The sequence below is a fragment of the Sceloporus occidentalis genome, unplaced genomic scaffold (assembly GCF_023333645.1).
Source record: "Sceloporus occidentalis isolate IW3139 unplaced genomic scaffold, rSceOcc1.0.p SCAF_1, whole genome shotgun sequence".
NCBI classification, from domain to species: Eukaryota; Metazoa; Chordata; class Lepidosauria; order Squamata; family Phrynosomatidae; genus Sceloporus; species Sceloporus occidentalis.
Genome location: NW_028316981.1, coordinates 168993721 through 169065809, shown reverse-complemented (window position 1 = coordinate 169065809; position 72089 = coordinate 168993721). Strand labels below are relative to the sequence as shown.

The 72089-nt window shown below is 40.5% G+C and overlaps 2 protein-coding genes across 2 annotated transcripts; both read left to right on the top strand.

Moving 5' to 3' along the window:
* Positions 1-8885: 8885 nt before the first annotated feature.
* On the top strand, positions 8886-25709 carry METTL1 (methyltransferase 1, tRNA methylguanosine). Its single transcript, XM_089481724.1, has 6 exons — positions 8886-9013; positions 10150-10316; positions 14861-15045; positions 16926-17039; positions 18313-18414; positions 20299-25709. The coding sequence occupies exons 1-6, from the start codon at positions 8913-8915 to the stop codon at positions 20431-20433; spliced, it is 804 nt and encodes a 267-aa protein (XP_089337850.1). The 5' UTR covers positions 8886-8912; the 3' UTR covers positions 20434-25709.
* A 10522-nt stretch (positions 25710-36231) lies between these two features.
* On the top strand, positions 36232-48893 carry LOC149322697 (25-hydroxyvitamin D-1 alpha hydroxylase, mitochondrial-like). Its single transcript, XM_089509064.1, has 9 exons — positions 36232-36438; positions 41412-41602; positions 43523-43719; positions 44360-44560; positions 44916-45079; positions 45457-45623; positions 46636-46717; positions 47443-47640; positions 48180-48893. Exons 1-9 carry the CDS (start codon positions 36232-36234, stop codon positions 48291-48293), a joined length of 1521 nt encoding a protein of 506 aa, XP_089365190.1. The 3' UTR covers positions 48294-48893.
* Positions 48894-72089: the final 23196 nt, after the last annotated feature.

The window sequence follows — 72089 nt, the reverse complement described above, 5'->3', positions numbered from 1 at the left end:
CCTCAACAGATGGCCATCCAGCCTCTGTTTAAAGACCTCCAAGGAAGGAGACTCCACCACTCTCCGAGGAAGGAGTGTGTTCCACTGTCAAACAGCTCTTACAGTCAAGAAGTTCTTCTTAATGTTGAGGTGGAATCTCTTTTCCTGTGGCTTGCATCCATTGTTCCATGTTCCAGTCTCTGGAACAGCAGGAAAAAAGATTGCTCCATCATCAATGTGACACCCCTTCAAATACTTATAAAGGGCTAACATATCACCCCTTAACCATCTCTTCTCCATGCTAAACATACCCATCTCTCTAAGTCTTTCCTCATAAGGCATGGTTTCCAGACCCTTCACCATTTTGGTTGCCCTCTTCTGGACACGCACCAATTTGTCAACATCCTTTTTGAATTGTGGTGCCCAGAATTGGACACAGTATTCCAGGTGAGGCTTGACCAAAGCAGAATAGAGTGGTACTATTACTTCCCTTGATCTAACACTATATCTCTATAGATGCAGCCTAAAATCACATTGGCTTTTTAGCTGCCACATCACACTATTGACTCAGGTTCAACTTGTGGTATACTAGGACTCCAAGATTCCTTTCACACGTAGTTTCATTCAGCCAGGTGTCCCCCATCCTATATCTATATATTTCAATTTTTTTGTCATACCTTACATTTCTCCATGTTTAAATTCATTTTGTTAGCTTTGGCCCAGCTTTATAATCTATTCAGGTCTTCTTGAATTTTGATCCTGTTCTCTGGGGCATTAGCTACTCCTCCTAATTTGGTATTATCTGCAAATTTGATAAGCATGTCCTCTATTTCTTCATCCAAGTCATGGATAAAGATGTAGAATAGCACTGGGCCCAGGACAGAGCCCTGTGGGACCCCACTGGTCACGTCTCTCCAGGATGAAAAGGTGCCATTGTTGAGCACCCTTTGGGTTCGTCCAGTCAACCAATTACAAATCCATGTAACAGTTGCCTTGTCTAGCCCACATTTTACAAGTTTGGTTGAAAGAGTGTCATGGGGGACCTTGTCAAAGACCTTACTGAGACTGAGATATGCTATATTTACAGCATTCCCTACCAAGCTAGTAATTTTGTCAAAAAATGAGATCAGATTAGTTTGGCATGACTTGTTTCTCAGAAACCCATGTTGACTTTTTGTGATTATGGCATTGCTTTCTAGATGTTCACAGACTCTCTGTTTAATGATCTGCTCTAGAATCCTTCCTGGTATAGATTTCAGACTAACTGGATGATAATGTTTGGGATCCTCTTTTCCCCCTTTTTGAAGATGGGGACAACATTTGTCCTCCTCCAGTTTGCTAGGACTTCTCCTGTTCTCTGGGAATTCTCAAAAAGTATTGCCAATGGCTCTGAGATTACATTTGCCAATTCTTTTAATACCCTGATTATTATATTTGCTCATGTCTTGTGCACAAGTTGTCAAACAGTTGCATTCACGTTTCTGACTATATTTCTGTCCTCTTTTACTTTTGCTTCTCATCTGTCATCCAGTGAGACATCTCTTTGTTTTTGTCTGCAGATAATGTTTTTGTTTTGTTTTGTTTTGTTTTGCATTCATCCGTGTAATGTCCCTGGCTTCAGTCAGAGTTCTCCTGGGCCCTGATCAATTAGGTTGAATAGTGCAAATCTTTCTTTCTTTCTTTCTTTTTTACATTTTATTTAAATTATGTGGGGATGTTCTTCAGGTTGTATTTTGACACAATGGTTGGTTTTGTGTTCTTCTTTTGCTTTATTCTAATCAGTTATATTAGCAGTTCATGATCTGTGACACAATCTGTCCCTGGTCTTTGATTCTGCTCTGTTTCCTACTTTTGCAGTCTAATCGCTTATGACTAACCAGATATCCTGCTTTGGTGTGTGATCAGTTTCTACCTGGACTACAGCATAGAATCTTTCAATTTCTTCTGCTGCTGCTTCTTTAGTTGGAGCACAAACTTGGATTAAGGTTGTACTGATGAGTTTTCCCTGAAGTCTAATTGATATTGATATTGATTTTCTGCTCTTCCCCTGTAGCTTGTTGAGTGCCTTCTGACCTGGGAGTTTCATCTTCTGGTGCTATCTCTTGCTTCCTTTTGTGGTAAAAGACCTTCAAAAGACCTGTGAGTAAAACACTGTGTAATTCTCTGACTCAAAATGTCCCATTCCTGTCAACTTTAGCTCATTTACTGCAATTCATATGCATTCCGTTTCTTGTTTTACTATATCTAGCTTTTCCTGATTCATGTTCCTCACATTCCACGATCCTAGAAAATGTGCTCTGCAGCTTCAGACTTTCCTTTCACCTCTCAGCAAATCAACAGGTGAACATCCTTTCAGCTTGAGTCCAGTTATATCATTAGCCACAGCACTACTTGTAGTTGCCCTCTGCTCTATCCCATTAGCTCATTGAGTGCCCTCTGACCTGAGAGTGTAATCTTCTGGCACTACTTCTTGTTTCATTTTGGATTCATGGTAAAAGATCTTCCAAAGGGGTTTAGTATACCTTCTGCACAGTACTAACAATTGTTATCTATGATTCCACTGTCACTGTCTCTGAGAGATCCTTCACCAGTGTCACCCACCCAACAACACACACATACTACAGCCCAGTAGCTGTTTGGCACATTTAGACTGGCTCTTCAGCAAAAGCCTGTCTAACATGGGAAGCCCTACCAGCAGCACTATGCCAGCAACATAGCCCCTTGCCTCACAGGAACACACAGTCATAACACTGTGAAAAGGTTGTTCCATTGGTGGGAATTTTATGACAGCAACAAGAAAGGGAGCAGGGAGATACATGTCAAATGTATGGAGATACATGTCAAATTACTCAATTTTAATTTATCAAACATTTGGTATGAGCCTAGGAGCACAATTCAAAGAAAATGAATTTCTGGCTTTGACAATGATGACTGTACACAATTATGTCTGAGGTCTTGGGGGGAAAACATTATTTATTTCTAATAATGGTAACCACCAACATTGTATCTTGATTCCACAACATATTTGTACAATGATGCAAAGACAGATTATTTGGGGATTTTGAGCTCCAGGAAGCCACACCAGAGAAGAAATACATACTGCTAGTCCTGTGGAAGTTCTTTGGAATACATTTGTTTGTGCGCCTAGAAACTATCTGCCACATGTCAAATTTGATAAAGTCTTTCTGAGGAATTCTTTACTGGCAAAAGTAGGGTGTGCATCAGTGTTAAATACAAGGTGGGGCAGCATGAGCTCACTAAGAGTAGGAAAAGTACATTTTGTCAGTTTTTTGGAGAGGAAAGAAAAAGAGCTCTTCCCCACTTAACTTTTGCTGCTGCTGTGGCTTCAAGTCATTTCCAACTTATGGCAACCCTAAAATGACCCTATTGCCATCATGGGGTTTTCTTTGTCCAGAGCTTGGTTGCCATTGCACTACTTCATAAGAGTTTATCACACAGGGGGAAATCGAGGATTTAAACAGGCAATTTCCAAGGACGGTCACGAGATCGCGGTGAAGATTTTCACAAACATCACGATTAGAAAGGACTTTCCCAGTGAATGATTGTTTCTGGAGCATTCCTGGTTCTTCCTGGGATAAGTCCTCTCTAATCGTGACCTCATGTGAAAATCTTTGCCGCGATCGCACGACCGTCCCAGGAAAGTGCCTGTTTAAACCCCCAATTTTTCCTGTGTGATAAATGCCATATACTTTAGCAACTGTTCTGGTTTATCACTTCGGCTAACTCAGGAAAGGAAGTTGGACAAAACTGGGGAAAAATTACTCTTCCTGGAAGTCACAGCTGTTTTAGAATAGACTTGCGGTCCATCAGCAGCTAGAGCTGTGGAAATGTTTCCTAAACCCTGTCCTCCTTTGTTTCCTCTTGAAATACAGGAAATCAATGGATATCAGTTCTGAAGTTTCCGATGGAACTATATTAGTTCATGGGGTTCTGTCCAGCAGAGTTTTGTTTGGTTGTGGAATTAAGAAAAAACAAACAAGCAAACAACAGAACCAAACCCTGTCCAGGTTGTGAAGACCTCTCCCATATAGCAAGATAGCTCATTTTACCAAAAATACATAATTGCCTTGCTTTTTTCCTGACAAAAAGTCAGTTTCCTGACTTGCTTTTCTGACAAAAATAAGCTATCTGTATTCACTTGTAATTGGTGCACACATTTGCTATTGGTGCACACAGTGAAAGTTTTAACCCTCCCCCAGTTAAAAGATATAGCCATTTTAGTCTGTAGAATCAGTATGTAGAGAGATCATGTAGCACCTTTGAGACTAACTGAAAGAAAGAAGTTGGCAGCCAGTTATTATAACAGCTGGACACTCTCTGTTTCAATGCCTTACATTGCAAGATTTTAGAAATAACAAAGCTCCGTCTTGCAAATGGTTAATCTTACACTTCTAAGGAGTTTGTCCATATTGTCAGTTTCTACAAACTGAAAACTATCCATGGTAAAACAACAAACAGCTTCCAAACTGACTTCCTAAGATCAACTGTAATGGTAGCATCTAAGGTGGAGCAGAAAGGAGCAACTTTAGCATGAAACCAGTTAACTAGCAATGAATACATTGCCAAATGGTGAATCAGCACATGATTGAGTTGATCTACGTACTCTAATTTGAACCAACAATAGAACTGGGCCCTATCCTACTACACTGTTAGAGCACTGTGACTCTACTTTTAACTGCCTTGGCAACATCCTATGGAATCCTGGGATCTGCAATTGAAGAAGCAGCATTTAGAATTCTCAACCAGAGCACTCTGGGCTTTACTAAACAACAAGAATTCCACAGAATGTTGCCATGGCAGTTAAAGTGGAATGCTATAGTGCTATAACAAAGTAGTGTGATAGAGTTGTAGCGCTTAGCAAAGTTATCACAATGGTCCAGCCACTCCCGTTGACCAGGTCTTTGAGTTAGCAGATTGACTCTGTGGGTATGCAACGGTGGCGGAAAAGTAGGAGTTCTTTGCCTTTTCCCACTGACACAGAATTGTTGCTTTTGTTGTGCAAATAAAAAGATGGTGGTGGTGGGAATGGTTAATGTGTATCAAGAATCCCGAAACACCACTGTACTTTCCCATTCATCCCATGTAAATCCTCCTGTATTTTTTAGCATCCTTTGTCATTTTAATTTTAACATTGTACTGTCCTGATTCCCCTTCTGTCTTCAAAATATTTCAGGGGTCCCCGACATCCTCTTGGGAATAGAACAAGCTATGCACATGTGCAGCTATGACATTTTGGACACTATAGCTAACTGGTTGTTAAACTGGAAACAGCTAACATTTAGCAGATGATGGTTTGAGTCACTCCATCAATTTCATATCATAAATCTTCCTTTATTCCTCTTCTTTTCTCTTGTGATTGCCTCTTTCCATTCCTCTCTAATGACCCCTTTCCCCTTGTGGTAAGATCAACATATAAGTAATATAATTTTTTTAGAAATTCCCCCTCGTCCAGTAACCAAAAATAGCACATCCCTGCCTCCAAACATTATTTCTGCTTATTTTGGGACCCTTGAGACCTCAGCCCACTCAACCAGCTGAAGAAAATCCAAAATTGAAAGTACTATAGAAGTGATATCATATCATGTCCACCTTAGTGAAAATCAGATTGCACAGCTGTGTCCTTTCTGTACCACCATAAATTAAAATGTAAACAAAACAGAGACTGCATTCAGAGCTAGCAGAAACATTGTCTTTTCAGGTCTTCATAAAGATAAAGTGTGAAAATAAAGCAAGTGCAGCCATTCAGATCTCAGAGAGATTTTTGGACCATTGATTTCTTAATCACAACAGATGTTTGTATATTACTAGCCACACCTATCTGTTTTCTTTCAAGTAATATCTCTGTTATCGTTTTCACAGAGAGCGAATGACACACCCTCTAACATTTAACAGATGAAAATTGGGACATATGTAGGCAAGCAGCATTGGAGGGCAGTCAAGATGGCAAAAGCTATTAATGAGGAAAAACAAAAAAGCTTGGGGAGGCTGCAGAGGTTTGCTTTTGTTTTGGTCTACTGGGAAGGATTGCCTCATCCTTCTCCCCCCCCCCCCCCTGAGTTAACTGGGTGCAAACTACTTTTACCTTTTGAATTCATTTTGCAGCAACTGAAGTAAACTGAGAATAAAGAAGGAGTTTGAGAAAAGAGGGAAACAGGGATATTTTTAAAGCAACTGAAAAAGTGAATCTACAGAGGATTTAATTGGGACTGTCTGTGTCAAATTGGGACAGTTGGAGGTTATGAAACGAACACCTCTATTCATAACTCCTGGAGTATCACTCCTCAGCACTTATAATAAAGCATAATAGCGAAGAGCTACAAATCAGGAGTTCTGGTGCAAGTGTTTCTTTCCATTTTTGTTGTAATTATAGAAGCACAGTGGGCACAACATGGCTGTGGTTTCATTGCATCTCCCTTGGGGATTCTCCAAGGATCTCCAGAGGGAAATCCCAGACTATTTCCAGTAGCTAGACCTGAAAGACACCAGGATTCCCAAGAATTTCCGAGATGGATGTTTGTTTTCCATTCTCTGGCATAGATTTTTTAAAAACATCTTTTATCAAATAAGGGGAGTAACACAATAGTGTGATTCTGATGTAATCCTATTAAGGATTAATGCTTAGAGAGACCGCAGGGTTCAGGAAAAGTTTAAATGATATAAATAAAGAGCAAATGTACACAAAAGCAAAACCAGACAAGTGTTCACTGGCAGTAAAAAGCATAAGAAAAATGGAAGTAGAAGTGACATGGTATATGTCCATCTTCCCCAACTGGATGGAAGTGAGAATGTTTCCATACTAGCATTATTGTGGAATTGTGCAATTATGGTGTCCCCTTTAAAAAATAATAATAGTAATACACTAATCATGAAACAGAAGATGGTGTAAATGACATTGTCGTGTTTCTAGTGCAAGAAAGCAAATCTGGGCACTAATGCCACTGAAGCACAAATGCAGTGATTGGGAAAAGACTGCATTGCTATACTGCTACTTTTCTAAGTACAGGAGGAGAGGTTTTCAAGTGAAATAATCCAAAACAACTGAGAACTGACCAATGTAATTTGTTGTAGTTAATTGTCGTCACTTCAGTTTATAGTGACTATATGAATGAAAGGCTTCCAAATCCCCCTATCAGGTCTTGCAAACTCAGGGCAGCTGTGGTTTCCTTGATTGAGTCTGTCCATCAGGAATATGATCTTCCTTCATTCCTACTGCCTTCTACCTTGCTAAGCATTATCTCTTTGTTCTAGTGAGTCTTGTCTTGTCTTTTCAAGATATAGCCAAAGTATGACAGTCTCAGTTCATCTTGGCTTCTAGGGAGAGTTCAGTCTTGATTAGCTCTAGGATCCATTTATTGGTCTTTTTAGCAGTCCATAGCATCTGCAGAACTCTTCTCCGCCACCACATTTCATATGAATTTATTCTCTTTCTTCATTGTCCAGTTTTCACAACCATATATAGGAACTGGAAATACGAAGGCATGGACCATCCTAACTTTAGTAGCCAAAGATATCTTATTACAGTATCTTCAGGATCTTGTCTAGTTCCTACATACCTACCCTTCTGAGTCCTCGTCTTCTTCTGATTTCTTGACTGAAATATCCATTCTGATTGAAGACTGAACCAAGGTATGGAAAATCTTAGCTTAGCTGAGGATAACCTTGATGTACTTAACTGTGAGCCAGTGTGGCATAGTCAGGGCGACCAGATATCCTAACCACAACAGAGGACAAGGCAGGGCAAGATGTGGGACATTCAAGACTAATAATTGTAAGCTGCTCTGATAGCCTTTAGGGCTGAAGGGCAGGGTATATGTACTCTATGAAATAAAAGCTAAAAACACTGAAATATAAATTCATGCTTAGCCACACTCCAAATGGAGGACACTTTGGACTTCCTCCTGGACCGAAGGTTGAAATGTAGGATATGTCCTGGAAAAGGAGGATGCCTGGTCACTCTGGGCATGGTGGTTTGAGCGTGGATCTATGACTCTGGAGACCAGGGTCTAAATCCCCACTTGGCCATGGAAATTCAATGGGTGACTTTGGTCAAGTCACACGCTCTCAACCTCAGAGGGAGGCATGGGCAAACCTCCTCTGAACAAAGCTTGCCAAGAAAGCCCCATAATAAGATGGTGGCCTTATGGAGTCACCAGAGTCATAAATAACTTGAAGGCGCACAACAACGAAAACAACCTTTACTGGACTGCTCTGAAGATTGTGAGTTAAAAATGCATTTGAATTGTTTAGAACACTTAATTATTATTATTATTATATTTTAAAGACATTGTTGACTTAAGTAAAGGCCAAAGTCTGGGATCTCCTGTTTAATGGAACAAGTACAAATGTAATTACATTGGGCCCTTGGTATCTGCTGGGATTTGGTTCCAGGACCCCCCCCACCCCCCACCCCCCCCCACCCCCCACCCCCCCCACCCCCCGTGGATGTCAAAATCCATGGATCCTCAAGTCCCATTAAACACAATGGTACAGTAAAATAGTGTCCCTTATATATTTCTTATTATATATATATATATATATTTCCAGGATTTATATCCCGCCTTTCTGCCACAGTGGGATTCAAGGTGGGTATATACAATAGCAATATCCAAGCTTGCTTTTTGGAATATGTATGTATGTATGTATGTATTGAATACTTTCAAGCCATGGATGCTTGAATCTGTGGATACAGAGGGTGCACTGGACTTCTTTGCTGCCAGACTTTTCATAGAAGGAAGCCAGGCATGGACCTATCTATCAGGCTGACATTTTCTCATCATATGGAAAAGAAGTGGCCCTTTAAGAGGAAGTGCTGGGAATCTCCCTCTGTGACGTAGCATGACGTCATTTCCCTGCGACTCCTGCCTGCTGCTGTTGCTGGAGCTCCACGTGGTTTGAGCCTGCTGTCTGTGGCCATGGAGGGGCTCTTGTCTGAAGTGCCCCCTCCTCCGCCCCAGAAGCGCTTCTACCGGCAGCGCGCCCACTCCAACCCTCTGGCGGACCATACTCTGCGCTAGTGAGTGTGGAAGGACTCGAACCCAGAGCTTCTGCCCACTGGGTCATCCAGATGGCTCCCCCCCTCATTTCCCTCCAGCTGGCTCTTTCAGACACACAAGGCCTGGCTGCTGGGGATGCAGGGCTTGCTTTGGAGGACCCCCCAATCCCCCCAAAATAGTGCAGTTTGGGACCACTTGGAGTGCTGTAGCCCCACCCTAGGGAACCCTGGGATTTTTAGTTTTGCAAGATCTGCCAAAGAGGTGCCTCGCCAAACTTCAGATCCCAGGATTCTCTCTGATGGAGCCCTGGCAGTCAAAGGGGCGCCACACTGCATTGTTTTTATATTTCAACATTAGGAGGAACGTCCTGAGAGTCAGGGCTGTTTGACAGTGGAAGACACTCCCCCCTCGGAGATGGTGGAGTCTCCTTCCTTGGAGGTCTTTAAGCAGAGGCTGGGTGGCCATCTGTCACAAGGGGTGCCTTGACTGAGAGTTCCTGCATGGCAGAATGGGGTGGACTTGAGTACTGGACTATGGCTCTGGAGACTAGGGCTTGATTCCCATATTGGCCATGAATCCCACTGGGTGGCCTTGGGCCAGTCAAACTCTCTCAGCCTCAGAGGACAGCCATGGCAAACCTCCTCTGAACAAAGCTTGCCAAGAAAACCCCATGATAGGTCCGCCTTAGGGTCGCCATAAGTCAGGAATGACTTGAAGGCGCACAGCGCATACAAGAACAAGGAACTGCTCCATAGTGGGTCTTGCCACTGGCCTTTTCCAGCCAGCCTGTGGATTTGAGCATCCACAGATTTTGGTATCCATGGGGGGCCTTAGAGCCAAACCCCAAGGGCCCACCGAAACTGCATTAGTTCTGCAGTGTGACAGCAGCTATGGAGACTCCGTTGCAAGCCTTAACTACTCTGCCCCCCCATTTTTTATTCCCCCCCCCCTTAACATCTTGTCTGGTGATGTGTTCTAGAGAACTCAAATGTTTGCATAGTGTTTTGCAACTTTTTAGTTCACAAGATTCAAAAGGTATTTTCCAACAATGATTTTCATTTTTTTAATGTTCTCATACTCTTACTTTTTGTTTCTTTGTGTAGTTACTCTTTAGAAATGTTGCTTTATGGAACCCTCTTGGTTTCTTTCTTGTTAGTCCTGCCAAGCCTGAAGAAATGGACTGGTCTGAGCTGTACCCAGATTTCTTTGCCCCTTTGCCCCAAGACAACCAACATGATGACCCAAAGGATGGGGAAGAGAGAACTGAGCCAGCATCTCAAGTAGAATTTGCTGATATTGGCTGCGGCTATGGGGGATTGCTCGGTAATTTTTTTCCAGGCATATTTAACATGTGTTCAAGTTTACTCTGTGTGAGTTGCTTCAAGGGGTTATTACTGAAGGTGGTTCCATGGGTGTAGGCTTCTAAAATGTAAGCAAATATCCTTTTCAGACCACTTCTGTCTTTCACTTTTGGAACTAACTCTGCAGATAGACTGCCACAGTACACTTCTTTAGTTCTGCCATCTGATTTGTGCACCCTTCAAAGTATTATGTATTGAATCAAGATATTAAAGTCTAAATAGGGTGGCAATCGTGCAGCCCAGCAGTTGTTGAATTACAACACCCAGAATCCTTCACCCTCCATGGTGCTTGCTAGGGCTGGTGGGCATGCATTCAACAATATTTGGAGGGCAGTGTTATCATATCCTCCAACTGTCTCTGTTTGGCAAGGAGAGTCCCAATTAATACTCTGTTGTCCCACTTTTTCAGCTGCTTTTAAAATGTTCCAGTTTCTTCTCTTTCCACTTTCCTCCTTTGTCCTCGGCTTATTTCAGTTGCTGAAAACTGAGTTCAAAATGAAGAAGTACCTTCAACTCAGGAGGCAAGAGGACAGAAGGGGATAGAATCTTGCTCTTCCCAGCAGGCTCAAATAAAAGCAAATGGCTGCAGTCTCTCCTAGCTTGTACCTTTTTCCTCATTAATGCCTCTTGCCATCTTGTTTGCACTGTGATCTTGCTTCCCCACGTGTGACTAAGTTTTCTTCTGTGGATTGTTGGAGAATATGCATTATTCCCAGCACTGGGATAAACATTATTTTGAGATGTCTTTTAAAAATAAAATACAGCTCAGTTTTCATCAGAAATTGTCCAGAATACACCTGATAATCTTTTTTTATTGTTTTTATCTTTTTCACATGTACAATATTATATACAAATTAACGTCACAATTTCATTTCTTATAGACTGTACATACATCCCCCCATGAACTTCCATTTTTACTTCTACTCCCTTCTTTCCAATATCCTTCCCTCTAGCTTACACATACATCAAAATATTTTGCTTTATCCATTTATATTTTTTATCTCATATCTCATTTATTCTTACATTTTTGTTTTCCTCCTAAATTATTCAAATACTTTGTCAAGGGATGCCATTCTTTTTCCCAATAGTCTGTTGATTTCTTTCTATTCCAGACCGTTATTTTATCCAACTCTCTCACTTCCACTATTTTTTCCAACCATTCTTCTATATTGTACACCTGATAATCTTTATGTTGGTGAAATCTGCTCATGCCTTGCTGCAAAGAAAAGGCTAAAAATTCTATGCTGTCCAAGACAACCACTCCAAAGAGGCACCAGCCTGGATAGACATCACAAGTATCTATCTTGCATTGAGGCATGGTTGCCGAGGAAGACGTGTCTAGTTTCTGCAATAATATGATGCAAAACAGATGTGTATTTGCAAGATCCAGAAAGTACAAAGGTCTTATAATGCTATTGTGCAAGAGCGTGCTGGAAAACACCCCCAGACCGAATATTTTTAACATGTTCATACAGAATAGAAATTAAAGAAAGCATGGGCAGAGGTGGGCAGAGAAAAACTGTTCACTGAGAAGTCTGTGTGTCATGACCATTTCAGAATGAGTACAAATAATACCAAAAAAACCCTGTTATCTTCCAACATTGTTGTTATTGTACATATTTTATTTTATTTGCCCCTCTGTTTGAAAAAAGGAGTGGAAAAAATAGAGATGGAAGGGAGATTCAGCAGCGGTCACACTCCTTCACCTTTTTTTAAAAAACCTTTATAGCCCTGGAAGCAGCTTCCAGGCCTTCTATCAAGACTGATAAAATATGTGAAATTCCTGCTAGACAATGTAAGTGTAGAATGTTTTATCTGGTGAAGAATTCAGCAACCTAAGACCATTGTCTTTTATTTTAAAAAAGGAAGTGTCTAGTTCTCACTTGTGTGGGGGTAAGCTTTGAAAAGATGGACAGTGCCTCTGAAAATCTCAGGAGCTGGGAATCGTAGCAGCCTTGGGGTGTTGAGGTCTCATTGTTCAGCGTAGAGCTCTTTATTCTTTCTTGAGCAGGATTCATTAGACAGGTATAAGTAATCTCTTTATCTTGCTAATGTATGCAAGTTGCAGAAAGTAGTTCTTCTCAGTGGGGAATGAAATATTTTATAACATGTATTATAAAATACTAGCTGTTGTAAAGATCTGACCTTGGAAAATCCCCCCCCCACACACACACACACACCTTTTTTTGGACTACTGCTTTCAAAATCTCACACACAATAACGCTCCTGGCTATGCTGGCAGTGGGGAGTTCTGGGTGATGTAGTTTGGAAAAGTAACTTTTCCAGGTTCTAGTAAAGAAGTCCATTGTCCCACGTTTTTAGGGTAAGAGCTTACTGATGGCTTAGTGATCAAAAGGCTATGGACTGAACCCCACTAAGGTGGTTTCCACATAATGATGCCAGGGTTCATGTGAAACGCCTGATTAAAATTGACGTGATGCATCACTGTGTGTGATAAAGTGTCATTCCAGGGATGACATAAGGATGTGAGCTGGTGGTTGTCAACACCCTAAACCAAGCTGAAAGAATCTCAGGCTGAGGTTACTTCATTTAGGACATCCCAGGGAATAAAGGCAGAGCCCCTGTGTTTGTGTCTAAATAATAATCATAAAAAATCCCAGTGAAGTCAGTTCAAGTTCCAGCCCCTTCCTGTGCAGAAAAGTAATGGGTTTAGTGGCAACTTATTCCCTGTTATGCACAGGGCTGCACACCCTTTGCAAGCATGTCTTATGATCTGAGTCTATTCTTTTTGGTTAGTGAAATTTGAGGGCTAAATCTAATAATCCACTGAGTATCACAGCAGAAACACTCGCATATCTTATTCCATCAAAAAAATCAGCATTGGAGGGCTGCCCAGACCCCCAGAACTAATTTTGAGGATGCAGGGCTGGCTGCAGTGCAGAGTGTATTTAAAATCAGATTTTTAAAATTAAATGCTTTTTGAGGAAAAACCTATCCAAAGATAGTTTTCAATTTAAGAAAATATTTTTAGTATTCTAAGTATTTCTTAATATTTCTTTTTATGGTCTATTCATCATGAAACTGGGAATAGTGTTTAATTTTTTTGGTAAATGAATTCCATTAATCCATTCACAGTGTCATGCTTTTCCCGAGGTTTCTGTAAGGCTATTGCACAATTTTTCTATCTAGCAGATATTACAACAGATGCTTGGTTTTACAGTTCTCAAAACTGTGAATTTCTGTCTGCAGAGATCACAATCCCATTGTTCTTTTGTAAATCTGTGTACACAGAATCAACCGCTTACCTCTTAATGATTATTTTTCTCCTTTTGATAAAGTACAGCAGAAATGTAGTCCAGATATGAATTATTAACCTATTAAATTGGAGAATATTTCACTTCATAATAATTTCATAATTATCTATCTATGATGTGTTTCTGGTAGTATAATCAAATCAGTCTTTGATATACAGTCGGTCCTCCTTATCCATGGATTTTTTTATCCACGGATTCAAGCATCCATAGCTTGAAAATATTTTTTAAAAAGTATACATTCCAAATAGCAAACCTTGATTTTGCCATTTTATATAAGGGACACCATTTTGCTATGCCATTGTATTTAATGGGACTTCAGCATCCACGGATTTTGTTATCCATGGGGAGATGCAGGAACCAAACCCCAGCAGATAACAAGGGCCCACTTTAACTGTAAAATTAATCTGAAACGTTGTTATTCTAAGAATGGAACCTTCATCTGGTTGTAAATATTAAGATTATACCAGCGAGAATGATTTTTGTGAAATCTATATTAGGTTTATAGCAAGGAAGAGGTTTTTTTTTTCCTGAGGGGGGGATCACATGATTAAATCGAGTCTTTCTGCTGCAGTATATGTGTGTGTGTCTGTGTGTGTTCATTCTTGCAGGTTTTTAAAGATTCCCCCACCCTGCTTTATGCAGGTGTTGTGGTCTCCTTATTTATGAGTGACTACTTATTAACGTATTTTACTCTTCATTGATTACATTTTTATCATCTTCTCTGTATCAGCAGGTCTGAGAGAGGAGTACTGTTAATAAGGCCAACCTAAAAAAAATTAGTTACAAAAACCTCCACAAAAAAACACCACCCAACAGATCAAAAACCAAGGCTGCTGCCCCACTACAGAGTCCTGGGACTTGTAGTTTTTTGTGGCACCAGAGCTCTCTGACAGGGAAGGCTAAATATTTCACAAAGCTAACAATCCCAGAATTCCATACCATTGAACCATGGCAGTTAAAGTAGTGTCAAACTGCATTAATTCTGCAGTTTAGATGCAGCCCAAGCCAAGATGCCACTGGAATCTAAATGCCTGGGTGAACTGAAGAAATGTTAACAGAGCTGCTGCAAGGGTCACTCAGGTTCCAAGGAGAGGGCATTCCACAACCCAGGATGCTATAGCCCATTCTCCACATGGTGGCTTGCCTCCAAAGATGGGACATAAAGGAGGCAGGGAGTTACTAATGATTGTTTTCTTTTTCAGAACTTGCTAATGGCTGTTTTCCTTTTCAGTCGCATTGTCACCTCTGTTCCCCAGCACATTAATGCTGGGCCTGGAGATCCGAGTGAAGGTCTCAGATTATGTGCGGGACAGGATCCAGTCACTGAGAGCATCTCATCCTGGGCAGTTCCAGAATATCGCCTGCATTCGCAGTAATGCCATGAAGCACCTGCCCAACTTTTTTCGCAAGGGACAGGTGAGTTCTTGAAGGACATTGCTGGAGGCTCTGTAGTTGGCAAAGCAATCTTTCCATTCTGCCTTCTGATATGCCAAAAAGTGGTCTTATGGATATTTTTTTAAAAGCTTGCATTATCGGCAACCTGCATATTGTGCTGTCTTTCTAATTCTCACCCTTTACTGCAAGGGAGACACTCTGTTCATAGTTCTGATGGTTTTCATGGATCATTAATTTCTGAGGACTGTCCGTTCCAGATTTGTACCTGCAACCTGTTGCTCTCAGGTTGTGTAAAACAGCTTAACACTAATGCTGAAGGGTGTGTTATCATAACTGGCATATTGTAGTAATTTTATCCAGATGTTCCAAGTGAAACCTGAGCACATATGATCATAGCCAATGTTCCCAAGCAGCATGGCTGTTGAGGATGATAGGATTTGGTGGAATCTCAGCTGCAGAAGACTGGTCTGTTCTAACTGGCAGAGGTTTTTCAAAGCTTCAGGGAAAAAGTTTTCACTCTGTGTGTGTGTTTAATTTGAGATGTCAGAAACAGAATCTGGAACAGTGATTCTGAACCAGATGTTTTAGATTGCACTTCCCCAAATCTGTAACTATAAATCTGTAACCATTGGCCATTCTGGTTGAAATTTCTAGGAACTAAAGTTCTTAAAATCCTGAGGGTCAGAGGTAGAGAACCTTTGATCTTCAACCAAGATGCACAGCATTTGTGCTCCTATAGAAGTACAATCTCATACCTCTGAGGATGTGGGAGAACAATAACAAGTCCTCTTGTTACCCTAGGGAATTTCAATTTTGAACCAAATATTGATAGAGACTGTGTGGTGTTGTGGGTTGTGTATGGGACTATGACTCTTGAAACCATGGCCTGTTACAGACTGCCAAAATAAAGCTGCTTCAGGTCTCTTTGGAGGTGTGCTGTTTAAATGATGCATGCATCCTAAGAATCCGGAAGCTGCACCAAAGCTGCACTCCAGTGCTTAGGAATGGAGTGTGGCTTTGGCGCGACCTCCGGACTCTTAGGACCCATGCATCATTTAAATAGCATACCTCCAAAGAGACCCGAAGCAGCTTTATTTTGGCAGTCTGTAACAGGCCTAGGGTTCAAATTTCCTCATAGCTATGGAAAATGGCAAAATGTCTGGAAATCATGCCCTATGAGGAGAGGCTTAGGGAGCTGGGAATGTTTAGCCTGAAGAAGAGAAGGTTAAGAGGTGATATGGAGCCCTGGTGGCACAGTGGTTAAATGCCTGTACTGCAGCCATTCACTCGAAACCACAAGGTTGCAAGTTCAAGACCAGCAAAAGGGCCCAAGCTTGACTCAGGCTTGCATCCTTCCGAGGTCGCTAAAATGAGTACCCAGACTGTTGGGGGGGAAATTAGCTTACTTGCTAATTAGCTTACTTGCTGTTCACCGCTATGATCTTTGGAATAGCGGTATATAAATAAAACAAATTATTAATTATTATTATATGATAGCCCTGTTAAAATATTTGAAAGGTTGTCATATTAAGGGTGGGGCAAGCTTATTTTCTGCTGCTTCAGAGATTAAGACCCGGACCAATGGATTCAAACTACAAAAAAGAGATTCCACCTCAACATCAGGATAAAAGTTATTTGAAAGTGGAATATGACAGCCTTGGAATGCAGTTATATCTCCTTCTTTGTTGGTTTTTAAACAGAGGCTGGATGGCATCTCTTGGGAGTGCTTTGATTGTTGCTTCCTGCATGGCATGAGTTTGGACTTGATGGCCCATGGGGTCTCTTCCAACTCTAGGATACTGTGAAGACACACAACAACTGTGTTTTAAAAATTATAGGCAGTTGGCATGAAACTTTTTTATTTCCTCTGGTGTTGGGGGATGTTTTTGTTTCTCATTCAGCTGTGCAAGATGTTCTTCCTCTTCCCTGATCCTCATTTCAAGAAGACAAAGCACAAGTGGCGGATTATCAGCACAACTTTGCTGGCAGAGTACGCCTATGTCCTGCGTGAACAGGTGAGCAAAGGAATGATACCTGAGTCTTTGGGGCTCTTTCTGAAAACAAAGAGTTTGAAAACCACTGGACAGGTGCTGAGCTTGGAAAAATTGTTGTTTTCGATGATCATTCTCAGGATGGTAGAGGTTCAGTCTTAAAGAGAGTAGAGGAAGTCATTCAGTGGAGCCCTCTTTCACCATAAATGTCCAGAGGGGCGCCACTAGTCTAGACATTCTCCTCCTCCTGGCACATTCCAAGGGAGTGCGTGAGTGAAGAGGATGTGCCCATAATTTTAGCCCTGGGTACAATCCCTCTTTTCCACTGTGCTTCCTGAAGATGGATCTTGAGTGATGCTGTGCAGGGGGAAACGTCACTTGTCTTCAAACCACAGAATTAATTAATCCTTCTATCAAAAGCCAGGTGTGTCGACACAGCCTGGAGCTTGTGGAAAGGCAGCTTGGGAATTTCAAATCTGAGAACAAGGGAAGTTTTTTAATGACTGTTATGAGGCAAGGGATTAGCTTTCTCCTCAATCCAACAGGAGGCCTGTGCTGGCAAGGATCCTTGTAGGCAAGGGGTTGCATCACTTCCAAGACCTGATCTCCAGAAGCTCCTCCAGGGCACTCTGGCTGACTCTGCTTTCACCTGCCAGAGAAAAGACAGAGAGTGTTTAGTGTCTTTCTCTCTGTGTGTAGGCACTTTTTGGGGTTGGAACCCAGATGTTATCTTGGTGATGAATCAGCATTTGGCCTCACCCATAGCTGCAATGAATCACCCCAGCTCTTCACAATGTCTCTCCAAGGCAATTGCTGTGGAGGAAGAGGTTGGCACAGAGCTCTGCCAGCCCTCAGAGGTGTTTTGCATAGGGGTGACAGTGGCGGCAGCACTCTCCAAAGTGTTCACAGAGATTGTGATCGCTGGGCCACAGGTTGCAATGACGTCAGGACCTTCATTAAGCATGGATTACTCATTTGGGGAAGTGCATCCCAAATCCCATTTGACCGACAAAGACAAAGAATAAGGATAGGGAACCTGTGCCCCTCCATGTGTCATTGGACTGCAATGCTCATCATTCCTGACCACCAGCCATTCTGTCTGCGGCTGATGGGTACTGGAGTCAAACATTCTTTGACATTCAGAGGTTGCCCATCCCTGTATTTCAAGATTCTTTTAATTATACTTCTCACTGCTCCCCTTTACCTGGATGAGATAGAACCTGATAGGTGTTGAACCATGCAGGACTTCTGTAGGGCCTATATTTTTCTTCTTTTAATTTGTCCTTTACTCATCCAGGGCCTGGTATATACCATCACAGATGTGGAAGAAGTCCATAAGTGGATGGTTAAACATTTTGAAGAACATCCTCTTTTCGAGCAAGTGCCGCTGAAAGAACTGGTGAGAAAGAGAGAGAGAGAATGTGGGGGTGTGCAACGTCTGATATGAGTTTCACAGTCCCAGGCATGGCTCTTGAAGCAATATGCATGCAGATATTTCATACACATGCAGCCTATTCTTAGATCACCTCACAGAGTTCCACATTATGGATACAGCTCGTGGGAGTTTTATTGACGAAACTGCACTGGTGACCTATTAGCACTCAGCTTTCTTTTCTTTTTTAAAAGTTTGTTGTGGTGGTTGTGTGCCTTCAAGTTTTTTCCAGCTTACAGTGAGCCTAAGACAACCCTATCATGGGTTTTTCTAGGCAGAATTTATTCAGAGGGAGTTTTTCATTGCTTTCCTCTGAGGCTGAAAAAGTGTGACTTGCTCAAGGTCACCCACTAGGTTTCCATGGCTGAGCAGGGATTTGGACCCTGGTCTCTGAATGTCCTATTCCAACATTCAAACCACTACACCACACTAGGTCTCTTTTTTTAGTTACAGTTCATCATGTGTTATATGCATGCAAGAATAAAAATATGAAGTGGAATATTCCCTTTATTGGAATAAAAATAATAAACCATTAGACATAAGCTCCTAGAAGTTGAGAAACACATAAGCTCATTTTCACATTTAACTAAGGGACAGAGAACATGTGATGCAACCACTTGGATATTTGTCATTCCAAAAATTCACATCCATTTCTCACATTTCTCCAGAAGACAAGGCTTTCCCTTCCCTCATTTCCTCTTTTTATAACACATGTTAACATTGGAAGGGGAATTCCATAAATCCCTAATGTACTTACAGGCTCTAGGATTTCTGATTCAGAGAGTAAAAGTGTAACTGGGAAGACCCATGGCCAAGAGGAACTGAAGATAGGTTGATTGAAAGTAATTTGGTTATATCCTGCAGTTCTACAGTGAGTAATTGAGTGGGATGTAGTAGATTCACAGGGAGTCTGGCTTGATTGTAAGTAAGCCTCATCTGATTCAGTGTTACTTAGTCCTAGTAAATAAATAAATAAGTAAAGAGTAAACATATCAAGTACATTTCTGTGCCATTTATCAGCGAACTAGCACTCCCTAAACCAAACTGGGTATTCATTTTACAGACCTACAAAAGGTCAAATGATGCATGTGAGGAAGGCTTTCAAGCAAAAACTTGACACATTATTAACCCCAAAAATGCATGTATGAATTTGTGTTATTGTGTTAGGGGAGAATTTTAAAAACCTTCCTCTAAAGCAGTGGTTCCCCAACTTTGGTCCTCTGGATGTTCTGGACTTCAGCTCCCAGAATTCCTGACTGTTGGCCAAGCTGTCTGGGGTTTCTGGTAATTGAAGTTAAAACACCTGCAGTATCAGTTTGGGAACCAGTGCTCTAAAGCAAGGATGCGAAGTTTTCTAGATGGTGGTGGGCTACAGCTCCATAATCTTCCACCATGGATTTCTTGGCTAGGTTTGATGGACATTGCTATCCAGTAACATCTGGAAGGCCACACATCCCCCACCCCTCCTCTAAAGCCTCACCACCTAATTATCTGAAGGACTGCAGTGACAAGGCTGGTTCTACCCTGCTCCTCAATTCACCTGTGATTCCGTTGCCTCTGTCTGGAACAAGTATTCCCTAACTGGCACCTGCAGATGTGTTTGACTCCAATCCCCATCATCCTTGGCCATCACTGCATGATGGGTATAGTAGTCTAATACATCTGCAGGGGACAGGATTGCGGAAAGCTGCTCTAAGGCATGGGTTTTGAGAGGAGGTTACCTCTTCAAGGTATGGTTATAGATTTGGGGAAGTGCAATCTGTAATACCGAACAAGAAGGCTTCTGTTGCTTGTGAGTGTGTGTGTGTTGTGGCCTCAGTTTAAGAATACCTACATTTGTTTCCTCAACAGTCCAGTGATCCCATTGTTGATCTCCTGGGGACTTCAACAGAAGAGGGGAAGAAGGTTCAGAGAAATGGAGGGAAGACCTTCCCAGCTGTCTTCCGGCGGATCAGCGACACAACACAGGAAGTGGCAGGAACATGACTGGGGAAATTCCAGATCTCTCTCCAGTGTTACATTATCAATGGATGTCTGCATTAAGAAGGACCTTCAGAGCTTGTGTTGCATAAAGAATGAGGTAGACTGAAATGTCTGGTCACACTGGGGTTATGCTTCTATGAATGCAACTGAGGGAATCCCCAAAGACTTGCATAAGGCTCACTTGTGTTATTCTACTTTGCCCATAAAAGGTGCCAGAATGGCTGTGGTGGCCTTAATGAATAGAAATTAGAGTTCCAGACATGAATGCAAGGACCAATGATTATGAGACAGAAAGGTGGTGTATCTCTCAATCCATGGTATATTTGTAGATTTATTTCTAAATGGATAATAAATCAGAAGATACAGCTAGTAGCTCTGTATTGCTAAATCCCACCTACAGTCAATTGCAGAGGGCCAGCAAGATAGTAAATTTGTGGCTACGCAGGTCATGAGCCAATGTGGTGTAGTGGTTTGAACGTTAAGGCTCCAGCTCCAGAGATAAGGGTTCAATTCCTAGCTTTGCCATGGAAACCTACTTAGAAACCTTCAGCAAATCACACATGTTCAGCCTCAGACAACCCCATAATAAGTTTGCCATGAAGTTGCCATAAGTCAAAAGTGACTGGAATGTACACAACAACAGCAGCAACAAGGAGGGCATGACTGTGGCTGTATTTGTTTTCAATTGGAATGGTGACTACTGTGCTTCTTCCTCTGTTGACTAGCACATGCTAGAGAGATGGTAATGCACACCCCTTTCGCTCTCATCCCCAAATCAATGGCACTGCTAAACCCCTGGATGCTTGGCAAAGGAGAGGTAGGAGTCCTGTCATGGGGATGATCAGTGGTGCACTATTGTCTTCTCTGGTATCACTGCTAAAGGTAGTCATTTAGCTATTGCAATATGTGCATACTCTGGAGTATGTGTGTTGTGTACCTTCAAGTTGCTTCTGACTTAGGTAACCTTAAGGCCAGAAACCTATCAAGATTTGTTCAGATGAGATTTGCCATTGCCTTTCCCTGAGACTGACATCATGCAACTAGACTAAGGTCACCCAGTGGCTTTCATAGCAAATCTGGGAATCAAATCCTCGTCCACTATGCCATGCTTGCTCTCGTTCTGAGATGCAGGTGACTGAAATAAGAAAATGCTCTAGGGATGAGATTTCTGAAGTGACCACTGGTTTTATCCTTTATCACCCAGATTACAGGAAAATTCCCTCCTTGGCCAGATATATGATTCTGCACTGTCAGCTGAAGTCTTTTGCTATAACTACTTCTCTATATAAAGCTGAAACTTTATACAGTTGGCCTCTCATATCTATGGATTCAATCACACATCTCCCTCCCCCCCCAAATTAAAAAAACCCAAACCTTTATTTTGCCATTTTATAAAAAAGGAACACAATTTAATTATGCCATTGTACATAATGGGATTTGAGCATCCATGGATTTTGATATCCAAACCCCAACCTAAGTGCTCACTGTAAATACCAGCAACTCCTGTCTCTAGGGAGCTAGTTACAAAATAAACTGGAGTTACATTGTGAACAATGGTGATGGTGGCAATAATGGTAATTTTGTGTCTAAAGAAAGTGAATTCTGTGAGCTATTCATTAAATAACCTTAATAAGCCTTAATAAATTTTGCAAAATAATTAGCCAGGGGAGGACACTTGACTCCCAACCCATCCACTGACCAAAACTAGAAATCCTTAGCATTCCCCTTGAATTTTGGAGATATTTTCTACACATTTCAAGGCTATTTTTGCATCCAATGAAACCCTTTAAAACCATTGTTAAAAAGCAGGTATTGAGGCTGCTGAATTTTGCCACCAGTATGTAAGTTCTGGATTTGGGTGAAATCAGAAGAGAGACGTTAGGTGAACTGTGAGTGGTATTCTCCATTCTCAAGATACTCTTCTCAGATAAAGGCATCTTTTTCATTCAGGGGTATGAATCATTGCCAAAAAGGGATACAGCAAAGCGATAGGCTGTATGCGTACACACCTTTGTGCTCCTGAGGCTGAGCTGTTGAATGAGCTAAACCTGAGTCATCTTTTGACTTGAGTTCTTAGCTCCTACGCTGAGCCAGAATAGCTCATGACATATGCCTAACAGGTGGTCTGCTTCCATTCTGGTTGCAGTGCAGTGAGACTGGGGTGCAAATTCTTTCTTGGTTGAGTATCAAGAACTTGACGTGGTGAGTTGGGTAATTCCTAGGATGTGAGGAGGGAAGGAGGAAGACAGGGTTGATAAGATCAGGATGATGGACATTTGGCTTGGGATGTGGACAGCCTTCCACTACAGTGGAGACATGAAAAGTATACAGACGTCTCAGGCTGATTAATACAGGAACCAAGATGTTGTCTAACTTGACTTTTTAAATTATCTCAGCCCCTAATAGCTATAACTAGGCAAACTGCATTTGGGGCTTTTTGCTGCTGATACATATGTTGTCCTGCAGTACGTGCTCCTTTTTGTTTTGGAGAAAATGATATACGCAGTGCCTCCCTGGGTCAGCCATATAAGGATGTAAAGAAGAGACCAGGTCTCAGGGTGTTGAAAAAGATGCTTTTATGCTTACAAACAGCCCCATGCATTTTTGGCCTAGACAGCTATTCAGTTGCCAGGCAAAAGCTTTGGAGACACACTTTTTGGAATCTTTGTAGGCAGGTTAAAAGTTCCCTGAAGAAGACCACTAAATATTTCTAGACCAAAAACATGTTAGGCTATTTATAAGAATAAAAAGAACAGGAACAAAATCTTGAGATTCTCTGGCCTTTTTAAACAGGCTGGATGCACAAATTGAGTTCAAAGTACAAACATTGCTTGTGCACAGTTAGCTCGGCAGCGGAGAGAGGAGAAGACCAGGTGGAATCTTGCCCTTGCAGGTCAGCTCAGGCAAAAGCAAACTCCTCTCCTAGATTGTGTGTTCTCAGTAACTTTTACCATCTTGACCATACTCTGTTTCTTGGCCACATGTGTCCTGATTTTCATCTGTGAAATGTTGGAGGATACAATAAAAAGACTGAATCTTAATCTTCTGAAAAGGTGCCCCAGGAGTTCAGGACAAATAACTGTGTGCATTTGTTCATAGTTATTATTTATATGGTACCTTTTGACTAGCATTCACCAAAAAGGCTAACAGGATATTTAAAAGAACTGGAGTACACTCATTGCAGTGACGCTTACTCATAAGTAAGTGTTCAGTGACACTTACTCATAAGTAAGTGTACAAATAAGTTGCAGATTAAAAAGTATTGTAACATTAAGCAGGAGAAGCATTAAATTGCAACATTAAATGTCTTGGCCAGCCCAAGACATTTTAATGCCTGAGACGAAGCAGCAAATGGCATCCTCCACAAGTCAAGTTGCATGATATTTAAGGCCAGCCTAGTTATTTTGGCACCTCCAGTCAAAAACCCTGTAAGCATCTCTTTCCATCCCTTGCGTTAAAAACAAAACTACTACAGTTTTCAATCTGCTTCTCTTTCATGCAGATGGTATCTCAGGTGGGTGCCTGATCTCCCTAATGGCAGCCTCAAACAGCAGTCACATTAAGGCTGGCATCCTGGTAGCAAAATACACATTCGTAAGTTTCCATTAAGCATGCAAATGTCCCATGGAGGATCTACACAAATTCAAACTAGACAATGAGAAAATAAAAATAGTAAACGAGTTCCCATACCTCGTATCAAACATTAATCAGAATGGGGACTGCTGTCAAGAAATCAGAAGACTAGGAATGGGGAGGGCAGCAATGGAAGAACTAGAAAAGATCCTAAAGTGTAAAGATATACAACTGAGCATCAAAGTTGGAATCATACAAGCCATTGCATTCTCCATTAGCAGTTGTGAGTGCTAGACAGTGAAAAAAGCAGGTAAGAGGAAAATAAATTCTTTTGAACTGCAGTGCTGGAGAAGAATGCTAAGGATACCATGAACAGCTCAAAAAGACAAACAGGTCCTAGATCAGATCACACCTGAAATCTCCCTGGAAGCCAAAGTGATAAAGTTGAGGTTGTACTTCAGCCTCATCATGAAGAGGCATGACTCACTGGAAAAGACAATAATGCTAGGAACAGTGAAGGGATGTAAAAAGAAAGGAAAATCACATGCTTGATGAGGTCACGCATATCAATTTGCAGGATCTAAGCAAAGCAGTGGAGGGCATGGAGTCTTAGATATGTCTCATCCACAGGGTCACCATGAATTGGGATCAACTCAAAGGGGGTATTCCCTGATTCTTTCTGCAGTGCCCAAAGGCATACATTTAACAGCAGCTCATCATACATACATATGCAAGTATTTCAAAATCCAAATAACTCTGAAATCCAAAACACTACTGATGCCAACCATTTCGGATAAGGGAGACTCAGCTTATACCACTGTTGTAGGGAGGGATCAGGGATGATGTTACAATATAAAATCAATAAAATTTTAATTTAAAAAAATAACGTTTCATGGTCATTCCAATACCCAGCACATTTCATTTGAAGCATCTGTGGTGGCAGCTTATGGGAAAGAGAGAACAAACCCTCTCTGCCGGAAACCTTTAAGACTTTTACTGCCAGTCTGGCCACACAATATGTAGTGTGACCTGATTATGAAGGAGCTTCCTGCATTCCTTGCCCTTTAAAGCTTAAGGCCAACACTTTCAAATATTGTGGGAAGAAGCCAGTGAAAATTGGTGTGCCTGGTATGCAATTTCCAGGCTGAGGGAAATGAGTAGGACCATTTGTGATCCCGGGGAATTGCAGGAAAAATACAGAATGTAGCAATGCATCCAAAATACCAGCTTCCTGAGCATGTTTTATTGAAAACACAATCCCTGGAGCGGCAAAGATAAGCCACTGGCAAACACGAAGGCTGTGAAATGCAAAGGGGTGACAAGTCGCATTTCCTCAGTGTGTTCACATGGGTATTTATTTTCTTGTTTACAAATGTTGTATCATGCCTTATCACTGATCCCTCACCACAGCTAAACAATGAATTGCATCCAATTAACCTCTCCTGCCTATAGAGCGGCATTCTCAGTTGCCAGTGAAATGGAAGGGGGGCAAGTGGCAAAAGAAATCCCTTCCACTCCCCATAGCTTTTCTGAAGACATTCATGATCCTGTTCCAGCCATTAGGGGGGACTCTCCCCTAAAACAGAATCAGAGTGAGTTATTCCCACTTAAATATAGGCCATTAGCATCAGTTTGTATGTGTATAAGCATGTATGTATGCACAGACCACTCAGTAGAAAAGTTCAGCAGCACCGATTAAAAAATAATCTAATGTGATGTGCAGATTTTATTCTAGAGTTGCTCACTTCCCTACACAGGGACAATGGATACAAAAAATTATATGTGTATTTTGTATAACTTTTAGACCCTACAGCAAAAGTATACTGGTGATTGTAAAGCTAAATGAAAATTGTATTTTTCTTTTAAATTACCAGTTACATGTCAAATCTAGTGCACGCCATTTTGTTGTGCCTATTGTGTCGTCTAAGATCAAAGAGAAGGAATTTTCTGAATGTGACGTACTTGCTTTTTCTGGGTTATTAAGTCATTGGTAGGTAGAACATTTCAGCAGGTCAAGGGGACCGTTTTCTCCACACAGGGCCATCTGGAAGCTACACATAGACTTAATACAATGAAATAATTGTATTGTATTGTTTCATTAAAAAACAACCCAGCAACAATAGGAGAAAGTAGGTGGCATTCATTATAATAGTTGTGGGTGTCTTACCAGTTGTGGGTGTCTGACAAGTGCATCTACACTGTAGAAATAATGCAGCTTGACACCACTTTAACTGCCATGGCTTCAATCTTACAGAATCCTGGGATTTGTAGTTTTAAGAGGCAACAGCACTCTTGGGCAGAGAAGGCTAAAGATCTTGTAAAACTACAAATCCCAGGATTCCATAGAATGGAGTTGCAACACTTAAAAGTGATGTTAATTCTACAGCTTAGATGCAGCTCTTGAGTTATGCATCTGTAACTGATTTGTATTCATGGTCCCTTTGTATTAATGGTTATACACTGCTTTACTGAGTAGCAAACACTGCGAGTAAGGGAGGTTTGTTCTCTGCTGATCAAGGCTCAGCAGACTGACATTTCCACCCTCCTCCTGCCAATGATGTTCAATGCAAGGAGTAATTGCTACAGATATCCTGCTTCTGATTGTAACAATGAAGATCAAGGAGGGTGGTGGTGGAAATGCCAATATACTGCACCCCTGAACAACAGAACTGGCCTCCATTGCCCACAGTGGCTGGTTCCTGGTAAATCAAGACTGGGGGTTGTGGGTGGATTAGAGCCAGGAGATGCTGCTTAATTAAATATATTTAACAAAGCATCTGTTCTAGGATCTCCACCACAATTTGTGACAGTGTGTTCAATACATAACATTAAGGTATGATTTTTAATATGGCTGGAATTCCACTTGAGGTTTTGGAAAAGGGGTATTTTTTTGAGTGCTCAACAGTGTGAGGATGAGAAAGGGGGAATATTACAGTTGGGGTGAGATAGTGGCTTCCATGTTAGGGGTGCAGTGACTATGCTCTGGTCTTTATTCCAGACTATAAAGGAGGCATCTTAATGAATTTGAAAATAGGGTTTAGATCACACCACTGACATGAATGCCTCTAGGTGCCCTGGTGCATGCTATATGAAAGGTGAATTACCACCCCTGGAGGTTTGTTTCCTAGAAGAGTAGGAGTAGATAGGAGAATGCTGCAAAAATTGTCCTCAGAGTGCCCCAGGCCCACACACTGACCACCTTTGTATTGTGTGAGCATATTCAGTGGGGAATATCTCTCCCTATAGAACACATCATGATCATGTTTACTATATGAGATAACTTATAAACATAAACATAGATGCTTGTATTAGAATGAAATGTGTAGTTTTGTGATTTCCCAGCTAGTTTCAGTTTTTAAAAAATTTCAAACTGATTAAATTCTATTTTACACTTAGAGGTCCTGAGTCTCAGGGTGCATCTACACTGTAGACACAATGCAGTTTGACACATCAATTGCCATTGCTCCAGTCTACAGAATCCTGGGATTTGTAGTTTTGTTAGGCACCAGCACTCTTTGGCAAAGTCTAAACACCTTGTAAAGATACAAATGCCATGATTCCACAGGATGGAGCTACAGCACTTAAAAGTGGTGTCAGACTACATTATTTCTACATTGTAGATGTACCTCAGGGAACTGGACCCTCTTCTGTAATCCTCAGGGTTAAGGGAGAAATCTCAGAGAGAGTTCATTGTTTTGAAAGTGTTTCCCCCCTACTTTTAGACTCTAGTTTTTTTATTTGAACGGCCTAATCTGTGCAACTGTGGTTGATGCTTAAGAACATAAACAGAGGCTACTTCTTGTAAGATCACCAGAGCTCACCCTCTGTAGTATCAGGGCCAGCACCTGCACCACTTCTTTGTGTTTTCTGTGGAGACACTGGAAAATGCATACCCCCAACTACCCTGATTTGGCAGGGGCAGTCCTAATTCTCTGCAGGCCCACTTTTCCAGATAGTTTTAAAATGTTCTGGTTTCTCTCACCTCTTCCCACTTTCCCCCTTTTTGCTCAGTTTACTTCAGTTGCTGCAAACTGAGTTCAAAGTGCAAAAGTAGTTTGCACTAAATTAATTCAGTACAAGGGAGAGGAAGGAGTGAATTGAATCTTGTCCTTCCCAGCAGGCCCAAGCAAAACCAAACTGCTGCAGTTCGTCCTAGCTTATCTGTTTTTCCTCATTAATAATCTGGACCATGCTCTGATCTTGCTTGGCCACATGTGCCCCCTTTTTCATATAGGAAACGTTGGAGGGTATGTAAATGCTAAACAGAATTATCACTCCATATAGGGTTTTACTGTGAATGGGCATAAAACAGTTATAAATCTTTCTGCAGACAGCATTGCTCTATCAGCATGAACAAACTATAAGATAAAACTTTCAAAAACGTTTTCTTTAAATGCTGAATTGGGAAAACTGCCAGGCCTAGCTAAAAACTACGGAAAATCCCCGATCCTCCACTTAAATATGACCCCTAATAAACAACTAGATTTAGAACAAGCATCAGGAATCCCAGTAAGCTCTACAGCTATAAAATACCTGGGAAGTTTTATACCAAAGTACTAAACACAAGGCCATTAGGCTAAGCTGTAAGTCACTTTACAAACAGAAAAAGCAAAAATTGAACAACTGGTCGAAACTAAAGGTAACTTGGATAGGCAGAGGGGCTGCTATAAAGATGGCATGCCAATCCTCCCCTCAATTACCTGCTTGCCCTTGCTAATCTCTATTGAGTTTAGGGACCAGCATTTTACACAGCAGTAAACACTTTTAATGAATTACATACCTGAAAATATTTTTTTTTAAATCAGGAGTAGGTAACTTACACATTATACAAGAGACACAAGGGATGCTGGACTGGCCACACCAAACCCTGCTCTATATTTTGCAAACATTTCAGCCTGGGCAACTGGTACAATGAATCCACAACAAATGAGAAACTATGGCTTTCACTGCTTTTAACTGCCATGGCTCAATGCCATGGAATTCTGGGATTTGTCGTTTTGTGCAATATTAAGGCTTTTCTATCAACAGAGCTCTCGTGCCACAACAAACTACAAATCTCAGGATTCCATAGTATTGAGCCATGACAGTTAAAGTGTTGTCAAACTGTATTATGTTTACAGTGCAGGTGAGGGCTATGTGGATTCCTTTGTAAACACAGAAGGCCAAGCCTGAGTAACTGAAGGTTCTTCTATTTGTCACACTGAAATTCAAAACAATAAAATCTCATACAGGAAAACAGTACTAAATGTTTGGGGGAGGGGGAACTGACATGGAGGAAAACATACTTACCCTTCACTTCTATGCAATATAACCTCCTTTTCTGTGATGCAGCTAAGTTTACTCATTTAAAACTGGTGAATGGAAACATTGCTTCTTTTTTTTTACTATGATTCTCTGCAGCTCCCTCAGATCCTTTTGAAGCTTCTTGGGAATTGCAATAATAATAAAAAATAACTTCTCCAGGCTCAGTTTAAAACTGGGAAGCAGTTGGTCAATTTGTAAATGACAAAATTTCTTTCTGGTGTACAAATACTGTAGATGAATGGCTTGACACAATTCATACTGCTTGGATATAGAGCCATTAAATTATCCACTTCATTTCCAGTCTGAAAATAAAGATTAAGAGAGTTTGAGCACTTCTGCAATTGGAGGTGGGTCAATTATAACTGGATGCCAACATAAAGGTACCAGCACCCAAGATACACAATATAATTTTGGATACTCCATATGGAACCACAGAGGGGACATTCATGGAAGCAACAACTGGGGGGCATATAAATAGAATCGGCACACTGAAATAATCTTGAGGTCAGGAAGAAGAAAACAACTGGAGAAACAGCTGGAGAAAGTGCAAGGCCATTAGTATGTATATCCATATGCAGTGCTTCTGTATCCCAGTACAACTTTTTTGGATTACAAACATGTCTTATTAAAATATTGTAATGTCCCCAGTTCGAGGTCTATAAGAACTCTATATAGGAAATGACAACAGCTGTTTGTAGCTAGTGGCAAGACTGGATACAACAACATTCTGGGGGGAAAGGAACAAACGAACAGCTATCTAGCAATGGAGAAAATATATAAAACTGGAAAATACAGTCAGTATTATGATTACAAAAGCTGCTATCCATTCATTTCACATGCAGAGCAAAACAAGAATCATGCCAGTCCTCTAGGCATTCAAGGATGTCTGTTGAGAGATTTACTGGGTTACCTAAAATTAAAATTAACACAAAATAACTATATTTAAATGCCATTATTGTTGTTGCTGCTGCTTTTATTTATGTCCTGCTATCTCCCCAAAATTGGGATTCCAAGTGGCTCAAAATTTAAAAGAACAATACAATTAAAAACATATAAAATGTTAATATTAAAACTAAACTATTTACTGTATTAAAACAATTCAGCCTCAAGTGAAAAGAACAAAATACAATTCAAAAGATAAAAAGCTCTTACAAACAGTTTGGTTAAAATAACATAAACAAAGAGTGGTTTCCAATAATAATAAACAGTCATTTCAATAATAATAGACAGTCATTCCAATAATAATAATAATAATAATAATAATAAGCAATCCACCATTTAAAGATGGGGGGGGGGGGACTGTCTAAATTTGTCTGATCTAGGGGAGAAAACCAGAACAAAGTGGAAAGCACCCTTGGGGGTCTCTTCCAACTCTATGATTTTAAATGTCCTTTTGAATTATCTCTCATTAGAGGATGGAAAAGGGAGAAGTGGATTAGACCTAAAGCTTTATTTTCATGCCTGCTGTTCAGCCTGGATAATGGACTGATCAACTTTTTTTGAGAAATAGAGTTTTGAAAATTTTGAATCTAAAGTAAGAAAGGCTGAATCAAGTTTCTGGGTACATGTTGAATTTCCCTTATCTGAAATCCTTGGGACCAGAAGTGTTTTAGATTTCGGATCTTTTCAGATTTTTTTAATATTTGCACATACATAATGGGACAGATCAGAGATGGGATCAAAGTCTAAACGTGAAATTCATTTATGTTTTGCACCCACTGTGTTCAAATAGCCTGAAGGTAATTTTATACATAATATTTTTTATATAATTAAGTGTTTTTATATGTTTTATAACAACAATAAAAAACAAACAATTAATACGAGGATAACAAATAGCCTTGAAGGTCTATATGTAAAGTTGCATAATAGCTATCTTTTGTGGGGTAATATCAGTAACAAATTCCTGAAGACATCGAGCTAGTTAATGAAGCTGGGATCAAAGTATCTTTCCAAAGAATAGCTTGATGCATAGGAGGCCTATTAGCAAATGAGTTGTCGTTGTGGACTGGTCAACTTTGAAGAGCAAAAACAAAACAAAACAACAACAACAACAAAAAATGTTGTTAGGAAAAAAACCAAAATTAAAATTAAAATTGGCATGCACAGGGTACAACAATTTGACAATGAATTTAATAATCATTTTATAAAAAGATCTCTTCTATAAGAATGCCAAAAATACAAGCCTAAACTGTGCCCAACATTACCACTTGAAGTTTCTCCTCACAAAGCTTTCCACAGAAGAGAAATAATTCAAGGTGATAAATGGATCACATATAAAGATCTATTAAAACGTCAAGAAAGCAAATACAGAATAAAAACACAAGAAGAATGAAAAGAAGAAGGAATTACTTGCCAATGGTTCTTAAACCAACAACTGGTAAAAATGGATCAAAAGTCATTTAAAAATAGACATGAAGGAGGCAGAATTTGAAGAAATGTTTTTCACAGAAAAAAAATTATTTATTTTCCAAATTATTTGAGTTGATATTAAAATTATAGAAATAAATAATAAAATTATTTATACAATTCAAAAAATAAATAATACAGTAAAATAATGCATGATTACTTGGGCACAGAATATAAGATGCACCACTGAATTAGAAAAATGGGAAAGAACATGGAATAAGAATGTAAAAAACATATTATGTCATGACCTAAATCCTAGAATAAGACTTCTACAAAATGTTTTGCAGATGGTATTTAACACCAATAAAAATGACAAAAATATATAAAACATATAAAAGTGGTAAAGATGAATGCTGGATGTGTAGGACGAAAAGGGAAACATTCTTTCATATGTGGTCGTATTGTGAAACAGCAAAACAATTTTGGATTCAAATTCACAAAGTGATGGAAGAGATTCAAAAAAATAAGACCCCATTTAAACCTAAATTTCTTTTGAATATGACAGAATGCCAAAAGAAATAAACAGTGCAAAAAGAGAGAGAATAATTTACATGGTTATGACTGCATGAATACTATTTGTCAAAAAAATGAAAAGAAGACAATATGGAGTACAGATGACTGGTTGTTGAAATCAATAGCTCTTGCAGAAATGGACAGTTTGATGATGCTAATCAGAGATAAAATGACAATTAATTTTAAGAAAGACTGGTCAATTGTAACAGAATTTTGGAAAAAGAAATCTACTAAGAAATAAGACATTTAAGTATATTAGGCATATATATATATATATATATATGGACAAGGATTGGGAATTAAAGACAAGGGAAAGAAGGGAAATAATACTGAGAGTAACTGTAAACAGAAGGATCAAAATAGATATATTATTAAGATGTATATGATTGTTGGGAAATAATAATATGATTTTGTAAATAATAACAGAAAATGTTGAACAGACCAGGGGAAAAAACAGCGAGAAAAAAGTAATAAAGAAAATTCAAAAGGACATTTAAAATCAACTTTGAAATGGAAACTAATGTTTACTATTATCATTATTGCTATTAATATTATTTTATTATGATTGGGTGGTTTTTGTTATTTCTCTCTTTGTTTCGTATATAGTTGGTTAGTCAATATATGTATGATTTTGTCTAGAGACATAGACAATTTATGTACATATGCATGTAGTCTGTGGTTGAGTTTTTTCTTGTTGGTTCTCTTGTTGCTTGTTTTTAAGTTAATAAATATGTCTGACCCCGAAAGATAATAATTTGGGAGTTGTTTGTCACTTCATGTGCCACAACTGTGTTGAAATTCAAACGAAGGGCCACCAACCGGGTGATAAGTGGCTAACAACAGCAGAACCCTAGAACACAGTGTTCAGCCATGATGCTGATTGGATTTCTCCAGAAAACCTGGATGCACAAATGGCGTCAGTTCTGGGGAAATGGTGAACATGTTCTGAACATGTTCTGAATGTTCAAGTGATGGTTGTGTACTCCACACAGAAATGGATTCTGCAGAAATGGGAGCACTGGGTGGTTCAACTCAACTAGCTGTTCCTTCCCCATTACTCCAATTGTGAACATCTTTATTACTCATAGGAAATCTTCTACTACAGCATTCTTGATAGTAATCAACCAACCTTTCCTTAGAGTCCATTACCTTCCAGGGTGGACCGGTTACACCATTAGGGTAAAATGTAAACCATTTAGTAACACATACACACTCCCCCCGCCTTATAATTTCAATGGGTTGAAATCCTTTAAGCAAGTGGGAACAAATTTGGACTATCCTCTCTTTGGCTGCATCCGCACCTCTGAAATAATTCAGTTTGACACCACTTTAACTGCCATGCAATTCCAATTAACTGCTGTCTAGCTCTGTGTGATACCCCTTCCACTATTTCATTGCTTCTTTTCTGGGCTAAGCATAACCATTTCCTTCCACATTTTTTCAGAAGATCACCAAGTCCTCCATAAACTCTGTTGCCCTCCTCTGGCTAGTTTTATACGTACAGCTTACTTTGTCAAGATCTGTCTAGTTTGATGCTATAAAGAATTATCGTCCTAAATGACAATGTAGGAAATATGTGTGTTTGTGTGTGTGTGTGTATAAAGTAGGGAGATATATTGCTGTTGTTGTGTGTCTTCAAGTCATTTCTGACTTATGGTGACCTTAAGGCAAACCTATCATGGGGTTTTCTTGACAAGCTTCTTCAGAGGGGAATTTGCCATGGCCATCTTCTGAGGCTGAGAGAGTGTGACTTGCCCAAGGTGGCCCAGTGGGTTTATACAGCTGGGCCAGAATTCGAATCCTGGTCTCCAACGTCATATTCCAATGCTCAAACCACTACACCACACTGGGTATATAGCTACATATCTAGAAATCTTGGTTTTTTTGTTGGTTGTGGAGGGCAACAGAGTGAATGAAGGACTTGAAACAACAATACACACACAGAGTGGGAAACAACAATAAACATACACACACATCTAGATATCGGGATAGATGTGATTATAATATAATCTAAACAAAATTTATTTCTCTCAAAATGCTAATGCACATGGCTTTCAGACTGTTTTACTCTTTAACAACTGGTTTAATTTATTAATCAAGTCTTTGGTCTATTGAGATTATTTTGTTTTGTTTTAACTGGCTTGTATTGATGTTACTTACATGGTGCCCTGAGTTTTCTTGATAATGGGACAAGATAGAAATATTTTAATAGAATAATAATAATAATAATAATAATAATAATAATAATAATACCATGATAATTAGCAGTTATAACTCATTGCTCGAATTTGCTACAGGATTTTAACCCCTTTTAAGTCAGAAGCTTCACCATTCCTGCTGTCTCCCAATGTAGCACCCTTGATTCCAATTTCAAGGCACTTTTACAATTTCCAAGGGTGCATCAGATTGCAGATTTACAATACTCTTGTATGTACTCTCCGATTTAGTACATTGAAAGAGCAGTTTTGTTTATTTTTTTAAAGGCTATTCTGTATATCCAAGAGCCAGCCTGTTGTATATAACCCCATTGAAAGCAATGAAGATGGGAAGAGCTGTTAAGCCTGAAAGCATTGAGGAGAAAGAACTGGATGGTCTTTTTTAAGATCTTCCATCCTGACAGGTTACAAATTCATATAAATTGGGTTTTTAAAAGAACAGGAGCTAGCATGGTGAGTGGTTTGTGTGCTGGACTATGACTCTGGAGACCAGGGTTTGAATTCTTCTCCTCCATGGAAACCCACTGGGTGACCTTAGGCAAAAGTCACGCTCTCTCAGCCTCAGAGGAAGGCAACCCTTCTGGATACACCTTGCCAAGAAAACCCCATGATGGGGCCGCCATAAGTTGGAAACGAGCTGAAAGCTTCATATCATGGCGTAGTAGTTTGAGTGGAGACCAGGGTTTGAATCCTGGCTTGACCATGTAAACCCATTGGGTGCGCCTGGACAAAAGTCACACTCTCCCAGCCTCAGAGGATAGGAAAGGCATCCTCTCAGATAAAACGCCCATGATGGGTTTGCCTTAGAGTTGCCATAAGTTGGGAACCGACTTGAAGGCACTCAACAACCACCACCACCTATATATATATATATATATATATATATGGGATATATGGGATATTTTACATATATATATATATATATATATATATGATATATATAATATATATGGGATCTATGGGATATAGATATATATAATATGATATATGGGATATATTATATGTGTTGTGTACATATATATATATATATATATATATATATATATATGGGATATATAGGATATATTATATCTGCATGTATGTGTGTGTGTATAATATTATATATGGAATATTATATATATATATATATATATATATATGGGATCTATGGGAATAACCACCTTAGTCCCGTATATCTTCACGTTCCTGGATTGACGCGTGTCATCCTCCTCGCATCGTGGGAAACAGGGCCGGTCCCTAGTGCGAACTTGAACCCCTCTCAGTACAAGGATGCGAACTGGCCAGCAATAAAACCAGGCAGAGAGAGCCTGCGTGGCTTGAGTGTTGGGCTATGACTCTGGAGAGCAGGGTTCGAATCCTGACCCAGCCATGGGAACCCAAGGGGCTGACCTTGGGCAAAAGTCACACTCTCTCAGCCTCAGGGGAAGGCAGGGGCAATACCCCCTTCAGAACAAACCTTGGCAAGAAAACTCCACGATACGGTGGCCTTAGGAAAGGACTTGAAGGGACACCAGAGTAACAAGGGAGGCAGGAGGTTTCCTTCTTCCAAGCCTATCCTTCTCAAGTGCACAAAAGCATGTGCACATGTTCTCTCCGCGCCCCGCCCGCCCCGCCTCCGCGCCCTGATTGGGCGACTAGGGACCTGTATTTGCATAAGGGGCGGTGGCTTCGGGGGGAATCCCCGCGCGGCTGGTCCATAAAAGGGCAGCAAGGATGCTCCTCCAGCAGCAGAATCTCTGGTTGGTATTCTCTGTAGCATCCTATCCTTCCCTCCAAAGGAGAAGCCAAGATGCCCCAGGCACTGAAGCTAGCCAGCAGCAGGGCCTCCTGGCTCGCCAGGTGCCTCCCGGAGCTGTGGCCGGAGTCTCTCCTGAAAGCTCCAGCCAGAGTGGTCCAGAGCCACAAGACCCTGGAGGAGATGCCTGGACCCAGCACCCTCAGCTTCCTCACCGACCTCTTCTGCAAAAAGGGGCTCTCCAGGCTGCACGAACTGCAGGTAAGAGGGAATGGAGGGTATGGGCATGTCCTATCCAACCCTCCCCTTGCTCAGGGTCACCAGGCACTTGCTCCTTAATTCCAGGAGATGTCCTGCATCCCAGCCTTCTGTTGCAGGTCTGTCTGCCCAGGAGGGATGTCAAAATAGCCTTCAAAAGGTGCCCTCCTCAGAAGCATGAACTTAGCTTTATGTCAGTGTTTCCAGCTTTGGTTTTTGCAGAGAGATCTTGTAGCACCTTTGAGACTGACTAAAAGGAAGAGGTTGACAGCATGAGCTTTCCTAGACTGAAGTCCACTTCCTCAGGTGCATTTGGATATAATAATAATAAGTAATGTAGAGAAATCTTGTAGCATCTTTGAGACTGTGAGGCTCAAAAGGTACTGTGAGATCTCTCTATACTGTATACTGATTCTACAGACTGACATGGCTATGTCTGGATTCTACTGCCTTTTATTGGGTTTACTTTATTTTTTATTTTATTTTATTGTCTTATGTTAATGTTTCTAGGTTTTATTTTGTAATGTGCTACATTTTTCTTGAACAGCCCATGTTTTGGGGGGCCTTGTCCGCCTTTGTGGTTAGGACATCTGGTCACCTAGTCTTGGGTGCCTTCTTATGGTGACCCTAAGGCGACCTGTCATGGGGTTTTCTTGGCAAGATTTGTTCAGAGGGGATTTGGCATTTCCATCCCCTGAGGCTGAGAGAATGTGACTTATGGCCCGAGGACACACAATGGTCTTATGCTTGAGCAGGGAATCAAACCCTGATCTCAGGGATGATAGTCCAGCACTCAGACACTACACCACACTAGCTTTGCATCTACAGTGTTGATGCACCCAAAGGATAAGGAATACCAAGTAGTCCCTTTTTAAAAAGTGTACCTTGAACCAGGTTATATTGCTATGCAAGCTTTTCAGTTTCAGTTTCAATGAACTCTTTGTCAGGAAGACTTCTGTAACACTGATTAACATCGTAGGTAATATCTGAGGATGGAGAGATAATCAGGTGCTTGGCCTCCCCAAAGGGAAGGAAAAAGTGAGCCCCAATGAGGAATATCGAAGGAACTCTCAAACCCTCTCTGAACAAATCTTGCCAAGAAAGCCCCATGACAGTTTTGCCTTAGGGCCAAACCCAATACTGGATGACTAGATATCCTCACTGCAGAGGAGGTCAAGGCACCGCAAAATGTAGAACTTTCATTTCTTTCAAATCCCAGATGCTTTAAAAAATGTGAATTAATGTACATTTAAATCCTTTAAAAATGTAATCAATGGGAGTTGGGCACCAAAAATTGACTTCCTAAAACCATAAGAACTGGATACTACACGCAAAAATAAAAGTTTCCTTGAGGCATGCTGCAGGGCAATGTTATTCTGATTACTTGTTTATGCCATTTAAACATGTCCCCTGCAAGGAGTTTACAAGGAGGTGGAAAGATCCTCCCTCAGGTGTACTTAAACCTTGCAGTGTACACTACTTGTCTCCAGCAAGGCTTGTAAAAGGCTATTTAAATAATGCAGACTAAGCATGTTAATTCTTGGCTTGCTTGTCAACACAGGCCTGTGTAACCTTGGTGGGAGCACAGGTTGACAAAACTCTAGTTGGAGAGTTGCATGAAGTGGTTTTGCTTTGCAGTAAAAACTACCTGTGTCCTTAAATGTCGCATGCATTTTTGGAGCGGTAGAGACTTAAAAAATTTATATACCACATCAAATGTGCCCAAAAAAAAAAAAAAAACCCTTGGGGCTGCAGTTTGAATTTGTCTCCCTGGTCTAATAGTACTTCAACTTTTGCGCTCACTCTTACTGCAAAATAAAACAGTACATACGGTAAATGGATACTCTCACAGTGGATTTTTTCCCTACCTGTAATGGTTCTTTATCACAGAGATTAGCTTCTATATTGACAAATTTATGATTATATAACTTTTTTTGCTGTCATTTGGCTTTTTTTTTTCTGTCACTTGGCTTTTCATTTGGCTTTCCACATTATTCCCTTCTTTCTTGGAAGATCAAATACTGGTTATGGCTAAACATTAGAGGATATGACCCAGATATATTGTAGATGGCACAATTGTTCTGGCTTATCTTCTGCTGAAATTACAGTGAATGCTTCTTAGTTGGAAACTGCCATGGGTCAAATCTAGTTTTTAACTCTCTATTGGTTTGAATGTATCTGTATAGAACCAGGTCAGAGTCTAACTGAAACCAAAGGAAGTGCTCACCGTCCTGTCTAGTTATTCGAGAAGCAGTGTATTCCCATGAATACAGAGTTAGAAAGAAACCAGTGTTCAAACTCTTCCTCAGACATGAACAAGCAGAAAAGTCATTTCTAGCTAAACCAACATTTAACCAGAGTTCTCAATCTGTAAAATTGATGTTGGCATAGGATATGATCCAACCAAAGTAGTCACTTGTGTTGCCTGCTCCTCTCCATGTTCATTTAGAGGTACATTCTGCTGTGTGAAAGGAGCTCACTCCTAAATAAAGCTACCCTCCTATGCAACCTTAAGTCCCAGTGATTTCAAGTACAGAGTAATAAACATGCTTTTAGTCTCTCCCAGTGATATCAATGGGACTTGAAGGTGTTGAACTTTGCTTAGTTTAGCCTTAACTTCTTCAGATGTGCTGGGTTACATCTCCCAGCATTTCCAAGGGGGGCAAGTAGGAGAAAGTTGAATTAGACTTCATCACATTGTAAAGACGGGCATGACAGTGCTTGTGAAGCAGAATTTGCATATACAAGGACTGTACTACATCTGGTTTTCCCGAAAGGTAACTCAGCCAAAAAATAAAATTAAAAAATATAACTCGGCCAAAAAGAAAATAAAATCCCTGTTGGGCTGGTATCAGGTATGATTGTAGGGCTGTCTGAAACTTGCTTCTCTCAAACTGTACGAAGACAGTGATTCACTCATCCAGCCACTCCTAGATGTCTTTAGCACCACGGATGGATTTGGCATTGCTTGTGATGCCCTAGAGTTATGTGAATGGTTCATAGAGGATGACAGAATAAGATTTCTCATAGCCATTTCTATGACGTGGCATTCTTGCAACAGAAATTCTATTCTACCCCAGGAAAGGTATCTGCTTCTTAATGGTTATGTCACTGAAACACAATTCTATATGTAAGTCAACAAATTTTACCTATCCCCCACCCCATGATACTGCTATAATAATAAAATATTTATTTATAACCCGCCTTTCCCTTTCGAGGATCTAGGCAGGTAACAACAGTCCAATATAACATTTAAAAACAGTAGTAACACGATCCCAGTCCCCTAGCCCTCCCTCCTTCTGCTAAAATAGCTGGCATATAGTCTTGCCAGATAGCCATTGGATTGTGATAATGGCCAGCGCTAGGAAAATAATATTATTTTAGAATCTCACTCTTAGAATCCCCTTGGGTCCCATTTTGGATCAAGAAATAAAATAAAATAAAATAAAATAAAATAGCAACATGGCCAAGTTGGCTAAGAAATTTAGGAAGTCATAGTTGAAAAGACCATTATTTTTCCAATCTCTGCTCTCATCTAGAAAAGTAGTTTGCTGGTAATTCCTGCTACTACAGTTCTGAATTTTCTCTCTCTCTTTCTTTCTTATCTCTGGAAAAGAATTGTGGGACCATGAAGGGCCTCCCAAAGGGGCAGGTTTTGGATAGTGACTGCTATTATTCTGGTGGCAATTGTTTTAATAGAGTTAAATAGATATCAGCTAGTCATTCCTCTGAGACATCAGTTGATTTGTAGACTTCTTTTACCTTTTGAATAGCTAAAGAAATGTTTGTGACTTGATATCTTAGATAGCATATGGCAGGCCACAGGCAGAGTTTCCCTCAACTACTTTGGTATGATGCACCCTGCCATGATCTGCCACTGGTTTATTGTCCCCTTTTGCAACTACATCCATATTATGTCTACTATGTATATTGCCAGTTCCACAAGTCTAAAAATTGGCTTTCCCCTTTGACTATGTCATATGGGGCACAATCTGGCAAAGACTAAGCACTTTTAAATATTATTGTCATCGGTGGAAGAACTGAACATCTGCTTAAATCTATCCTATTGAATCCGTGGTCTTATTAAAGGAACATGGAATTTTACTGTATATAGTGTTCCCCAGGAAGCTGCTATCATGGTAATGATTATTTCTACATTGGTCATAGGATAATAAGTTGTTAGGATTCTTTCATTTTGGGGTGGATGCAATATCCCCTTAGTCAGTAGCATGTGGTCTCAGAGATGCTGTGATGCACCCGTGTGGTTTTGCATTTAACAAATGACTCCCCCCCCCCCGCCTATGTTTTTGTGAGATACAGAAATTGAGGAAGCAAATGTTTTCCTAACGTGAAGAAGGTACACTATGGGAAACTTTGTTTGACATCACACCTTTAATGAGTCTGAATAAAGCAGGCTAGTTATTCTGGTGTCTTCCAAGTGTTTTGCACTACAGTTGCCATAACCCCTAATGATCTGCTGGGGCTGATGGGAGTTGTAGTATAAAATATCTTGAGGGCATGATGTTGCCTACTTCCTGGCTTAAAGGTTGAAGATTCATCATAAGAACTATGCCAGCATACGCTAAAACCGTCTCTTTTTAAAATTAGAAATATCTGTGCAAACGGGATCCTCTCTTTGCTTCAGGATGAAGGAGGAAAGAGCTGGAGAGAGTCCTATTCTAGATATCTGTTTGAGAGTCTTGTTCAGGGTGATCAGATGTCCTAACCACAAAGGGGGATAAAGCACTGCAAAATGTGGGAAATTCAAGAAAAATGTAGGACCTTACAAAATAAAAGCTGAAAACACTTTAAATTCATGCTTCTTAGTGATGCTAAAAATGGAAGACATTTTGGAATTCCACCTGAACAGAAGGGTGAAATGTAGGACATGTCCTGGAAAAGTAAGACATCTACTCATCCTAATCCTGTTATATCTAACAAGCCCCCCCCCCCCCCAAACTCTGTTTCTTTTGTAGATTGAAGGCAAAGCCAAGTATGGTCCAATGTGGAAGGCAAGCTTTGGGCCAATTCTTACTGTCCACGTTGCAGATCCTAGCCTGATTGAGCAGGTGCTGAGACAAGAAGGCAAACACCCCATCCGTTCCGACCTCTCCTCCTGGAAAGATTATAGGATCTGCCGGGGCCATGCCTATGGACTGCTCACTGCGTAAGTGGGGGCTTCTTCTTACTATATACACAACAGGATGTGGGGGTTTTCCATGGTGCATGACAGAGATTTTACAGTCCAAAACCACCCATCAAAATTTAATGTTTCCCCCTGTACCTTCTTGCAAAATAACCAAAGGAGAGTTTTCTAAGCTAGGGATGAGGAAATCAGACATTTTTTTTAAAAAAAATCCAAATTGAAAGGAAAGTCTCACCCAACAGTATGCAGAAATAATGCAGTCTGACACTGCTTTAACTACCATGGTGCAATGCTATGGAGGCCTGTGTTTTGTAGTTTTGCAAGATATTTAGCCTTCTCCTTCAGAGATTTCTGCTGCCACAGCAAATTACAAATCCATAGGACACCATAAATGGTGTTGAACTGCATTATTTCTGCAATGGAGATGCAGCCCTTGACTCTGCAGCAATGTTCTCTGATGATATTTAGGAGAGGAAGAGGAGGCTATATTATGTGATCCTCCAAATATTCTTAAACTGCAGATCTCAGCATTTCATTCCTTTAGCCATGCTGCATAAGATACTAGGAGATTCAGTCCAACAACATCCAGAGGGCTGCCTGATTCCTAGCCTTGTTCAAGAATCTTCAGATAGATCCATCCATGAGTCCTGGTGACCATTTAAGGAGTGATCCTACTGTGACTGTTTCTCTCAAGTAGGGGAATTGTTTTACAGTGTGAGATACCATAGAACATAGATGGGAATTGTGCAGCTTGCCAGATGTTTTTGGACTATATTTCCCACCAACTATAATCAGCAAAGTCAATGGTGAGGAATCCTGGGAGTCACAATTCAACAATATTTGGAGGGCCATACAATTTTCACCACTGCTTTAGAAGCTCCTGCTTGGGTACATGGCTGCTAGACCACAGAGAAACAAATAACCTCATGAGGCTCAAAACTGTGGTAAGTTCCTGTGACATGAAAATGTGTATCACTCCCCAGAAGGCTACAGGCAGTTGCATAATACACTCTTACCACCTACATACTCAACAGTAGTTGTCTTAAAGGAGTGCATCAATTTCCTGCCTTCTCTCTGCTATATTTGGTTCTCATCAGCAGAATGAGGAAGCTTACTCCTTACACAATAATTGTCTTTTCCTAAAACCCGGTGCCCCCTCCAGATGTGTAGGGCTGCAGTTCCCATTATCCTCGACAACCATAGCCATAATGGCTGAAGATGATGGGGTTGTTTTCCCCCATGTTGAGAGAGGTGCTATCAGGGGAAGGCTGGTCTTGGACTGGAATCAAGCATCCTGGGCCTAGTTGTGGGTTCTCTAGTTAGGAAGAATGCCAAGTTTCCTGTGTGACACAGGAGCAGAGCTTGGGGGTCAAGGAGTTGCATGGGAAGAAGGGACCTCCAGGTTTCACTGACTTGAGTGTGTGGCAGTTTCCGGGTGCTACCCCCCCTCGTGCTTGCTTCCTAGAAGTGAGTCATGCTGGAAGAACAGGATCTGGCCCAAGCTTTCGCAAAACTCCAAGCTGGAGAAGTGAGAAATTCTTCCAAAGCAGTTTATGAAAGTTTATGACTCAGGGATGCTTAGTGGGAGGTTTCTCATCAGCTGGGCTGATGCTTCCGCAGTCTAGACACAGGATATGACTAACAAGGAGGACTAACAAAGGCAGATTTCCTAGCCGCTTTCTCTCTCTCACTCTATCCCTTTCTAAGCAGAATCCAGTTGCGCTCTAGAAGATTGTTTATTAATTATGGAGGTGGGTGGGGGAAGTCTTTATGCTTCCCTATGGAGAAGAGAAATGCATAGATCTCGAAACAGATAGTTTGGAGGGAATGCCTTCTCTTGTTTTGAAATAGAAAGGTTGCGTGCTCCTCATTACACTGGCATGTAGATTTGGGCACGTCTCCAGCCTCATCAACTAACAGAGGCCTTTTTCCGTTGTACAGGGAAGGCGAGGAATGGCAGCAAATACGCAGCATCCTGGGAAAGCACATGTTGAAGCCCAAGGAGGTGGAATCCTACACTGGCACACTGAATGAGGTGGTTAGTGACCTGGTTCAACGGCTGCAGCACCAGCGGAGCCTCCACAAACAACATGTAGTCAAGAATGTGGCTGATGAGTTCTACAAGTTTGGATTAGAAGGTATTTGGTTTGTTTGCAGCAGGGGTGGGATTTGTGTGGGCCTGAACTCCAGCACCTAGCATCCCATGCCATTTGGTTATGTTAGGTAGTATGTCCTCCAGCTGTCCTGATTTGGCAGGAACAATCTCAATTAATCCTCTGTTATCCCACTTTTCAGCTGCTTTTAAAATGTGCCAGTTTCTCTCTTCTCCTCCTGTTTTCCCTCTATGTCTTCAGATTGCTTTACTTTCTGAAAACTGAGCCTGAAGTGCAAAAGGAGTGTGCACTCCATTAATGTAGCAGAGGGAAAGGAGAGGAGTGGGCAGAATCTTGCCCTTCCCAGTAGGCTCGGGCAAAAGCAAACTCCCACAGGCCAGCACCTTGTAGCATTCAGATATTCTTTTTTTAAAAAGCTGACAAAGTCACTTCTAGATTGTAGTGGCAACTAACCTGTGTGGTTGTGTAGCTGTTAAAAGTAACTTTGAATTTAACAAGTAGAAGCTAATTTTATTTTAAAAATGGGGACTGTAATGACAACTAACTCATTTGTATGGGTGTGGCAAAAAGTAACTTTTGAATTATTGTTGAATAACTAGAGGAAGATTTTTTAAAAAAATTGGACTATAAAGACAACTAATTTGTATGTGCATGTCTCTCCTAGGCATTTCTTCTGTCCTCTTTGAATCCCGCATTGGCTGCTTGGAACCCAAAGTCCCAAAGGAAACAGAGACCTTCATTAGCTCCATCAATACCATGTTTGTCATGACTCTGCTCACAATGGCCATGCCCAAGATCTTGCACCAAATCTTCCCTAAGCCCTGGCAGAAGTTCTGTGAATCCTGGGACTACATGTTTGAATTTGGTGAGTGTTGTTGCCAGACCAATTCCTTACAAATTTGATTAAAGTGTGCTGCATCGATACCTAGAAAGAAAGGTCTACCACTTACACTGAGGTGGGCAAAATATGGCCATCTAGATGTTGCTAGAATACAACTCCCATCACTACTACCTAGCCAATGGTACAGTATGATGGGAACTGCAGCCCACTAGCATCTGATGAGTTTGAATTAGACCCAAGCTTTCTTTCTCCTGCATGGGTCATACAATGACAAGAAATGGCAAGCCAGGGAGACATGTCTCTGGCGGGCAACTGAATGTACTATTTGGGGGCTGTCCCAGGGAAATGAGAACTCATCTCCTTCCCATTTCTTTTCCAGCCAAAGGGCACATTGATAAGCGGATGGCTGAGGTTTCAGAAAGAATCTCACGTGGGGAGAAAGTAGAAGGGAAATACCTGACTTACTACTTGGCTCAAGAGAAACTATCCATGAAATCCATCTATGGAAATGTGACTGAACTTCTGCTGGCTGGTGTGGACACGGTAAGCATTTTAAAATAAATCAAGGATGAAATAAGTACTTCTGTGCACATACAAAGTACCTTTCAGAGACTTCCCACCTCCTTCTATAGATTTCTAACTATTACATTTGAGGGCAAATACATTCCTCTTGTCTTATCAACTCATCTTATCCTCATATATGATATATTTGGCCCTTGTTCACTTGATTCTATATAATATGATTGGCAGAACCAAAATTCAACTAGTAGACTTTCCTCCTCTGCCACTTAAAACAAGAATGAGTTGTATTCTGTCTGAAGGGACTGTCTTTGTTCAAGGTCCCCATTTGACTGTGGCCCTTATTTCCTAGCCAATTTAGCCTAATGATTAATCCGCCCTGCCTGTCTGTATCCCTCCAGATCTCAAGCACCTTGTCATGGAGCCTGTATGAGTTATCCCGTCATCCTCAGATCCAATCTGCCCTCCACAAGGAAATTACGGCAGTCATGAAAGACAACCCCATTCCAACTGCAGCTGATGTAGCCCAGATGCCCCTCCTGAAGGCAGTGGTGAAAGAGGCACTAAGGTGAGTGGATGGAAAGTTAGTACCTTAAGGCAGCAAAAACATGTTCCTTATCTATATTGTTAGGGGAAGCATAGCAATGTGATCACATCTCTGCTTGCCAAAAAGGACTGCTGTCTTTCGGAACAGAAGGTGACTGGCAGCAGTTCAGGACAGAGCTTGGGAAAGTTACATCTTTGGCCAAGCTATCTGAAGCGCATGTGAGCTGGTCCAAAACTAACTTGTCCAAGATCTAGTTCATATTCAAAGCTTGTGTCACATGATCAGAGGTTTACTCCAGTCTGGCCACAGCATCTTCTGTTCAAAAAATGTGACACCTGGATAGGGATGTTCCATGAAATCTACCATAGTTGTTGCTAAATTTATTTTTGGTGAACTTTTTGTTTCATCTCCCTTTAAAAGCCCCATTTAAGTCACTGGCCACCACCATGTATTACTGTAATCTCATAAACTGTTGATACTTTGTGTGGCAAAAAACATCCTTCTGTGCCTGTCCTTAACTTACTGCCAATTAGCTTCTTAGGGTGATGGCAATGAAGAAATCTTGTCAAGAAAACTCCATGATAGGTTCACCTTAGGGTTACTGTAAGACAAAATTATTTGAGGGCATATAGGCACACAGTGACAACAACATGAATCCCACCTTGAATCCCACTGTAGGAGAAAGGCAGGATATAAATCCTTCAAATAAATATATAAATGAAATGAAACTGTATCAAAGGTGGGCCCATGGAGCAAATGCCCCACTATCTAGTCACTCGCATGCACCCTGGCGATCCTTAAAGCTGGGGAAATGCTAAATCTCTGCTTCACACTCATACACCTAAGCAAAGAAAGGTGGCTGCATCCTATTTTGGTGTCACTACAACTGTATCACAATGTCACAACTTAACCAGATAGCTTAGCCTAAAACTCTTGTGTCTTGCAATCAACATTTGTAACTGAGCAAATGCTGAGTGCCTCTGGGGTGTTGATTCCTTTAGATTTATTCTGCTTTTCCTGGTTCTCCCCACAGATTGTACCCAGTGATACCTGGTAATGCACGTGTCATCTCAGACCGGGACATCCAAGTGGGAGATTATTTGATCCCAAAAAAGGTGAGTGTGGCAGTTATGAAATAGGGATGGGGCCAAGGTTGTAATGCAGTAGTGCCTTGGGGCTGTAATATCTAGGCAGGCCTCAAGCCGTATCTGCTGAATTTAGCCATAGGGCAGGGCTTGGAAACACTGATGTTTACACTACAGCTCCCAGAATCCCCTAGCCAGCATGGCCAAAAGGGAATGGAACACACACTTGTTTTAAAAAGAGAATCTGAGAACCCTCTTGTAATATGCAGGCATTCCTTGGAAAATGTGTGGAAAACTTCAGCAGAGGAGAGACTGAGGGGGGAATAAATATAACAAGGGCCCATTCACAATACGGAATTTTAGTGCTATTATTCCACTTGAATTGCCATGGTTTTGCTCTTGATAAGGGAAAGACCAGTGGCAGTATGTAGATAAAATGGTGCAAGGGCAGTTAAGACTTTCCTTTAAAGCTAGGATACAGAAACAGTGCCTATAGGAGAGGAGTTAATGAAGGGATAAAGCTGTAACACCTTTCCTTAACCTGGTATCTGTGCTGGCTGTGGATGATAGAGGCAGATGTGCGAACATCCAGAAGACCCTGGGTTGTGGGAGGTTGTTTTGAGACTGGGGCTTCTATGGTGGCTCTTGTAGCATTCCTGTGTAGGATGGGGCTGTATTGGTAGGAGATAGTGTTGTGCATGTAGTTTTGTTGGGCAGCTTTTCTCATGATACTTTTTTCTCCTTGCTCCACTTAGACCCTGATCACCCTCTGTCATTACGCTACCTCACATGATGAAAAGTATTTCTCTAACCCCAACACCTTCCAACCAGAGCGGTGGCTGCACAAGGATGATGCGCATCACCCATACGCCTCCATTCCCTTTGGCTTTGGCAAACGCAGCTGCATTGGCCGGCGCATTGCAGAGCTGGAAGTCTATCTGGCTCTGGCTAGGGTGAGTACCTGCTTGGAAATTCAGTTCTCTCTGCCAGTATTGAAAGAGAAAGCAGGCCAATACACACTAGCAAATACACTAGCACACTAAATCATTAGATGGGCAGAATTCAACAGTGAGCAAAAAAAACCTTGCTGGGTTAGTCCACTGGCTGGTGAGGATTCTGGGAATTGTAGTCCAAACATAACTTTTCCAAAGTGTTGGCAAACTAAGGGCCTATCCAGTCCAGCTACCAGCCCTGGGGCTGCAATTAGCCATGTGATTTAGCAATCATGGGCCTGATCCCGCACATACCTAACTAGAAATCTGTACTCCATTTAATGCATCATTGCATCCTGCCCCCTACTTTTGGAAGCAGCACGGTTAAAGGTGCACCAAATGGCCCACTGAGTCACTGCAAAACCTCTTCAGCTCAGTGCCGATTTAATGCGAATCCACTTCATGGACCCTTCCTCAACCAGTGACCCTCTTTTAAAGAAGCATTATCTCAAGGGTAGCTAACAAGGTTCAATATTTTCTTTTTGTTTTCCCGATTAAAGATCCTGATGCATTTTGAAGTGAAGCCAGAACAAGAAGGGCAAATAGTCAGACCCATGACACGCACACTTCTGGTGCCTGAGAAGGAGATCAATCTGCAGTTTCTGAATCGTTGAGAGTTGGATGAAGTGGAATTTATTGATTTGGACTTCCCATCAAAGCATGGACTTGAGAGGAAATGGCAACTAGCCAGATGCTCTGCATTCTTTGGAATCTGTTTGAAGGATCCATGATGTAGAGAAGAAGTATGTCAATGGCTCAGGCCTCGTCAAGGAGCAACCTTAGAGTATTGCCTCTAGGGGAGGAGATTTCACTATGCCTTAACTTCTCTGAACCAGGGTTGCACCAGTTTCCTGCTGCCTATGTGATACCTGCACACATACACACAAATGCATACTTTGCTGTGTAAAACCTATGAAAAATGAAAAAAAACTTTTCAAACCTCATAGTTTTCAAAACAAAAGAAGCTGACTTGAGAGGAGAGGAGAAATCAACATTGCTTGACTGTTGTCATGAACTGGGAAATGCTTCTGTAACTTACAGTACTAGTTTAAAATGGACAGAATGCCACTGAAGCTTAAAAGGCAATGTATATGTGTGTGTATGCATGCATTCAGAGGTTTGGGATAGAGCAATAGTTATCTATTTAAATGTCTTATTATTATTATTTCTAGTATGCTAATCTTCTATATTTAATACACTCCCCCAAATATTTATATTTTCTACTCTGTAATTTATAAATATATAAATATTTAAATATTATCATCCAAAATGTCAGAAACAAATGGAAAAATAATTTAATTTTTTAAAATGGAACCATGTTTTTTCTATATGTTAAACAACTTTATTGGAACAGTTCCTGTACCCTAAACTGTCAACCTGAAGACTTTCATGGTGCTATATTTAAATGTTATTTATTATATATAGATAATATACATAAAATGCTTTTTTAAAAAAACAAACACCTGAGTTGTTTGTCTGTGATTTCTCTGAATCTGTCTTGCTGTCCAACATCCAAACATGCCCATACTGGAACACATGTTTACTGTAACAAACTACCCACCCATATGTACTTTTCCTTCCTTGACAAGAGGCAAGAAAGAGGCAGCAATCCAACGTCCTCCTCAACACAATATAATATCTGCATGTGGAAAGAGGCCATGCCAGCACTCTGCAACACCAAACAGTTTAGCAACACATGCCAATGACTGGGCTAATGTTGTGCAAATTGAAATGCACAAGTGCAGTGCACAGCTGCAAAGCACAGTGTTTTGGTATGCACCACTCCACCTCTGCTGCTGCCAGCAGAATACGTAGGTTGCGCTAGGATGAATAATTTGCGCACATGTGTAGCATGATTAATGCATGGATATGTCATCAACTGGATGCTAGCCAGATATGGCTCCTGCTCCAACCATTTTCTTTCTTTGAGTAGTAAGCATTTCAATGCAGAACTATAGACCAATATACAATGCATTTGAGCTCTTCCTATTTCTTTCCTTTTAGCAGCTAATTGTGAGGTGAAAAGTAAGAGATCTAGCAACATTACCTAGTACCACCCTAAATATGATAAGGTGCAAATAATATCACATTAATGCAATTTTTAATGTGGACGCAACTCCATATTTTTATGTCCTGGTAAGCAAAACTGAGGAGTGAGTCACCATTTCTGGAAACGGAGTGTACCAAGTTAAGGAAGGGAGTGCTTTGGCTTTGGGAGGTAGCATATAACAGTGAATGCTTGGATACAGCTTTGAATTATTTTCTTCCCATATTCCTTTGTCTTTTAATGTGTCCTCAAATGCCCTAAATGCAGGCTAGAATCCTGCTAGAGACTTACTTGTTTGTAAAAAGGCTTACATATGTGGGAATTAGAATTGGGCAGCTCCATAATGTCTGTATCCAGTAAGGAGCTGCTGTATCCAGCAAGGGGCTACCTGTTATGGAGGGAAGGCAGCAAAGTGATCAATGCACACTGATCCCAATGCACACTAGTCCCATTGTGAATTGAGACACCAGCTAGCGAATGCCAATGCACATTGGTAGAGCCCATAGGACACTCTTGTTAGTATCCTGTTATGCATCTTCACATTTTGCTAATCAGGTTTCTTAGCACCTCTGCTACATAGTCGGCCCTCTTTATCCATGGATTATTTGTTCACAGATTCAACTATGAGTCACAGCTTGAAAATTTTTAAAAATATATAAATTTCAAAACCCAAATTTTGATTTTGCCATTTTATATGAGGGACACCATTTACTATGCCATTGTATTTAATGGGATTTGAGCACGCATGGATTTTTGGTACCCACAGGGGGATCCTGGAACCAAACCCCAGAAGGCAATGAAAACAGACAACAAAACATTGCATCTTTTACACTGAAAGCAGAGCTCTTATCTTTCTTCCCAAACCTTTGTCTACTTGGTGACTCTCTATGTCTGTCAATAATATCACTGTTGAAAGAGTTGACCAGGTTTGCTTTATTTTTGCACCAAGGATGTCACATTGAGGATGGAGCAAGCTTGTTTTCTGCTGCTCCAGAGAATAGAACACAAAACAATGGATGCAAGCTACAGGAAAAGAGATTACACCTCAACATTAGGAGGAACTTCCTGACAGTAAGAGTTATTTGACAGTGGAACATAATCCTACAGAGTGTGGTGGAGTCTCCTTCTTTGGAGATCTTTATGTAGAGGCTGGATGGCCAACTGTTGGGGATGCTTTGATTGTGAATTCCTGCATGAGAGGGGGTTGGACTGGATGGCCCTTGTGGTCTCCTCCAATTCTATGATTCTATGAACTCTATGAATATATCAAGGCCCACTCTATAAATAAGTTTTGGTAATGGAGACAACACAGAATAAGTAAGGAGATAGTACAGGAATACCTAGTTAATCTAAATGAATATAAGTCTCCAGAACCAGATGAATTACATCCAGTGGTATTAAAAGAACTGGCAAATGTAATATTGGAGCCATTGACAATAATCTTTGAGAACTCCTGGAGAACAAGAAAAGTCCCAGCAGACTGGAGGAGGGCAAACGTTGTCCCCATCTTCAAAAAGGGGGGGGGGGGGGGAGAAGATCCCAACAATTATCATCCAGTTAGTCTAACATCAATACCAGTAAAGATTGTAGAGCAGATCATTAAACAGAGAGTCTGTGAACATCTAGAAGGCAATGCCATAATCACAAAAAGTCAACATGGGTTTCAGAGAAACAAGTCATGCCAGACAAATCTAATCTCTTTCTTTGATAAAATTACCAGCTTGGTAGATGAAGGGAATGCTGTGGATATCGTATATCTTGATTTCAGTAAGGCCTTTAGACAGGGTTCCCCATGACATTCTTGCAAACAAGCTAGTGAAATGTGGGCTAGACAAGGTAACCGTTACATGGATTTGTAATTAGTTGAGCGGCTGAACCCAAAGGGTGCTCAATAATGGCTCCTTTTCATCCTGGAGAGAAGTGACCAGTGGGGTCCCACAGGGCTCTGTCCTGGGCCCAGTGCTATTCAACATCTTTATCAATGACTTGGATGACAGAATTGGGAGCATACTTATCAAATTTGCAGATGACACCAAACTAGGAGGAGTAGCTAATACCAGTACTCCAGAGGACCGAATCAAAATTCAAAATGACATTAATAGACTAAAAAGTTGGGCCAAAGCTAACAAAATGAATTTCAACATGGAGAAATGCAAGGTACTGCACTTAGGGTGAAAAAATGAAATGCACAGATATAGGATGGGGGACACCTCACTGAATGAAACTACATGTGAAAGAGATCTAGGAGTCCAAGTAGACCACAAATTGAACATGAGTCAACAGTGTGATGCGACAGCTAACAAGGCCAATGCAATTTTCGGCTGCATCAATAGAGGTTTAGTGTCTAGATCAAGGGAAGTAATAGTGCCACTGTATTCTGCTCTGGTCAGGCCCCACCTGGAATATTGTGTCCAGTTCTGGGCACCACAATTCAGAAAGGACATTGAGAAACTGGAGCGTGTCCAAAGGAGGGTGACTAAAATGGTGAAGGGTCTGGAAACTATGTCCTATGAGGAATGACTTAGGGAGCTGGGGATGTTTAGCCTGGAGAAGAAAAAGTTAAGAGGTGATATGATAGCCCTGTTTAAATACTTGAAGGGATGTCATATAGAGGAGGGAGCAAGCTTGTTTTCTGCTGCTCCAGAGACTGGATGCAAGCTACAGCAAAAGAGATTCCACCTCAACATTAGGAGGAACGTCCTGACAGTAGGGGCTATTTGACAGTGGAACAAACTCCCTCAGAGTGTAATGGAGTTGCCATCCTTAGAGTCTTTAAACAGAGGCTGGATGGCCATCTGTCAGGGATGCTTTGACTGAGATTTCCTGCATGGCAGAGGGTTGGACTGGATGGCCCTTGTTGTCTCTTCCGACTCTATGATTCGATGATTCTATGGTGCACAGCAGTGGGTGGCATCTCTGCCAGGAGGAGCAGCTGTTCTGCCACCCTCTTGCTCAGAAGTTGGCAGCACAGTTCGTTCCCCTAGCCGTGGCTTTCTCTGCTGTCTCTCTGTTGCCAATGGGATGCCAACTTTCAGGTTCCACTCCAGGTCAGCACATATGGAAGAAGCTAATTCTTTAGATACCTTGGCCTCAAGGATTCGTGGCATTCTCAGTGTTGGTTACTTTGATATCCTGCCCTTCCTCCAATAAGCTCAAAGTAGCCTACATCACTCTATTTCTTACAACTTTATCTACAGTACAAATAACCCTATTAAGGCAAGCTGAGAGTGTGACTGGTCCCAGGTAACCCTGTGAGTTTCATGACTCAATGAGGTCTAGAATCAGGATCTGCTCCCCTCTATCTCTCCTTTAAATTGGGAATGGGGGTTTCCATACAGGAAACTCTATTTAGAAGAGATAAAAGAAAAGATTTAAAATGGATTCCATATAAAGATTAAATAAAGTGGGAGGGTAATGATGTTAAATGTATGTCTCAGGAAGAGTTGGCCAGAGAAGGATTTGACTTTCACTGGTATTGCTATAAACAATTATTGGAAAGATTTAATGTACATTTAAAAAAACTGTTGCGGTTTCATAAAGAAAAAAAATTGGGTTTGAACTGAATTTCTGTACTGACGTTGAACATTTGATTGGGAAAATTTATAAGATGTTATTGAAAACAGAATTGGTACATAAACAGATAAAAGACTATATGGTTAAATGGGCCCAGAATTTGGGTTATAATATTGAGATGAAACATTGGGAGAAAAAGTGGATGGTGCGCTTGAAAGAACTGTACTCTTATATAATATGAGAGAGAAAAATTATAAGATGATGTATCAATGGTACTTGATGCCAGGCAGATTGTCTAAAATATATCAAAGACTTAAAAACAAATGTTGGAAATTTGGGGTACATAAAGGTACTTTTTATTGTATTGGATGGTCCCATGACAAAACAAAAAGTTATTGGAGACAAATAGTTAATGCCATCTATTTTTAAAAAATAGTGTGTATTAATTTAATTTTAAATGCAATCTATTTTTAAACGTAGAATTGACTTAAGATCGGAGTTGTTTTTATTAGGCATATTTATTTTATTTTATTTTATTTATTATTTATTATATTTGTATGCTGGCTTTCACCCAGAAGGGACCCAAGGCATATCAATGGAGAAATTTTAAAGTATAAACAGTAAAGAAATGCATTATATGATTATAGCAGCAAAACTGCTGTTTGCCCAAAACTGGAAAATGGAGTGTGTTTCTGTAGAAGGGGATTGGATTATTAAACTTCTGGAGTTGGCCGAGATGGACAAATTGGTTGAACAGAGAAAAATAATTGAATTTTTGAATTTGAAGAAGAAACAAGGGAAGAATGTGGTTGTGAAAATTGAGGCTTAAAGTAATTTTGTTTATTAATTTAGGTCAGAAGTAAGATAAGTGTTTGTATTTCAGGCTTGGGAAGCATTTAAGTATAGTTTGTATGAGTTGTGTTCAGTGGGTTTGTGGTTATTGTGTGAATAGTTATATTTTTGTAACAATTGAGGGATTGAGGGAGGGGTAGTGTAGATCAGTATGATTTAGAGGAGAATTATGTTATATTTGTAATTAAATCGTTGTTTAGTTATGTGTGTTTTAAAATGTAATAAAATATTATTTTAAAAAATACATTGGGATTGGCAGGTGTCAACACTTTTTAAAAAACAAGGGAATGTATTCCTGGATTCTTTATTCATTTATTTATATACAGTAGTCACTTCCCTTACACAGATATCCGTTCGGGGGGGGGGGGGGGCGTAAGGAAAAATGCTCAAGCCCCATTAAAGGTAATGGGGCTCATGCCTGTGGCGGTGTGTGGCGGCACGTGGTGCACACACCATTACTTTTCCAAGTGGTGGACTCCAACATCCAAACATGGACTTTTTCTGGCACGGCTTCCAGTGTATGCTGGAAGCTGCATAAGGTGCACCCACATATGACATGGGTGCACTCTGTGTGTGTGTGTGTGTGTGTGTATTTTAAATGAACATTTTATCACAAAATTTTTCTAGGTAATATGCGCAGTTGGGCCCATTCTCAAAGCCTCTCTGTGAGGTAGGTAAGGTGTGAGAGAAGGTAATGGGTCTCTGAGTGGACTTCATAGCTGAGTCCTCCTTCCTGGGTTTGGGTGGGAGAGGTTGTTTTACCAGTGGAAGGCAATTACTTCTACACACATGCTCATAATTTTCAAGAAGGAACAGGACTTCACACAATAAAAACCTGGTAGCAGTGCATTCCCCACTGTGACTCTACCTTTCTGCTGTGGTGTGATTGTGTGTTCTTGTGAGGCAAGACACTGTGCTGATGGTAGCAGTGCTGCTGGTAGGGTCTTTCATGTCAGGCAGGCTTTTGCTCAGCAGCCAGACTAAATGTGCCAAACAGCTACTGGGCAACATCAGCAGTGGATGGTGACACTGGTGGACAATCTTTCAGGGACAACGGCAGTGGCACCACAGCTAATGCTTGCTACTACTGCGCAGTGTGAGGCAAGACATCCTTCTTTTGAACTTTTATTACAAAAACACTATGATGAGGCAATCTAAAATGAAACAAGAGAAGATTAAACTCCCAGGTTGGATGGTACTCAATGAGCTACTGGGGTAGAGTTGAGGACAACTGTGAGTAGTGCTGTGGCTAATAATGCATTTGGATTCGCCACACTTTGCAGAAAGGTTTTCCAGGAAATCCAGAAGACATCACTAGGCTGAGTTTCACTGAATCACTGTTCTCTTCTCATCATCTAAAAAGCAAGGGGGAGTTTTGTGGCCCTCCATATGTTGCTGAACAAGCAGCTCCCAGCTAGTAGACTGTCAATGTTGTGGGATGAAGTGGACTGGGATCCAACAACATCTGGAAGACCACATGTCCTTCATTCCTTTTTAAAAGATATTGGCCATGTTCCTACATCAAAGCATGCAGAGAACAATACTCCACATGTGCCCTACTCCCCAGTAGTTGTGAAGCTTCAGGGGGCATTGCAATGGCCATTTGCTGGCTGTGGACACAGTAGGAGGCAATGAAACAATGCTTGTCTGAAGAGGAAGAGAAATGAAGTCACTCTCCTGGACCTCCAGTGGACCAGGGGGTGGGCATTGCATAAGGAGATAGGGGATTGCTGTAGTGCAATGTCCAAAACAAACATATATGCAGGTTAACCTGCATTGCCATTGTCCCAACATGTTCATGTTGGAAACATCCCAACATGTTCAATGGAACTGCAGTGCCACCATTTCATATGTGGACTAACCAAGAGCTGATGACTTGTGACATAGCAGACACTATGAAGGAGTTGCACAAGTAGTTGCTGCTATTTTGTGGTTGTACTCAGGGATGTCACTGAGGCAACAGACTGCACCAGAAGACACCCTTGGGGGGGGGGGGGGTGACACTACTGCTTCTGAAACATCTGTGATTTAACATAAATGAGTCGTGGCATGTGCCTGCATCCCTTTAAAACACTGAAGAGATTGTGTGAGTGGGGCAAGACGCAGTGGAAAGAGAAAGGAGAGGTCTTAGGTTTGGGGGGGATAATTTTGAATTTTGAAAATTAATTAAAATTATTTAAGTTTTTTTTAAAAAAAATAACATATTACCAAATTTTCACTTTAGCCAAGAAGGATGGTAGATGCACAGAATCATTGATTCACAGAATCCTAGAGCTGGATGGTTCCTTATGAGCTATTGAGTCCAGCCTCCTGCTCAGTCTAGGATCTCCAGCTAGAGCATCCCCAGTAGTAGCTGTTCAGCCCCTTTTTGAAGATGCCTATAGAAGGAGACCCACCACCACCTGTCTAGGCAATTAGGTCTATTGCTGAACCACTCTTACTGTCAAGAAGTTCCTCCATATGTTCTATCTCAATCTCCCTTCCTGTAACTTCAGACTATTAGACCAGTTCCTACCCGCTGGAATGGCAAAGAACAGGCCTGTTTCACTCCACTCTGTAACAACCCTTGAAGAAGGCAGTCTCATGTCACCCCTCAATCTTCTCTTCACCAAGCTGACTGTGCCCAGATCCTTCAACCTTTGCTAATATGTTTTGTTCTCCATATCCAACAACATCTAAAACTGTCCCATGTTGCTCACAATTATCTCAAAATGTGGAATCCAGTTTACAAGAGTACATTTTCGAACAAATACAGAAAAAAGCATGTAATGATTTAATGTCTTCATCTCAAGACACAAGGGTCTCTAATAGAGTCCTTACTGTCATCCATTTTGTAATTCCCAGTGTTCTTTGGTGGAAATTGTACCTTTAAAATCCCCCAGAAACCAACAGACAGTATGGCAAACCAACAGCATCTAAAAAAGTCCCAGTTTTGAGAGTTGTGTTCCCTCCAAAGTAATTTTTCCAACCTCCAGTTAAAATGGTATAAAAGTGATACAATGAGTGTACATAATAATAATAATAATAATAATAATAATAATAATAACAATAACAATAATATTTATATTTCCCGCCTCTCCCTTCAGATTGAGGCAGGATTACAGTCTGTCTCTTTGGGCTTGTCTATATGATTTAAATACTTCTCATTCTTTTAGAATAGAATACAATTCCTCCACATATGATTAGGAGGAATTTGAGCTTTTTGTGGAGAGTTCCCCTGAAAAACTCCTCAAACTTTGCAGAAAAAAGAATTGCTATTTTTACCAGGGTATCCAGGAGTATCCATGAGGATGCCCATTATTGAATTCACGGCCGTCTGGCTGCTTTGCATCGATTCGCATGCCTGTGCATTTTCATCAGAGAGAGGACAAATAGATGCAAATGTGCATAGGAAAGTGAAGTTAATTAAGCATCAATGTAAACATGAAAAATCTGCAGCAGTTTGCATAATACACTTAAGTGTAGACTAGCTCATTGTGAGTTCTGTGTATTGACGCTGCAGAAATAAAGCAGTTTGATACCACTTTAACTGTCATAACTCAATGTTATGGAATTCTGGGATTGGTAGTTTTGTGAGATATTTAGTTTCCCTTTTCAGAGCTCCTTGGTGCCCCACCAAACTACAAGTCCCAGGATTTCATAGAGTCATGACAGTTAAAGCGGTGTCAAACTGCTTTATTTTTGCAGCATGGCAGCAGCCTGAGAGAAACAGCAGAAAAACTCTGCCTTGTAAGGGAAGTCAGTGCCATTCTGATACCAGGACGTACCCCAGAGCACTTTAGAGTTACAGTGGGAGTTTTAGCATGGATATTGCAGCTGTGCCTCCTTTGGCAACTGTCTGCTTGTCTCCCTGAACTAGGAATAACTGGCATGAAGGCCCTGGACATCTGGATTGTGGGCTGGCACCCAAAGTAAGCCAGGATTCAAGAGATGTAAGAGATGACAAAAGTCCTCAGAACCAATGCGTATGAAGAACCAAAGGTTAAACTAGGATAGAGGTGAGAGGAGGGAAACCAAACAAAGCAAATCCCAAAATTATAAGGTCACGGGGGTTCCTTTCAAGAAACATATTTCCTAACTGATGATTGGAAAACCTCAGCCACGGTTGCCATATGGAAGCTGTCCATCACAGATTAAACGTCAGCATGTACAACAATAACATATTTCTTCACATTACCTCAGAAGCAACGCTTTTCCATGGAATCAATTCACGCATTTGGCCACCTATTAGTAAATGATGAATAATAAAGTGGTAACATAGTAGGTGATGTACATGAAGAGGCAAAGGAACCCATCATTGCCAAAGGACAAACCAGCTTCTTCCCAAACTTCATGAACTATATTCCCTGAGGCATAAAAGTTGTCACTTGTGTTTTGCAGGAATAATAAATTAATATAAATTTGACTTTGGAAAGCAAAAGAGGGTGTTTGTTTGTTTTTTAATATTCCCTGCATGTGGAATCAATAAGAAATAAAAGCAGCCATATTGAATCAGGCCAAAGGTCTCTCTAGTCCAATATTTTGTTTGCACACTGGCCAAGTAGCTGCCTCTGGGAAGCATATGGGCTGAAATGCATCCTTCATCTTGCACTCACCAACAACTGGAACACTGCCTTTGATAATGGAGATAATATATAATCATACACAATAGCAGTTGATGGCCCTTGTTTTTGTTTTCCTTTGAAAGCCATCCACATTGGCAGCTATAACTACATTATGTGCCAGTTAATCAACAGTTTAACTACATGCTGTGTGAAGTAGCACTTCCTTTTCTTTTTCGTGACTTTCCCACATTTAGCATCAGTAGATAATCAGTTTCTGACATTAGGGGGGAAAGGCAGAAAAGCTTCTTCCCCTCTGCTTTCTCTACACCATGCATGATTTCAAACCCACTATTATTTCACAGATGAAAAATGGACACAAATGTCCAAGCGACATCAGAGGGTGGTCAAAATAGCAAAAGTTATTGATGAGTAAGAACAGGCAAGCTAAGAGAGACTGCAGCAATTTGCTTCCCCTTGAGCTTACTGAAAAGGCAAGATTCTGCCTCCTTCTCTCTTCTTCCCCATGCTGAGTTAACTGAGTGCAAACTACTTTTGTACAATTGGTCCTTCATATCTATGGATTCTTTATCCATGGATTCAAGCATCCTCAACTTGAAAATATTTTTTAAAAAATATAAATTACCTTGATTTTGCCATTTACATATAAGGGGCACCATTCTACTGTTCATTGTATTTAATGGGACTTGAACATCCATGGATTTTGCTATCCACAGAGGGTCCTGAAACCACCCCCCAGCTGATACCAAGGGCCCACTGTAGAAGCCAAGGCATTTTAGAAGCAACTGAAAAAGTGGAATAAGAGAATTAACTAGTAGATTTATTTATTTATTTATTTATTTATTTATTTATTTATTTATTTTCTGCCTTTCTCCCCAGATGGCCCCAAGGTGACCTAAGATAAATTTTTAAAAATTAATACAATTCAAAACAATTAAAATCATCTACAAACAATATAAAATCAGATAAAAATACACAAAATTGAAAAGCATAACTAAAACCCACCTAGTCCATAAAAACATCCTGATATGAATTTTATATCAAATGCCTACTTAAATAAAAATGTCTTTGCTTGCTGATAAAAAGTAAGCAAGTAAGGGACCAGCCTAGCTTCCCATGGAAGGGCATTCCAGAGGGTGGGAGCAACCTCCGAGAAGGGTCTCTCTCATGACTTCACCAAATGAGCCCGTGAACATGGTGGGACCAAGAGAAAGCCTTCTCTTGAAAATCTTAGAGTTGGATTCAGAAGAAGCAGGAGGGAAGATAGGAGGAAGAAATATCAACAACTTAAAGTATGCAGATGACACAATAATACTGGCGGAAGACATCTCAGACTTCGAATAGTTAATGAGAAAGGTCAAAGATGAAAATGCAAAGGCAGGGCTAATGCTGAACATAAAGAAAATGAAAATAAGGACCACAGAAAAAATACATAAATTTAGTCTGAACAATGAGGATATTGAAATATCAAAGAATTCCTGTACCTAAGATCAAACATTGACCAGAGTGGAGACTGCAGTCAAGAAATAAGAAAAAGAATAGGAATGGGAAGGGCAGCTATGGAAGAATTAGAAAAGATCCTGAAGAGCAAAGATATACAAAGGAGCACTACAGTTAGAATTTTGCAGGCAATAGTATTTGTCATCACCAAGTATGGATGCAATAATTGAACAGTGAAGGGAACAGACAGAAAGAAAATCAACTTATTTGAGATGTGGTGCAGGAGAAGAGTGCTGAGGACTGCCAGAAAGACAAGCAAAAAGGTCCTTGAACAAATCAAGCCAGAACTCTCCTTGGAAGCCAAGATGGTCAAACTGAGGCTGTTGTACTTCAACCACATCATGGAAAGACATGGATCACTAGGAAAAACAATAACTTATCTGGAACCTTTCATCAAAAGGGAATTGCTCCAATCCCCTGATAATTTTGTTTGCTCTTTCCTACTCTACAATATCTTAAAATGATAAACTCCTATACTGGAACAAGAGATGGGAGAAGTGTCATTCGTTTTCCCACTGGTGTATTCGTTGATTCTATCAAACATTTCCCTTCCTGCCTGCACTTGAAGTCCTGCTCACAAGGGCAGGTGAAACAACTTGCAGCTTCATCTAGTAATTTAAAAGGTACAGGGCTGATCTTGTCTTTTCTTCTTATTTTGCTTTTATAGTGTGATGAAGGAGACACTTTTATCTCATAAACCTTGCTCAGCCAACCCTCAGCATTGGTCACTGCCAATAACTGCTATCAATAAAGCACAACTTGACACATAATGAAAGAGAAATGACAGCATCTATAATCCAGGAAATTAACTATCCAGTATCCTAACAGCAGCAATTAACTGCATCACAGGTTTTCCTGTAATTTTCCACATGTAATTTATAACAGATGCAGACCAGACTGCCCCATCTCTCACTACCAAATATCAAAGTAAATAAAAAGGCATGGCGTTTTCTCCTAACAAAAATGATCATGAGTGGATTCTTCTAAAAAGTGCCAAATTACTAAAGCTAGAGAGTATAAACATGAGACAAGGTTGGCACAATTATTTATGTTATGATTCTCTTCAAACTGATAAAGACTTCCAGTTTACATCTTCTTAGGAAAACTTTATTCCGGATTTGGAAACATTACAAAAAAAAAAAAAATTATCGTAAGATTCCTATCTGGACTTCCCCACAGGAAGCCTTTTATGATAATGATTATTCAGACAACACAACATGGATTAAATACGAAGAGTTAGTGCTAGACAAGGGAGAGGAAATGAAAATTAAGTCCAGAGAACAATTGCAACAAGAGGGCAAATGAATTGCCTGGCTTCATTTCTTGCAAATTAAAGAAAGATTCAATAAAGATTTAAAAACAACAGAAATTGAATCAGACCAGAAGGCTGTTAATAAAATTTTATTAGGAGGAGAAAGAGGATTTATTAAAAAAAACTTACAAATTTTTGTTAGATATTGAATTAAAGGATGAAACTATTAAAGACTCAGTGATCCGCTGGATGCAAAACATAGGAAGACCAATATCTTTAGACATAAGGGAGCATATATGGAAAATCAACCAAAAGTTTACAAAATGTAACACAATAAAAGAAAATTATTTAAAGATGTTTCATAGATGGTATCTAACATAATCAAGGCTTTCCAAACTGTCTAAACATCACGATGGCAAATGCTGGAAATGTAAGGAGAAAATTGGTACCATGTATCACAGTTGGTGGCAATGTGTATTAATTTAAAAAAAATTGGCAAGACATACATAAAGAAATGCAGAAAGTATTACAATTAAACATCCCTTTCTTACCAGAATTATTTTTATTAAATACAGTAGATATGTTCCAACCTAAACTGAATTCAAACAAAACCAGCTTGATCCTGTATATTATTTCTGCAGCCCGAATTGTATTAGCCAAATACTGGAAAGTTACAACAATTCCCTCTACAGAAGAATGGAAACTAAAACTTCAAGAATTTTGGAGTATGGATAGATTATCCATGTATGCAGCAGGGAGAACAACTCAAGAATATGAAAATGAATGGAAAATAGTTGAAGAAAGATGGTATCCAATAGATTAAATAGGCATTATATAGAGGACTGATGATAATTTGCAAGTCCAAGCCCCTAAGACCCTATTTATTTACAGATAATGTAAGGTTCGACATGCATACGGTATATCATATCTTACGGGGTTGCGATGTACTCTGTTTTGAATTTCTAATTAATAACAGGTTTATCGCTTTAACAACAACTTAAACAGGTATCTTTCCTTTCCTTTCCACCTTTCCCCCTTTCTCTTATTCCCCCCTTCCCGTTTACCCCTTTCCTTCATTCCTCAGCCTTCGTTCTTCCCTTTTTTCCCTTTCTCTCTTTTTTCCTCTTCTTTCTTTTCTTTTCTTTTATTTTATCCCCTTTCTTTCTTTTCTTCTTTTAAATATTGTGTATACAACTTTGTTAACTCTTTATTGTATAAATGTCTAAAAAAATTAAAAAATGATCATGCTGCCCGAGCAGACATTGTAGGGGGGGAGGGTATTCCACCAGATAAGTGCCAACAATGAATTGATTCTGACCCATGCTTTCCCCAGAACTTGAAAATGTTGGCCTTAATTCTGTTGTTAGTCCTACCTAAAGTAGAATCATTGAATGAATGGGATTTTTTTTTAACATAAAGATTTGCTTTTCTTTCTATTATTGGTGGCCAGGCAGATCAGAATTACTCAACACCTTTATTGCTTCAGTCTTCTTAGAAAAGGAAAAGGGTGCTCAGCCTGAGGATAATGGAGCAGAGGACAGAATAGGGGAATTTCAACACAGAATAAGTAAAGAGATAGTACAAACTCCCTCAGAGTGTGGTGTAGTCTCCTTCCTTGGAGGTCTTTAAATAGAGGCTGGATAGCCATCTGTCGGGGATGCTTTGATTGAGATTTCCTGCATGGCAGGGGGTTGGACTGGATGGCCCTTGCAGTCTCTTCCAACTCTATGATTCTATGATTCTAGGTCATTGTCAGTGGTTGGAAGAATCCTGCAGCACCTAATTTACACCTATAGTATAAAATGTTATGTAATTTAGCACTCTCAAAAACACTAATGTGGCAAGTAAGAGGGATAAAATGTGGCAAGTAAGAGGGATAATTTCTAATGTAAATTTGATTTACATTAGAAATGAATGACAACCACATTATCTTGAAAATTATCTTCAAGATAATGTGGTTCCCATTCATTTCTAATGTAAATCAAATTAATGAAGAAAAAAGCCATATTTCACTGGTCCATGGATTCATCTGGAAAGGATTGATCCAATAAAATAATTAGCCTTGTGGAGCTCTCCAAGGTGCTGTGCCTGTTATTCGAGGGATAGGGATAACTCCTTTAAATTCTGCATTATAACTTGGAGTAGGTTTACACTCCCGTTGATATGGAAGCCACTATGCCGCCATCGTCTTTAGGTCTGTTGTCACCATAGAACCTTTTTGTGTTTATCCTGTACATGTGGAGAGAATCATTACAGAGTTTAACCACTAGAAGGCAGTGGACTTATTTAGAGCTGGGCAGAATCAGCTTTATGTTCTGATCCTGTTAGAGAGAGAGAGAGAGAGAGAGAGAGAGAGAGAGAGAGAAGTTCTTGGTTAGCTTCATGACTGTGTGTTCTCCTCCAAGCCTTCTATGACTTCAGAGCAGCAAGGGAAGGTCTAGTGAGATGATGCCAAGATGGAATGGGGAATTCCTGACAAAGTGGCTGGTGTGTCTGCATACCGAACAGTATGCCAATGTTGTCTGGTAGAAGTCTTCATCTCTAAGAGGTCTTTGCCAATGTGTGTTTGCATGAAGAGACCGGAGGCTAAGGGGGAAGGAGCTGAGTCATTCTGCGGGCATCCTCTCAGACACTGGCATTCCTGTAGATGGCAGAAATTATGATGTGGACAGGGAAGCGATTATGCCAGACGTCATCTGGTAACAACCTACCTGTTGGTGAAAGGGAAGGGCTAGCATACCAGCACATACCTATGAAAGGCGTGCCTACAAGCAAATGCAGCATGTAGCACACCTCATGTTCCCACAGGAGAAAGAACAATTTGTCCACACTGCACATATACAGTAGTCCTTCCACATTCACTGGGTTTAGGAGCATAGGATCCCTGTGGAAGTGGGAAAACCACAAATAAAAAAAGGCACTACTTTTTTTAAAATCTGAGAGACCACCTCTCTAGGAATCTCTAGGTCCTCCAGCACATCTCTGTAGTCAACATCTGCCAAAGGTTGATCATAGAATCATGCTGGAGGACCTACAAATGCCTAAAGAAGTGTTTTCTTTAGTAATCTCAAGGTCCACCAGTACAATTCTGGGGTCAATTTACAGCAGAACTTCTCTATAGGACCTAGGGATTCCTAGAGAGAATATGTTAATAAAATTGGAAAATATTCAAAACCACACAAGTCAAATGGCAAATGAGGAAGGCTGACAGTACAGCAATTTGATCCTACTTTCATGTCCAAGGCTCCATCCTATGGGGAAACTGTGGTTTCATGAAGGATACTAAGAATTCTTCAGATGCTATGATTCAGGGTGTGCTGCAGAATTCTAAGCATCTTACCAAACTGCAAACCCCAAGTTTCTGCAGAACAAAGCTGCAGCAGTTAAAGTGGAATCAAACTGCTATATTTATGTAGTGTGGATATACCCGAAAAGGGATGTGATTAGTCCTTCTGGTTGTAACTGCACTAAGGAATGGGGCAAGGTTAGAGAGGGTGCTGATCTTATCATTGACATACAGCGCTTTATAAATAAAGGTTAATAATAATAATAATAATAATAATAATAATAATATCATGGAACAAAATGAATATGCTGTGCCTTTTGTCCTCTCCAGATCCCAGGTCATGTAAAAAGTGCAAATGAAGGCAGTCATGGGCCACACAATGGATTGCATTTATGCAATTACTGATAGATCAGATAAAATGTACTTGGTAGATGCTTTAGCTCAGAGTGCTTGAGGCAACCTCCTTTTATTACTGCCACACCTTATGGGATGTGATTGATTTGTTACAAGCACCCCTGGAGGGAAACAACAGGCCTCTACATGGAATAGATGGGAAAGGGCAACTGATGTGCAAATTCCAATCTCCATGTGCACCCCACTCTCCTTTTACCAGAATGCATCCAAATGCTTTTATTCTTGGACATGTTCTGTTTCATGGGTTGGGAATGCTGAGGGCCAGAGGAAAATTAATTAACAAGACACAAGATGTACAGGCATCAACCATCCTAAAATATTGAATGTGGCTTTGCTATTTAATTGATAGACCTTGCCATTATAAAGAAACAGATGAGCATATTAATGCAGTTTCCAAAATGGCATCGCTGCTGTAGACTGTAGCAGCAATAAATTAATAAATGAGCAAGAGAGGGGGGGAGAGTTTTGTGGTACCTTAAAGGCTATCACATTTATTGTAGCATGACCTTTCATGGGCTAAAACCCCATTTCATCAGATGCATGAAGTATTATCCAAAGTTTCAGGTATGTGCACATATACAGTACTTTCAGTTGCAATGGTATTGTGAGGTCAAAGGGAAATTAAATACAGATAGTACTTAACAATGACAATTACACTATGCATTACTAATATGTTACTGGTACTTTGCTTCTGATGTTAATAATGCCAAGTCAATAATGTAATTTTCACAGCTAATAATACCCTTGGTTCTCTCAATCCAACTCCCCAGCCATGTGTTCTCTCTCAAAGGAGCTGTGATTATTCATGCATGTGATAAGTGGGCTGCTGTCCTCTAAAGTTCATGCTATAATAAGCTTATTAGTCTTTAGAGTGCCTCTGAATTACATTTAAATTTTCACTGTATTACAGTTAAAAATGAAAATAACACTGTAAATTATCTTCTGAAACAAATATTTTCATTTCAGACACCAATGCTACTAGCTAAAATTATCCCCGTATAAATTTTTTGAGATATGACATATATCTTTGACTATAAACCAATGTATACTATATACAGTGTTCCCTCCACATTCTCTGTGCTTAGGGACACTGGACCCCCGTGAAAGTGGAAAAACCACAATTTTTTTAACCTGAGAGATGACCTCTCTAGGAACCTCTAGGTCACCCAGCACAACTCTATGGTCAACATCTGCCAAAATTGATCATAGAATCATGCTACAGGACCTTAAAATGCCTAGAGAAATGTTTTCTCTAGTAATCTCTAGATCCTCCAGCACAACTCTATGGTCAGATTCCAGCAGAATCTCTCTGGAGGACCTAGGGATTCCTAGAGAGAACATATTAAATGTTAGGAATATTAACATATTCCTAAAATGCAAAGATATACAACTGAGCACAAAAGTTGGATTCATCCAAGCCATTGTATTCCCTATTACCATGTATGGATGTGGGAGCGAAACATTTAAGAAAGAAGATAGGAAGAAGTCAATTAATTTGAAATGTGCGGCAAAAAAATACTGGATTGGAATTTATAAAGTAATAGTAGTTGATCTTAAAATCCCAATAACCTTTACACCAGAAACATTTTTATTAGGGATGATAATAATAATAATAATAATAATTTGTTTTATTTATATACCGCTATTCCAAAGATCATAGCGGTGAACAGCAAGTAAGCTAATTAGCAAGTAAGCTAATTTGCCCCCAACAGTCTGGGTACTCATTTTAGCGACCTCGGAAGGATGCAAGCCTGAGTCGAGCTTGGGCCCTTTTGCTGGTCTTGAACTCGCAACCTTGTGGTTTTGAGTGAATGGCTGCAGTACAGGCATTTAACCACTGCGCCACCAGGGCTCCATAAGTGATGAGTTAGATGTGAATTTTGGAAAATTGTTATTTTACCTTCTTACATGTGCAAGAACAACCTACGCAAGAAGATGGAAGATGGAGGAAGCTCCTTCAACAGAGCAGTGGCTGATCAAAGTCCTCAGAACAGCAGAAATGGATAAACTGACATGCTGGCTAAAGAATAAAACAGAAGAAAGTGTTGGGAAAGAATGGGAGCGGTTCTATGATTTTTTAAAAGACAAATGGAAAAATGTGACTTTGATGTAATGTAATAAATAAGATAACGGAGAGTAAAAATAAGAAGTACAAGATTTAAGGGAAAAAAGAGATCTTGATCATAGTCTCGGATTATTTCAAATTAAAACTTTACTAGCTTAAAAATGTTAAAGGCTAAATTTGGAAGGTATTATAAATTTGATAACAAATAGAAATGAAGGTATTTTATGTTTTAGATTTTACCTTAAAAATGTGAAGAAAACTTAAGAAGAAGAAGAATTTATGATAAAACAAGTTAAAGAAAAAAAGAGAATGTATTATGTTAAACTACGAAGAACAGGAAGTAAATGTATGTTATGTGTGTTTTATAAATTGTAAGAGGGACATGTGGGTATGTGGGTGAGTTTAATGTATTATGTGATGGTGTATTTTAAATGGTTGTTTTATGTCTGTGATGTTATGTGGAAATTATAAATAATAATAATAAAAAAATAATTTGAAATATGGTGCTGGAGAAGAATGCTGAGGATTCTGTGGACAGCCCAAAAGACAAACCAATGGCTCCTAGAGGGATCAAGCCAAAAATCTCCATGGAAGCAAAGATGACAAAGGTTAGGTTGATGTACTTCAGACACATCATGAGGAGGGAGGACTCATTGGAAAATAAACAATAATGCTAGGAAAGGGGGAGGGAAGTAAAAAGAGAGGAAGGCCACAAGCATTTGCAGGAACTAAGCAGAGTAGTGGAGGACAGGGACTCCTGGAGATGTCTCATCCTCAGGGTCACCATGGGTTGAGGTAAAGGACCAAGCAAAGGAAAACAATGCCAAAGAATTTACATAATTCCAGCAAGTATATATGAATATGTACAGTAATTCATCTTTCCCTATCTACTTCTTGGCATAATATTTGAACACAGGAAGTCTAATTTCCTTGCTTATTACACTTATAACCCATCTTTCCTTCACTGAAGCATACATGGCTCCCCTTCGTCCCATTTCATCCTCACTAAAATCCTGTTCAGGCAGAGGGAAAGGGAGTCATGCCTAAGGGTCACCCAGAGAATTTCATGGCTCAATGGTGATTTGAACACCCATCATCCAGCTCCCAGCCCTGTGTTCCAACCACTCTGCTATTCCAATTTTCATGCTTTCTTGCTTTGATGGCTCCAGACTAGTCACACTTACAAATAACAGAATGTCCCACTCACCTGATTCCTCTCAAAAGCTCACCTTGTTGGAGTGAAAGCATCACTTCTGGAGAAAGCCTCCTGGAGTGAAGCAATGAAGGTCAAAAATAATTGTTAGCTTCATAACTATGGGAGGATCTCACACCGTGCATGGTTGATAACTAGCACCATGCTTAGCAAATTAATGGAAATGTTTGGATTCCCCAGTGTGTCCCAGATTGCCTTTGTGAGGCCAGGATTTTCAAATATACAAACAGGAATGAGAAGAGTGGGAGAGGATAGATTTCTTGGCTTCAGCTTTTAAGAATGCATTAGAAGATGTTTCTTAATGCTTTTGCTAAAGGGAGGTGGGATTTGGGTGACTTTTTCTCAGGTGACAGATCACACCCTTCTCAAACATGACCTTTCCTCTTGCTCCTGGTCATCTAATTGTCCCCTTTGTGTACCTGTTCCATGTAGCAGGCAGTTCAGAAGGCTAGTACATTCATAGAAAGAGATCAGTGCCTGGTGTCCAGTGGGGACATTGCTCTGCATAGACCCAATACTTCAAGAAGTCTTGCTGCATCATGTAAACAGCATTCCTTGCCTTCACCTGTCTTCCTTGACACCAGCCTCCTTTCACAGTGTCTCCGGAAGCAGCTGCCTTGATACTGCTGGATGGAAAGGCCTAGGCTGATATTCAACCCTACATGGTTTGGGTCCAGATTGCCTATGAGGTTGCCTCCTTTGTTATAATCCTAACCATATACTCAGGTAAAAGAGAATTTAAAAAGAGAATTTAAGGCACATTACAGACCGCCGAGAAGCGGCAGTCTGCTGCCGCCGCTGGTTGCAACATCCGGGAACCGCAGCAGCCAAACTGCGCGGTTCCTGGACGCTGCACAGAAGGAGCGCAAAAATCGCGCTCCTTTCTGGGCCCCAGAAGAGACGCCGCGAGGCGCTAGTCGCGCACTGCCGCCATTTGTTACGGACTCAGTCCGTGCTAGGGTTAGGGGCGTCTGGAAGACTGAGTCCGTCCTAGGGTGCCTGTTTATAATGGGCCAAAAACATGCTGTCTGAATTTAAAAGAGTATTAAAGTTTTATCTGTTCCGACAGGCCTACCCAGTCAATTTTAAATGATGAATTTTAAATTGGCATGTGTGCATATAATGTTTATTGATTTTTTTAAAAAAGTATGAAAACATAAAAAACAAAAATGCACAAAAAGTTCCACCAAAACCATGCAAAACATACACACATTCACATCAACAACAACCTTCTCCCCCCCTTGCCCAAACACTTGGAGTTGTCATAAGTTGGAAATGACTTGAAGGTACACAACAGCAATAACAACAACATGCCAGATAATTTGCAAATGAGGCAAGGCTATTGTATAGTAAAAGCCTATCTGGAAGGTTCCCTTTGTGTTTTTCATTTCATGTATTTTCTAAGTTCTGAATGCAGCCCATTCTTTTTGAAGACAAATAAATACATTTAGAGGCTCTTGTGATCATAGATACTCTGTGTCTGTGTTTAATTTTTTTTTTTTAAAAAAAGAGAGATTTTCCAAGCACATGCCTTGTACATTCTCACCAGTAAGCCACCACATGCATCAGGAGGTGGGAGAGTCAGCCTCTTTCCCGAATGGGCAGAAAGCATAGTTTCTCCATTTAGGTTTGAGAAGCCTCCTCCTGCCAGCTGGGACACTGAATGGGAAGAAAGCCATGTGAGAAGGATGCTATGCGGTTGCAGCTGCACCTTCTTCAGCAATATCTTGGGAAGGGCCTAGGGCTAGGCAGTCATTTCCCAGGGTAGTTTAGTGGGAGCTCAGAAGAGCTACAATTCCCTTTCTCAGCAAATTGATTCTGGTGGGACCCTGCAGGCTCAGGCCTGACCCCCCCCCCCCCCCTTTGAAACACGCTGGGGCTGGTTGCTGGCCAGCTTACTCCTGATTTGGTTGCCAAAGCACCTGAATGCCTGTGAAGCACTTTTGATGGGTTTGCCTTGAAGGCTCTCCCAACCATCTTCCAGAGCAGGAGGGAAAATGGCACTTGTTTCCTTACTGGTATACTTGGGGCAAAAGTGGGGCATCCTTTCTTCTTCAGAATCAGAGATCTAGTGCTCTCCTTGCTTCCCAAGCAAACCTATCTCCAACAAGCTTTGATGGGTTCTTCAGATGATTGTTAGAAGGTTACTTCTTCTTTTTGTTTTTGTTTTCCTTTTGCATATTTTGTTTGTAAGATGCCTTGTGTATTTTTTTTTAAAAAAGAAAAATATCCTATTATGATGCCAATGGCGATCACAGAATCATAGAATTGGAAGTGACCACAAGGGCCATCAGTCCAACCCCATTCTGCCATGCAGGAAGACACAACCAGTGGTGATAATGATGATTCAATTAATTAATTAATCTCAAAGAGTGAGGTGGATCTCCCCACGAAGGCAAGAGCAGATCCTGGGCAGGTGGAAGTTCATCTTTCATCTTGTAATGTAGAGGCCAACTCCACTTCGAGAACATAAGCTTCCTGCAGTTCAGAAAAGCTTTATTCAGCAAGCCGAGATTATCACATTACATGTCAGGACTTTTTGGCTGTCCATGGTATCCTCAGCAATCTTCTCCAGCACTACATCTTGAATGAATTACAGTCGGACCTTCTTATACACGGATTCAAGCATATACGGTTTGAAAATGTTCCAAAAAGTATAAATTCCAAATATCAAACCTTGATTTTCCAATTTTTATAAGGGACACCATTTTTCTATGCCATTATATTTAATGGGACTTGCACATCCACGGATTTTGTTATATATGGAGGATCTTGGGACCAAACCCCGGCATATAACAAGGGTCCACTGTAATTTTCTTCCTATCTCCTTTCTTCACATCCATACATGGTGATGGGCAAGACAATGGCTTGGGTGATTCTAACTTTAAGAGTTCAAACAATTCCTCCTCAGCCCATTTGTCAGCAATTAAAAACAAATTATTTTCCCAGGTCTGGCATTACCTTCTTTTCCCTCTGTACCAAGCTGCAGATTTCCCCAAGAATGACTTTGGTAATTGGCAACTCTCACTTCCTCCCGATACCTCTGCTCATTATCCCAGACTGTGCCTGATACACAATTTTTACTTCTCCCAGCCTCACCAATAGGATATCATAACCTATCATCCTCCATTTACACATGTATGTTCAAACTCAGCAATTAAGCATGGCAGGACCATGATCCTGACATATTTTTCCTCTCTTAGCTCTGACTTGGGGAAGAGAAAACCATACCTGGGTACACCTCCCATTCATTTCAAGGAGGCTTGCACAGCACAATAAACACTTAGATCTTGGACAGAGGTGTAGATATGGGATGGGGAGGGGAATGAGAGCACGGCCCCCCAGTTAAAAATTCGGCTCCTCTAGTAAAATTTTCCTCCAGTCTTAACATTTCTAGCATTGAAGTAACTTAATGTTGAGCAGATAGAAAGAGAGTTTAGGCATCGAAAGGGGCAGGACCAGTGACCAAGGGAATGCAGACACAGCAATTTATAAGAGTCCTAAGGGTGAATAATTTTCAGTGTCTCACTTTCTGCAAATGCTAGAAATGTCCCCATTTTGCCTTTCCCTGTAGCTACATCCTGATGTTAGGTAAAAAGAAACGAGTCTCCACAGCAAAGTGGCCATATGCCCTACTTTATAAGGGAACGGTCTGATGATTATTTTAAAAACATGGTCTGTTTCAGAGATGGGAGAGGGGGGAGTA

Bases quoted from the DNA above. Each gene is read 5' to 3' on its own strand.
- LOC149322697 (XM_089509064.1), top strand. From the start codon at position 36,232: ATGCCCCAGGCACTGAAGCTAGCCAGCAGCAGGGCCTCCTGGCTCGCC. The intron at 43,720-44,359 runs GTATTTGGTTTG...TGTCTCTCCTAG, and splicing joins CTACAAGTTTGGATTAGAAG to GCATTTCTTCTGTCCTCTTT. The intron at 44,561-44,915 runs GTGAGTGTTGTT...TTTCTTTTCCAG, and splicing joins GGACTACATGTTTGAATTTG to CCAAAGGGCACATTGATAAG.
- METTL1 (XM_089481724.1), top strand. From the start codon at position 8,913: ATGGAGGGGCTCTTGTCTGAAGTGCCCCCTCCTCCGCCCCAGAAGCGC. The intron at 17,040-18,312 runs GTGAGCAAAGGA...TTACTCATCCAG, and splicing joins CCTATGTCCTGCGTGAACAG to GGCCTGGTATATACCATCAC. The intron at 18,415-20,298 runs GTGAGAAAGAGA...TTTCCTCAACAG, and splicing joins AAGTGCCGCTGAAAGAACTG to TCCAGTGATCCCATTGTTGA.